Raw genomic sequence first — 70,191 nt, forward strand, 5'->3', positions numbered from 1 at the left:
ATTTTTGGTCAAAGCGAAGGGGCGGAGTCTGCGCCAGAAGCCCCTCCCCCTTGAGCTGGGCCGGTGACAGGGCAGAGTCAGGACAGTCCCGGCGTTATCTGCGCACATCATCCACCCTCTGATGTAAACACAGCCCTGCATGACGCCGGTTCCGTTGCTTTTTCACATTTATTTGTTACCGTGGATCAGCCCCCGGTCCCGCGTGTGTCCGGGGCCAGAGGAGGCTACGGGACAGCGGCGGAGAGCGCGGGACAACTCGGGAGCCGCCTTGACCTTTTCTTAGCATTATTTCTGTGACGCCAGTGACTCTACGTCTGAAAGAGGGAGCGGAGAGGTCGGAGCTCACTTGACATAATGGCACCGATCGGGTTGCCATGGTGACTGAGGAGCCAGGAGCCGGACCCCGCGTGAAGTGAATGGAGCCAACCGCCGCGTGAGGAGAGGTAAACAAACGGAACCGGAGCGCGCGGCCACCGGAGAGGGAGCAGCGGAGCCGGGGCGGCGCACGGGAGCGTGGACCGGGCGCAGCAGCAGGAACATCATCATCATCATCATCATGGAGGACGGTTTCTCCACCTACAGCAGCCTCTACGACACCTCATCCCTGCTCCAGTTCTGTAACGGTAACGCACTGATCCTCTGATGGATCCTGACCCACAAACTGCAGCTCATTTTGACTGGATGACCTTAAAATATATAAGTGTTTATTATTTGCTTTTACTATTATGCTATTGTTATGAAATTTCCCCATGTGGGACAATAAAGGAACATCTTATCTTATCTTATCTTGTTCCAGAAAGACTAGGATACAGTCACTGGCTACAAATTTGAACAAAATAGAAAAAAGTAGCTTATAGCAAATAGAAACCACAGAGAAAGGAAATAATTTCATGATCACAACACTGGAATGTTGTTGTCAAGAGAAGGACTCTGGGGGGGGGGGGACTTCAAGCCCTGGTCTGTGTCCTGTGTCTATTGAATGTCCTTAGTGCTCATGTTCTTTCCGTCACACTCCCTCTTATCTGCTTTTTTTCATGGGACAGTGCTGTGGTGCACCCCCACACAAAGGGGATTATCCTCCACAAAACCAGTCTGAGGCCGCCCTGTGCTCTGACACTGCCTCCTGGGCTCTACAAATCAAGCCGGGGCGTTTCTTTGCTGGGCTCTGTAAGTTCTGTTGTTCGTGGCCTAATGAAGAAATCAATAATATCCACTTAGATGTGTGTGACCAGGAGCTTGTTAATTGTTTCGAGAGCATTTGCCACAGCATGTCATAACCTACTTTACAAAAAGCATATTCCCTATTCGTTTGGGACCGTCGCACATGATTTGACAGATACCAGATGTCCCTCTGTCAGCACCTGCCAAACATACGCTGTGGCAGGAGCAGGTTCACTTTGGTGGACAAACAGCCCGCCATTTTCGATAAGATGACTTGACGTCGTACATGCCAATGCATATTTCAACCTTTCCTCTTCCTTGTGTTTGCATGTGATGTCACAGGCCTGCATGTTGCCTGAACTGGAAAAACAGGCTGCGTTACATCACTTTGTTGTTGAGGAAACTATGCCACATCCAGAGCAGGTGTACCACAGCCTTATGACTGAGCCCAGCGCAGACAGTCGTTGTATGAATGTTCCAAATGGTAATAGCACTCCACCTTCACCCCAGAATCTGAGCTCATAATATCTGAATGTATTTGCCTCATCCCGGCGCTGTTGCTGCAGCGCCAGAGCAGCTGCAGGAAGTGAGGCCTCTGCGCTGAGTCTCATCCAGGGCTGAGACGGTCTCCTCATTCAGTTATCCCACTCACGCATCCTGATAATCACATTTATTTAGCAAGTGGCCATGACCTCACCGAATTAGACGCGCTTTCGTTTGGTCCTAGCTCGTTGCAGTCTTCATGCTCTCCTTGTGTTACAGTTCCAGTAGCAGAGTGGTTATCCCGTCTGTTTTAGGGTTCTCAGGGTTTCTCCGCTCGCCTCCTTTTGGCCTGTGTCTTCATGTATCTCTGGCTCAAAGCGATGTTGGCACGTGTTGAAAGATTAGGAGTAAAGCATGCTCACGTTTCTTCACCGCAGCCAAGAAAGGGATGAGACGGCTTACAGTAGAGTAATCTGCTAAACCACCTTTTTTCTCTAGCTCACACTTATTTTGAACTTAAAAAGAAAAAGCTCAAGGGATGAGTTAAAAGACTAGAAGAAGACTATTTATGGCTGTAGTGAAGTGTGTTGTTCCTGACTCTGCTCCAGTAGAGACAAGCAGCCAGTGATAGTCCCTGTTTTATAAATGGAATGAGGTAATCTTACAGGAGAAGCTTTTGCAGGGGCAGAGGGCATGCGTGCAGTGGAGCAGAGGAGGCTGGATGCTGCCTCTTTGGAGTTTGTCTCCCAGATGTAGGTCACTTCATCTGCAGACTGCTGTGTGCTCTGCAGTCTCACAGAGGAGAAATACTGAATCAAATGAAAGAAGTCTCCACTATGTCTATTTCGGGACAATAAAGACCAGAATGCTCGCTGAAAATGACAAGAGCTGTCCCAAATCATTGGCTTAATCAGTGTTTACTCCGTGTTTTGCCTAAAGTTGACCGAGATGATCTTGAACTCTCTTTGGTTTTGAAGATATACAGACTTTTTGAAGATACAGAATATCAGGTGCATCAATTAAAATTAAAATACAGCTAAAAAGGCTCAAAATGAAACCTGTTTGGGTTCTTTACTTGTATTTGTCTGACACTATACCTCAACTAATAAATTTACATTACTGACATGACATGTTTTAACAATTTTCTTTTTTTAAGAAAATCCTCATCAAAATACTCCCAAAAATCGTTATCAAAATACTCCCAAAATATATTGAGATATTTATTTAGACATCGCCTTCACCATCTTGTACCTAATGTTCTATTCCTTAGTTTTATTTCTTTTATGTTTTGTTGGTTCCAAATACTTGTTAGACTGGATTATCAACACTAAAGGATGTGACGCGGAGATGGAATGTATTTGACTGTCTTCTTTGTCAATGTCTAATCCATAAAAGAAAAGGCCTACATTATATACATGGTGAAGAGAGGAGACAGTGAACAGAGCACAGATCGGTGCAGTGTGGGAGGGGCTCTTCTTCAGGCACACTTCCCCCAGCCCGCCTGACCCACTAAAACACTCAGCCATGTTAAACAGCTCGCTAAATATGCCTTAGCAGCCACTCTGTATATCTGGGATGGTGGAAGAGTCAGGGTCAAGGCTAGAGCAGAACCCACTGTCACTGGAGTCCTAAACTCAGGAGTAAAAATATCCTGGAATGACCCCAGACTAAGATCACCTCTGGAGCAGGATGTCTCACTCTTCTGGGTGGGTTCAGTGTCGTCATCTTTGGGGGTGGGGATGTTATTTTTATCCCTCAAATCTCCTTCATTTCACACTCAACGGTTTTTAAGTGAAAAGTGTTTGCTCACTGAAGCATGGGATTGTCACCTGGGATTGTCACCTAGAATACAAGACAACATTTAACACAATTCTTTTGAACAATGACTTTTGGTCAGTAGGCTCTTTTGCAGTGCAGCGCAAAATGGGAACGAGAGAGGGCAGGACATTCAGCAACTTGTCAAAGCTGGAATAATACTCATGACGCTATACGTGAAGCCTGGTATAAGTGCTATCCACTCTGCCACCAGCGGCACAGGAAGTATACATAGTTTCCACAGGCTCCTATTATATAAAGCTCAGTAACATATACTTTAGACAAGAGCCATATACGTACATCAGTTGGCCAATATTGATTTAAAGCTCCAGCCTTGGCCAATAGGAGACACATGTGCTGTGCAGATTTCACCAAAATCATTCAGTCTTATTGTTGTGCTTCTAGCTAAAATCAGTTGACAGTTTAAATGACTGGTGACATGCACTTGTATCATTATGGATAATGCATATTGTATTGTAATATCCTACATACTTAATGTTATTCAGAGCGGCTCCATATGTTTATGCTAATGAGGGTCTCTTCCATGCCTGCCCCTCACCTCTGCCTCCTGACTATTCTCTTTAATTATTATTTTCCTCACATTAACCTGTTCACGGCCTGGAGGGAAACACTCGGAGCATTATAATTGGCTGCTGATGCTGATGGGGAAAGCGCTGATACACAGTGTGTGTAACCGTGAGTGCAGGACACAGATGGAGAGGAGAGAATCCCACCAGAAGCACATTAAAAATAGATCCATCATGGTCCCAGCTGCAGAGGCGAGGGTCCAACTTCTGTCAGGGTCAGGGGGCTGCGTCGCCGTGTCAACATTGATCTACTTTATCTATCAGCTGATCTTAAAGGTGTTTGTGTCAAGTGGAAATGTACACAATTAAACAGTGTTGGTCGCAGACGTGAAACGTATATAATGTTCAATATTGAGATCACATTGCTAAACCATTTTGTCTCTTCGAGTAAAACAAAATATCCTTGTGTGTGTTAGTTAAGTAGTCTCTGTAGTATTAGAAATGTCACAAAGGGCTGCAACGATTGATCGACTAATTGTGACTAGCCAACTGTAAAAATAATTGCGTAATCGTAATTTTATAACTAATTGCTTTATGGACTCTAGTTACTCTAAAAAAAACCATGCAAAAATACCTAATAATAATAACAACAAAGACATTAGCAGCGTTATTAAATCAAAATGTCAAAAAATAAAACTAAATTAATTTTCTTTATTTGTAAATTTTCTCTATCTAGAAGCTGTCAGTCACCATATTTCAATCTTTATTTAGTCGAAAATATATTTAAATACTCTCAATATACAAATGATCATTGGATTAGTTAACAAACTGAAAGGGGGGAAAGCTGATTTGTCAACCACTAAAATAACTGTCAAAATGTAATAAATGTAACTATGTCTTTAATTTATATGCAGAATCTGCAAAGTATCAGCATGAGGTTAGCATCTTTGTCCCCCACACGTCTCATTCTTTCCAAACGGAAACAAGTCTTCATAACAACACAGTCAGTGTACAGTCTGCTTCAGGACCCTTGTCCGGCTGGTTCCTCTGTTCCTCTGGGTCAGGGAAACACTGGCCTGACTGTGAGGGCCGAGTGGCAGATGGACTTGTTCTTATTGCAGGGATTTAGATGCATTATCCAGGCCTGATTTATTGGGACACAATAAATCAGGCCTGGCTAGCAAAGTTAAATGATTAACATGCTTTGTGTTGTGGGTGGGTAAATATCGCATGGGAAAAGACTAGTCAGCGATTATTTCTATTGTAAATTACATTGTTAACCAGATGAAGGGAAAATTTGGCTACAACTGATTATTACTGATTATCTTACTACAGATTATTCTTTCGATTAATCAATTAATGTTTATACTGCAAAGGGCAGATTTTTACTAAATGTTATGATATGCCGTTTTAGTACATTCTGAGTATATTTACAGACAAAATGGGGTTTTCATCAAAATGTTTTCTATGTTGTTTTGATGTCTAAAAACTCTTCTCTCAGTGAATGGCATGTTTTGAAGTCTGTGCAGTCCAGACAACAATTATTCGATTGCTGAATTAGTTGACAATTTTTTCAGTAATAGTTTAGTAGTAGTGATAAGAACAACCATTTATGACACTTCATGAGAGTGGGTAGGACTCATCTCATTTTAAATGACTGTATGTTAACAACTAAAACGAGGAGAACACTGCTGTTGTGGTTACTCATCTTCTCTTGTAATGGAGGCGTGCTGATGGAAAATTGGGGTGTGGTTCATTGGAAACATTTCCGTGAGGAAGATGTCCACGGTGAATACATTTCAGCTAATGAGGATTGGTGTTTGAGTAGAAAATACAAGATTGAGTACAAAATGTTACCGTTATGTAAACTTGGCAGTGCACTAAAACATGGACACTGCCTTCTCTGCAGCGCTCTGCCTCAGGAAAACAGTTTGAATGTTGTGACAGGTTGTTCCTTTGTTGCTTTTCCTCTGCTCCCCGCCGAGATGAACTCACTTTGGGGGTGAGCAGAAACACACAACCAAATAGAGCCTGTTCTCACATTGAAAAAACATACAAGCACTGAAATTAATGAGACTTCAACATGAATATTCCATTTGACGTAAAACTCCAACAAAGGAAGCGATAGATTGATACCTACTTTTGGCTGCAGCAAAAATGGCAATAACAGGAAAATGGATGCATTACAAAATGGGGAAAAATGACTGGACAACACATATATGTAGGGGGACATTGAAAAAGCAAAGAAAAACAGACAAACAGCAAATGTACTGAACATTTACATGATTTATTTCTCCAATTTCCACTGTCTCTCGATCAGTCATGCGGGACAAATGACAAAGTGCTGTACAGAATTAGGCCAAAACAGCTCATTAAACTTTAAACTCACTGGTGGATCTTTGATGGACAGATGGAGCCACGCTGCTGTCAGAAAGCTAATGGACGGACGCTATTATCCGCCCTGGCATTAATGTAACTCGACTTGGTAAGTGCACCACAGCCAGACTGTATCGATCTGAGAAAGACCACGAGGAAATGGCTGTACTGACTATAAGAGTACAACATTTAGAAAGATTGATGATTTTGAAAAACTTCATCACTGCCCTGTCCTGGGGGGCGTGGCTGTTGTTGTTGTTGTAGGCGCTAAAGCGAGGCCGTGACAGCAGTCTTTGTGCTGAGCAGCTGATAGTATTGTGCTCTCTTTGTGCCGGGGCAGACCTACAGCAGACGGTCCTGGGATAGTCAAAGCTTTATGTGGAAATGGACACAAGCAGGATCTGTTTCACACCAGTCTCATCAGGTGAGTTCTGACAGTGATGCTTTCTTAGACTGAACCTGGACTGAACTTGAGTTGAACACGTTGTATCTGACCAATATGAAACCTGACACTGAATCACCTTGTACTCGAAGAAAGACTGTGAAGTACTGAGGTTAAGTGGTTTTCTCATTGCTATCGTCTGCGTTTCTGTGAGTTCAATCAAATTTCAAATGGTATTCTATCAAAAATACATATTCAGAATACGAATTTCACCTAACTTAATTCTGATACAGTTACTCTTCTTTAAATGGAATTCAGAATACAGTTGCTTTTCTAAAATGAAGGACTATTACACAGTTCATACTAATCTTCAGCCTGCCCGGTACTGAGAATAGATAATAAAAATAAAAGCTCTGGTGTGTGCAATTTCTTTCTCCTCAAATCAGTGATAAATACACATAAATATTAAGCTGTTTTAATTCTGTTATTTTTTTATGATCGAATGTAAATGTTCAGAATACTGTTCTCTGATAAATGGACCATGTAACAGAATATTTTACAAAATACATTATAAAGCAGTTATTCAAAGAATTCTTCCCAACACGCTTTTAGGGCGTCAACATTAATCACAGTCAATTCTAAATTTTAATTTGAATGGGTGCAATTAGAAATTGCAAAGGCTGCAATTTTTTTAATGTATCATAATTTCCTCCACAAACTAAGCTAAATATCCAGAATGTCATTTAGATCTGTGTCTTGGAATATTATTTTTTTAGTCTGTGAATTCTCCTGGAAGCATTTCGGATGGGAAATGATCTTATTATTAAAACACATATCACAATTGCAATTCCTGATATTTTCCCCAAATGTTTCAGCTCTACACTGCATACCGTATATATCTGTGAGTGTGACCTGAGTGTGATCTGAGTGTGATCTGAGTGTGACCTGAGTGTGACCTGAGTGTGACCTGACTGTGTCCTGTGTGCAGATGACAGTGCCTCGGTCTGCAGCAGCAGCATGGAGGTGACAGACCGCATCGCCTCGCTGGAGCAGAGGGTGCAGATGCAGGAGGACGAGATCCAGCTGCTCAAGTCCGCTCTGGCCGATGTGGTGCGTAGGCTCAACATGTCCGACCAGCAGCAAGCCCTAGGGTCCCGCCGGGGCCCCACCAAAGGTAACATTCAGGGCTCCAAACACACTCGCTGCTTGTAAAAACTCTGTCTTTTCTTACTGTTGTCTTTTCACCTTTGATTGTGCTGTAAATGCATCTCGTGTTCAGAGGCTGCAGGGATGAGAAAGTCCCCCTCCGCAGACAGCAGTGTGGGTAGGACAGGTAGGACTACTGCCCGATCAAAGCTGCCCCATTACTGTGTGGATCATGTAACACGCACATATGTGTCATGCATGGCCCTCATGCTGCAACCATGTCTCTGAGATGGGAAATAGTTCATCAGCTGGTGTTTTCCGTGTGTTTTTACTGACGAGACACTCATATGACAAGTGGCCTCTTGTATTGCTTCATGACCTTCATGTACATACTTCGACTCTGGTTAGAATATATTGTATTTTTTCACATGACTTAATATTCATAAATATTCAATGCAGAGCTTATTAAATATCTAAAATGTACGCTGGTCCACCCAGATAATTCTAAAACAATGAGATTGACTATATATTGTGTATCCCAGGTCATTAACAGCTGGACTCCAGTCCGGATCCAGACACAAGCGGGAGATCAGTCTGATGTCTGTTTTATTCGGGCGAAATAAGAAAGAGCACAGCACTGACTGATGAGAGTGACTTTTCTGCTCTTTACAGCAACGAGAGGAACGTAAAGATTTTTGCAAATAACGCCAATCATATCGCTGCATTGCTTTGTGCAGAGGAAAGTTAGAGTCCAGTTTGTGATGTTCTGATTTGAACAAAAGCAGAATACTGCTCCACATCTCATGTACGCTTTATATCCATTATATGTACCTCAAATAAACTCTTAATAAGCAATAAAACATTTCAGTTTATTTTTAAACCACCATTAGACTATTCAATATAAAACATAATTAATTGGTAAATTGTGAAAAATAACTTGGCCTCTTATAATAGTCTTTACGTATGTTATATTATAACATAAAAGTGGCAGAAACACTGAATTTCCGGACCTCGGCTTGTGAACATTTTCTCAAACAGGACCCCCGTTTTATATCATTTAATTTGGTTAAAAATGCAACTTGAGTGTATGCTGTAAATGCTATCTGCATTCTCAATGTTGATTCCTGATCAGGCTCACATAACTGTGGGCCATAGGTGGTGACCATGGTGCACCCGCGGCTTTTGCACTCAGGGCTGACACAAATAATACACGGACCAATCTACGTGACACTCCTTTCAAAACAGTTCTAATAAATCACCAACACGTGCATGACTTTGGATGGTGGAAGAATCTTACTGCCGCCTTCTTGTTGTCGAACCACTAGTATTCCTTTTTCACCAAGCTGCTGGTTCTGGGCTGCTTCAAAGCCGGTTCTCTGCTGTGCCAGCTCCCTTTTCCCCCAAGTTTGTTGCCACAACAACGCGTTGTTTACTAGCCAGTGAGCTAGCAGTGAGCAATTGGTTGTTTATTCTAACCGCCCTCTCGTTTTTGCTGTATTTCAGTTGAGATTAAAATTATTTAATTTTAGTAAGTGCCACCGATGATGATATGTAACTTTGATGTTTAGTATTCCACAGGAATGTTTTTTTTTTATTTTTGCCCCAGCTGTTAACATTAAAACATTTTGGTATGTATAAAGGCAAAACCCTTTTTTAAACTGGCACTGGACCAATTCCGGCATCGGAACCAGCTTGGTGGAAAAGGGGTGTAACTGTGCCATCACTGTTCCTTTGCCAAACATGTTTTTGATGATCTCCGTCCTCATCAATAATGTCTCAAATATATAATATATATTAAAACGTCTTATGTCTTCTGTCCTCAGCTCGACCAATGATTGCCACTCTTCCAGTGAGGCCCATGGTCAACAATGGGACGGTCCTACCAAAGAAAGGCAGCGGTTTACCCTCTCCGTCCGGATCTGGGTCCAGAAAAGAATCCAGCGCTGCAGCTAATAAGAGGTGAGGAACATAAGAGACACAACATGGGATTTGTTCTTCAGACCCCTGCGTAGAGCCCTGTCTATAAGTGCAACTATAGGCCAAACTGAAGCTTTAAATGTCACATTTTTGTTCATTTACATCATCATGTAGTGCCTCACATCTCTATCTATGAACAAAACACACAACTTTTCTTTTGGTCCAAATGGAACTACGCCCTCCAATCCTAAACAAATAAGATTTATTGTGATGCTAAAGCAGTGTGTCCACTCACTCTTGTGTCTGTCAGTGTGCCCAGCCTGTCCGCTCTGTACCACTCTAGAATTCTTGGTCTGTCTCTCAGGTGAGATCACTAACAGCAACTGTTTAACAGTTTAACATGGAATTTTAATCAACCAAGCTTTTTCCACTAGCAAATAATTCTGACTTCATGAACGTTTCAACTTTCCCCCTACTTGGTCACTAAAAACTTTACATCACAGGACTAAACCAGTGTACACTTTAATATGCTGTATTCTACATTACACAGGGCAATCTACAGGTGATAAACTCTGCTGATGTTGTGTGATTTAGATTTAGCTTTACCACAATTATTTGAAATGGAAGGGGTGTATTCTGGGCCAGAGGGGTGTATTTTGGCCTAGGCTACTTTACTACCCCAGGAATAATTTGGAATTGGACAGTTTCTCCCCAGGTATACTCAAGCCTGGGCCATACTGTAGGGCTAGTCTGCACAGCGGTCAATTGGGCTGTGGACGTGCTGGCCACAGGCTGGGTCAGTGAAAGGCCCTGGATTACAGCAGGGTGGACTGCTGATTGGGTCTTTTCATTGTGCTCAGACTGTGAGCTGCCAGCACATCTGCTCCGCACAGAGAATGCTTCGGACCAATTACATTATATCAGCAAGTTTTAAGAATTGTATTGAATTTTTAACAGGTCAGTATTTGTCAAGCTGATCAGTGAATTATCCATCACATTCTATTTTTTAGCAATGCCATATGTTAGTCTGAAAATTAGTATTCACAAGGGCCCTTACTAATTGTACTGGGCAGACATTTGACTAATAACCCTGATAGTATACTCTAACAAAAATGAACATTATCAACACATTATTTAACAAAACTAAAGTCTAGTTTAGAAGAATACCATTCTTGACCATCATTTTTGTGGCTTATTCCTGCAGCACTGTGAGAAGAGCCAACTCCAATGAACATGTCAGCACTCTGACCAGGAGGGATTCTGCAGAGACCAAGCGCACTCGAGCCGGATCCACAGGCAGCAACTCGAGTGGCAAGAGGAGCGACAGGTAAGACAGTCCTGAGCACACAGCAAAGAACTGACCACAGAATGAGCACTGTGCTTCTCTTACAGCAAACAGAAGGAGCCAGTCTTCAACCTAGGTAAGACGCTGATGCCTACGGACTGTTATTCACCTTTTTGTAGTTTAATGATACATGTGTGTCAGTCCCACCATACCCCATTGCTTTTATTTGTTTATTCCATTGCTTTTATTTTGTAGAGTGGATGTCAGCTAGTTTTATGTACCCATGTTGGTCCTGATGATGAGTTTCACTGGTTGGCACGGCATTCAGCCACACTTAGATACACTTTGTTTAGACAGTTCACACCTTAAAGGACAGAGGCACCAACAGGAAGTGGTGTTAGCACAGACAGGAAGTGCCCTCACCTGTCTCTCTCTGACCTTTACAAAGGAACACGCCGTGTGACCCACTGCCAAGGTAGGCCTGGCCCCCTACCACATGCCCCGCCCTGTTGCCCCCCTGCACTGCTCTTTGGACTGCAGACTCTTCCTGTTTCATTATGTGACCAGATTTGTTCTGTCAAAGAGCAGTGCAGATGGGACAGGGGCTTCGAGTGTGTGCCCTTCTCACGAGTGTTTCACTTACACACAACGCACTTGAAGCACAATGCTGCATCACCACGGCAACAGTTCAAACATGCCATTGGCCCCACTGCTGTGGCTTCAAACGCTCTTCAGAATAACTGTTTTCATCTTACACTACAGGCAAGCTTTCTCACATTCTGCCATCCTCACTGCGGTGAAAGCTGTTTTCTAACTAGTTATAACCCACTTAAAGAATAGGACAATATAACTTAAAGGCCTTGCATGCATTATTTAGACTTATTAGAATAATTTATAACATTATTTAGCTTTGTTCCAATTGCTTCACTCCTTGTGCAGAAGAGGACATAAGAAGTGTTGCATTGGAAGCAAAGATTAACACTATACTTGCTCCAGCTGCAGTTGACTAGCAGTGCATTGAAGGCAAGTGTGCTGAAATTATTAGAATAAGTCTACTGAAGATGTACAGAAACTCACTGGCTGTTCTGCATGCACAGATGAAACAAAACACAACTATGGGTGTATTTTTGCCTCTGTGTCTCCTGGAACACATCTGGATCCTACACATGTTGTAGTTGAAATGCTCATTGTACTTTCAGCTGTGACCAATTGCAGAATCTTTCATTGATTAGATAGTTCTACAGTGACAAAAGCCTAATTGCATTTTTATTTACTGGTACAAACTTTAGTGCATATTATTTACCGACTTTCACCAATCCCTTACACTTTGTGAGTGTTTTTCTGAGTGCAATGATAGACTCCCACTCTCCATCTGTAGCCAGCATTTCAATAATTCTGCAAAGTCCCAGTATGAGGACATTTGTTCTGCCTGTAGTGACAGTGCAGCTCTACCTGAGACGCTCTGCTCAGTTCTGATGCTTTATCTAATCAGCCTGTGGCCCCAAACCGGCCCCTGTCCCCTGCAGGGCCTGTGTCCCCCAAAAGAACAAACTGCCTAGGCCCACTGCTCCCAAATATACCCCTAAAATTCACGTTCAGCACTCTGGCAGCACCCTCTCCTCTTTGGACACCCTCAGCTACTACATCCCACTCAAATCACCCTGATTGTACTTCTAGATCTGCTTCTTTCAAAATTATACCGTATTGGACCTGCTTTAAAAAGAACTGTTACATGTTGTGCAATGGTTTGTTTGTTTCATTTTACACATTTGGTCAATGTTAATATTGCATATATTGTTATTATAGTTTCACCTTCACTTTGCTTTTTGCATGTGTGTGTTCAGCTGTAGTGTCCAACAACATTAATAAAGTGTGTTCTAAGCCAATGTGTACTTTGTGTTTGTAAGTTCTGTCCTAAATGCATCTTGTCAGGACTAATTCATCACCTGACTGACAGCAGCCCATCCTCAGCATCTCTCTCTGTCAGCCGTCTGTGTTTTTCCTGACTCTTTCTTTGCTTTCTTCTAGAGGAGGGTTATGTGAAAATGTTTTTGAAAGGCCGCCCCGTCACCATGTACATGCCCAAAGATCAGGTGGACAGCTACAGCCTGGAGGCCCGAGGAGAGCTGCCCCCCTGTCGCCTCAAACTCCACTGGGTGTATCCTTTACTCACACCACTTCTGCTTAAAACACTTTGTTTTTAGTACTGAGTCATAGTGAAATCCAAATCTCATGATATGGTATTATCACAGTGGTATGTATCAGTGTTTCCCCACACAGATTTCTGGAATAATTAAAGCATCAATCATTGTCTTTATTTGATTAATATGCAGACCTGTAAGGAAACTTTTTATGTTTTTATCAAAAGACCCAAAAAATATTTACAATTTGTTTTTATCCTCTTTTGAAATTATGTGGCAGAACATTACACACCAAAGGCCACCATGGTCTCTTCTTATGGGGAAAGATAAAAATGTTAAAGATTCAATTTATTTAAAGAAACATTTCAAATATTTTGTTTTCCAAATACTGGTAATAACTGTTTTTTGATGATCAGCTTTGTTTTGTGCATTTAAACACAAAATCTGAATTATTGTGTTATCTTTTTATTCTAGCTGATTGTTATTTATATTATGTATGTTATGTAAATATATATGTAACTCTACTTTTTTAACGTCCATCAAAATTGTGAAACAGTACATGCCTTGAATAAGTCGAGTATGAGGGGGAAAGAACAAACAAAATGCCAGCCGGTCCTGTTGTCTGTGTGTGAGATGGTTTGACCCTTGACCTCCTGGTGTAGCTATGGTTACCGGGGACGGGACTGCCGCTCCAACCTGTACCTGCTGCCGACAGGTGAAACGGTGTACTTCATGGCCTCTGTGGTGGTTTTATACAACGTAGATGAACAGCTGCAGCGCCACTACACTGGGCACACAGACGATATCAAATGGTATGTACGGCCATTATACATTAAAATATATTATAAACTTCCTAAACCTTTTACGTGATTGTACATATTGCGTTTTGGTTTTCAAGACAATAGTTACGTTCATGTTCTAAGACTATGTAACTCTATGGGAGATCTACTGTTTTTGAGAGAATTAGCTAAAATAGAAATCTACAAACAGTATTTGTTTGGGATTGTCTCCAAAAGCTTGTCATGTTAATCTCTTGACTTAAAATCCTTTCAACTGACAACAATCACACCTTTTGGCGTTTAATAATAGCACCACTTTCTGAGGCTATTGTAAAAAACAAAAAAACATCACTTTTATTTATTCTGACAGAAAATATGTTGAACTTTGTACCAGTTTTTGTTTCATGTGGATAGGCCCAGTATTTACAGAGATATGAACCATAAACTAGGTCAAATCTGCATCCTGACATATAAAACATGAAAAAATTGACTATATATACTCTCTTTTCTCAGTTTAACATGCTATAATGTTGTGTTGGCACATTAACACAACCAATAACACAATCTGGAAGCAGAATGAGCTTTGACATAAACTCAAAACGCTCAATATGATGTGACGTGTTCTCATTATCTTAGGTGTTTTGTTGAAGCCTCTGTTGCTTATTATTATGATTTTTTTACGTCTCGTCCTCAGCCTGGCCGTCCATCCTGACAAAATCACCATTGCAACAGGGCAGGTGGCGGGGACATCGTCTGATGGAAAAGTATGTTTGTTTTGTCATTTTCACACGCTTGACCCTGAAATGTTGCCCTTGTCTGAGCCGGAGCGTCGCCCTGTGTCTGTGCAGCAGCTGCCTCATGTCAGAGTGTGGGACTCCGTCAGCCTCAACACTCTCCACGTGTTAGGGGCCGGCTTCTTCGACCGCGGCCTGGTCTGCCTCGCTTTCTCCAAGTCGGTAAGAAGCAAATCTGATCCATTCTGATTTTAAAGCCTCTTAGTTTGGATTACAGTTTGGACAAATCATTTAAATGGGAATTAAATGACGATGCAAGATTATTTCTTTTTTGCTTTTATACTTGCTTCATGTTGATAGTACTTGCTGTTTGTGGACTATTGTACTACTACAGTATTGTATCAAGATACTCATGGGCGGAAGGATATGAGTTTTAAAACAAGGTTCAATAGTAATCTATCTTTAAGGTTTAAATAAGCACTAGTTATTTGCTTATAAGCACTTAAACGATTACTAACATTTGTAGACAGCTTAGAATATCTTATAAATATGAATAATAATAATAATAATAACTTTTATTTATATAGTGCTTTTCAGTGACCCAAAGACGCTGAACATAATAAAAAAGGGGAGGGTATTTACAGACAGGGGGGGACAACACATACAATACAAAAATAAATTGATTTGATTTGATTTGACAATACACATTAATATACAGATAAAATGAACAAGACAGAAGAAGTAGAGAGAAAAAGATGGGGATGTAACAGGGGGTAGAAGAGTAGGCAATGGGGTAGAGGAGGCTAGGGGTAGGGGAGGTCATAGGCTTGGGTGAAGAGGTATGTTTTTAGGCGGGATTTGAATGTTGTGAGTGAGGGAGAGTGGCGGACAGGTTGGGGGAGGGAGTTCCAGAGTCGGGGTGCTGTTCGGGAGAATGCTCTGTCGCCAAAAGTTTTGTGTCGGGATGTTGGTGCAGTCAGGGTGAGAGAGGAGGAGGAGCGGAGGGCTCGGGAGGGGCGGTGGGGGATGAGGAGGTCAGACAGGTAGGGGGGGGCAAGGTGGTGAAGAGCTTTGAAGGTGAGGAGGAGTATTTTAAAGTTTATGCGCTGCTTGATGGGGAGCCAGTGGAGAGAGCGGAGAACGGGAGTGATGTGATCACGGGACCGGGTGTGGGTGAGGAGGCGGGCAGCGGAGTTTTGGACCATTTGGAGTCTATGGAGGGAATGGGAGGAGATGCCAGTGAGGAGGGAGTTGCAGTAGTCGAGGCGGGAGGAGATGAAGGCATGGATGAGGGATTCAGCAGCGGGGAGGGTGAGGCAGTGTCGGATTTTGGCGATGCGGCGGAGGTGGAAGTATGAGGTCTTGACGATGTGGCTGACATGGGGAGTGAAGGAGAGGGTGGGGTCCATGATGACACCGAGATTGCGTACCAGGGTAGAGGGGGTGATGGTCGAGGTGTCGATGCTGAGTGAAAAGAGACCAGTTTTATTGAGAGTGGATTTGGTGCCAATGAGGAGGAGCTCTGTTTTGTCACTGTTCAGTTTGAGGAAGTTGAGAGTGAGCCATGATTTTATTGTAGAGATGCGAATGAGTCATTAACAAAAAAAATGTGTTTAAATAGAGCTTGTACAAAATGTTTGTTAGAGCATTAATAAGATTAAACTGTGTTCAATAACAAATTAATGAATGCTAGTAAATTAAGGCATTATAAATAATTTACTGAGGAACCTTATTTTAATACCATACCAAAGTTTTCTATTACTAGTCTCAAATAACACTTCCAACTCACAAAATACTCGTGTTACAATTCTATACACCCACTTCTCGGTTTGGTGTTTACAGAATGGAGGAAATACACTTTGTGCTGTAGATGACTCCAACGACCATGTGCTTTCGGTGTGGGACTGGCAGAGGGAGGTCCGACTGGCCGAGGTCAAGGTAAGCCACAGAGGAACAAGCAACACACGCCCGCTCACGACTGTCCTTTCACCAGGGCCTCTGTCTGTGATTCAGTGCTCCAACGAGTCCGTGTTCGCCACAGACTTCCACCCCACGGACAGCAACGTGGTGGTGACGTGCGGCAAGTCCCATTTGTACTTCTGGAACATGGAGAAGGGGATGCTGATGAAGAAGCAGGGGCTGTTTGAGGTGAAGCACAGAGTTTAAAGGCGATAGTCGTTTAGAAGATATGAGATTGCGTATTTCTGTTCTGTTGTAAGTCTGGACAGAAAACTTTACTTATGCTACTTTTGACTTTCTCATTATAGAAACAAGAGAAACCTAAGTTTATTCTGTGTGTGACATTTACGGAGAACGGGGACACCATCACGGGCGACTCCAGTGGAAACATCCTGGTTTGGGGCAAAGGTACAATCCAACACTGACATTTGTGTGTTGTTGGAGATGTCTGAACCGTGTCTCTGCTGTGTGACCCTCAGGCACTCACCGCATCAGTCAGATCATCCCCGGAGCGCATGAGGGTAGTATCTTTAGTCTGTGCATGCTCCGGAATGGGACACTGGTGTCAGGAGGGAAGGACCGCAGACTGGTGTCCTGGGACAGTAGTCTACAACAGATACAAGCTGTGGAGGTAGAGTTTGATCACAGTATAGTTATTGTTTGATTACAGTGTAGTTATGTTACAATTACACATTAATTATGGATTTATTACACCTTAAGAACAATGTGTGTACAGTGCAATATGGATAGACTATAATTAAATCAATCTGGTGATATGTCGTGTTTCTCTGCAGGTTCCAGAGGTATTCGGCCCCATCCGGACTATTGCTGAAGGTCGAGGGGACACTGTCCTCATCGGGACCACCAAGAACTTGATCCTACAGGGCAGTCTGGATGGAGAGTTTGTGCCCATCACTCAGGTGGGTTTGGCTGCTTACAACAGTGCTTGCTGTTGCTGCGCTCAGTGTGACAGTAAATGGTGGAGAGGCCATTATATAGACCTGACAGTAATAAATGTACGGAAATGTCACCAGAAATAATAACATTCAAACTACTTGCAACTGAAACAATCACCTTAAAGCAAGATAAATTCTTCCAAACAGACAAAAATAACATGAACTGCAATAAATACTTAGTTCACTTCGTTAGTTTGTATCTATAATGAGTCATATACGTTATTTAGGCTCTGTACTGGTTTTAGTCCTTGTTTAGCCCTGGCCTTGTTCAAGTTTATTCTTAGTTTAGTCCCACTTTGCTGTTTGTGCAAATGTGAGAGACTTTGTGTTGAGCTTCACCGTCAGCTTGTCTTGCTTTTGCAGGGTCACGTGGATGAACTGTGGGGCCTGGCTGCTCACCCCTCCAAACCACACTTCCTCACCTGTGGGTATGACCGGCTGGTGTGTCTGTGGGACTCCAGCTCACATCAGCTCATCTGGGCTAAGACTCTGGAGGTGAGTCACTACCGCCCCCTGGACTCAGGCGAAAGCACGGCAATGAGAATGTCTTCGTTTTGGTCAATTTTATGACATGTACATTTTTTTTCACTATATTATAAAAAAAAACAACAGAAACAAAACAACAAAAAGGAAAAGTTCAATTGTTTGTGTATGTCTTCAATACATCGTTTTAAAATCAGATGTAATGTCGATGTTGAAAACACTTTGGATTTGTTAGCGTTCTGATGCTGTATTCGAAGCTGCAATAACCCACAATCTTTGCAGTGACTCTATAATAATGTGTGTGTCTGTGCTTTGTCCCAGGACACCGCTCAGTCAGCAGGATTCCACCCCTCAGGAGATGTGGTTGCCATTGGAACCCACACTGGCAGGTAATGTATAGACTGTAGACAATCTCTTTTTACAAACCACATGACAGTTGTGTATAAAGGCTGATTTGTGTTGGGGCTGTGCAGGTGGCTGGTGCTGGACACTGAATCCAAAGACTTAGTCACTGTTCACACAGACGGGAATGAACAGCTCTCCACCATGCGATATGGACCAGGTATGAACTAGACAGCAGCTTGGAATGCTTTACAAAATTACGATTAAAAAATAAAAAGGTAAAGAATAATAATATCTGTAATCTGTTTTGATATAGATGGAAACTTCTTGGCCATTGGGTCACATGACAACTACATCTACATCTATGCGGTGGGGGAGAGGGGGCGGAAGTACAGCCGCGTGGGCAAGTGTTCGGTGAGCCTCAAAAACATAATTTCATGTATTTAATTATTTGAAAAGGGACATTGCACATTGCTCCTCCGGTCACTCGGCCCTCCCAAGATCTAAAGTTGACAAAGTGGTTCAGTGAAGGAGGAGCAGAGCCATGTTTGTTTTTGAATTTAGTAAGATTGTCCCTATCCATCAACTTCATAATAACTATTACATGTTACATACCAATTAACTACATGAACTGTCAGCTATGCACAGGACCTGCATGTGTTTACCATATTGTGTTTCTGTCTCATTCAGGGCCACTCTAGTTTCATCACTCACTTGGACTGGTCTGTGGACTCACAGTACTTGGTCTCAAATTCAGGAGACTATGAAATACTGTACTGTAAGTATGAGAGTCACTCATAGTCACTCATAAATGACTAAATATGTAATCTAACTTAAACCTATATTCTGTATATTGGCAGGGATCCCGTCTGTGTGCAAGCAGGTGGTGGGTGTGGAGACCACCAGAGACATAGAATGGGCCAGCCACACGTCTACTTTGGGCTTCCATGTGTTTGGTAAATGTCCTGATACCAAAACGTACCATGGAGCTACATGTAAGTTATAATGCAGGTGTTGAACTGTGGCTCTGTCTCAGGGGTATGGCCAGACGGTTCTGACGGCACAGACATTAACGCTGCGTGCACGTCCCGCGATAAGAGGCTGCTGGTGACCGGAGATGACTTTGGAAAGGTCCACCTCTTCTCTTTCCCCTGCTCCCAGTTCAGGGTAAGGCTCAAAGTGAAAACATTAAGTGTGTTAAGAAGCCTGAAATAAGAGAGAAGAGTGGGAAGGACATTCATTTAATTGCCGGAAAAGGGATTTGACCTCACAATGCAGAGGCTGACATAGAGCTTCTCCTGGAGGTGCCACTGTGTAAAGCACACTGTATACATTGAAGAAAAAGATTCTGTTGTATCATATGGACACTGTTTTTAGACAAACAAGACGATTGATAACTACAACTGAATCTTTTTTCTACAATGGAACACTCCTGGAGTAATGAGGGATTACACTGACATACAGTTTAGAATGTAATGAACATCAACATGAAAACTCTTAACTTCTCTTATGAATTTCTCTGTGTGTTTTATTTTAAGCAAACATTTATCTTGTGCTCGCAGGCTCCCAGTCATGTTTATGGCGGCCATAGCAGTCATGTGACCAACGTGAGCTTCCTGTTGGATGACAGTTGCTTGGTTTCGACTGGTGGCAAGGACATGAGCGTCATGCAGTGGAGGATAGTCTGACTAAACCACATGTGCATCATCTGAAGTCGAGTCCCTCAGAGCTCATCAAACCCGAAGGCACAAAAGAAGAAGAGATGGGGAGCTGAAAAAACTGATTATTTTCTTTCTTTAAATTCACTTCATGGTTAAACCCTGACTGATACTGTAGCCTGTAATCACCAAGACTAAACTACGCACATCCAACGCCTCATATCCATCACCAAAGGCTCCAGAATGATATCAAAGAGCTTTTGCAGGATTGTTGTGGCCTCTGACAACTGCTTACAATCAAATAGTAGTAATCAATTGTCCAAAGTATTGGAAAGAAACTATGCATGGAAAGATATTTTTTATGTAATTTTCTAATATGTTTGTGTTTTTATTTATTAACTCAGGAAAGCACTAAAACACTAGTGAGTTGGCAGATAGCTGTGGTAGTCCCTTTCTTAACTAAGATCTACCACGACTGACGTGTGGAGAAGTTATCAAGCATTGCACTGAATATAGATTATGATCGCAGTCTGTCTGTTTCTTTTGCATAACAGCATATGAGAATTCTAAACTCTAATATTCATATATTATTGACTTCTTATGAAAGAACAATACTAATAATATTGAGTGACTGGCGGATCACTTCTTTGAGCAGAAACATGTTGTTCCAATATAATAGAGATATTACAAGAGTGTTCGATCACTGTATACAATTAAGAGGTTTAAAATTAAATGTCAATTAAAATTGCTAAAAAAAATTCTCCAGATTGAATAGCCTTCAAACCCTAAATCTCCAAAATGCTAACTGAAGCCATGGAGCGGCATCAGCCCTGGTCTGGCAGGTGCTACTCAGGTACTCATATGTGATGAGGGAGTTGCAGTCAGGTGATAGCAGGATTCCATTGGCTGTTAGGGTAAACAAAGAATATTAATATTGGTTTCAGATGAAACTCACGATGTAAACAAAAACAGGATAGACTATTATGAGGAGGTTCCACCCGGTGGGTGGGGCTTACTCAGAGTAGGAAGTATGCAGACTAGATCCACAGATTGAGAATGACTCTTGGATGAGAGTCAAAACGTCTTGTTTTTCTAAAAACAGTGTCCAGATGACTCTGAGATACTCTCTAAATAAAAATAAATAGCTATATAAAATAAATAAACGCTCATGAGTAGCAAGTAAGCCTCTCGCCCACGAGGGGGCGGCATTGTGCCAGCCCACCCTGTTCTTCCTCTGCGCTCCTCTTAGCATTCTCCCGAAATCTGTCCAGCTCACCAAAACAGCGTGAATGGGAGAAGAGCTGTGCGCGCAGAAGGCGGCTGCTAACACCCACCACTCTCCGTGCTTCTCCGCGGGTCTGCGCGTGGACATGGCCCCAGGGATCTTCAGCCCCAGGAGCAGCAGTGAGCGCGGACACAAGAGACAACTGAGCACAAAGCCAGCGGCCGCCGCGCGGGCTCATCTCGAGGCTTAGCGACCACCGGGAGCACGTCTAACCGTTCTGTGGAACTCCTGTACATCAAAGACTTTTTATAAAGTGTAGCCTGAACAGACTCGAGAACAGGATCATCTTTGAGTGAAAACGCGGAGGGAGAGTATGAGGTAAGCGGGCCACGCGCTCTGTTTGACGCGTCATGACAGAAGCGCTCCACACGCAGCCTCCGCTCCATCTGTAACGGCACATTTTCCCATTCATGGTCATTCAATTCATTGAATACATTTCTCAGACCGGCCCAATACGTTTCTTTATGCTCCTTACGATAGCACGTAGAACCTTTCTGATCCGTGGGGCCCACCCAGGCCCACGGCCGCATATATTGTTCTTTACAATGAGCTTTACACTAACAGCCAATCAGTTGCAGTCGCGCAGACCAAATGCACATTTTCCCCGTTTTAGCCCTCCTTTGTCACGTTTGGACCCGCCCAAAGGATGACCGCCAGGTTTAAGCCGGGCTCATGTTGTCATGGAAACGGCAGCATCACGGTAAAGGTGGCTCGCGGGGGAATCAGCCGTGTGACGGAGTGCTGCTGTCACAGAGGCTACGCAGTGTGAGCTCCGGGTGTTACTGCTGTGACGGTTGCCAGGCAGGTTAGCACTGAAGACCCCCGCCCCCAGCTCACCGTGAGCCCGCACCGCGAAGCCCCGCCAGCCCGGCATGTAATGGATCCACTGGTGTCTAAATCTGAGCGGTATTTTGAGCCATTCTTCCATCATGTGCGCTGAAAACATGCACCAGAGAGGCCTAGTCCCCTTTTTGTCTGCCACACTTCTATTTGTGGAGGATCTTTGATCCATGTGGTCTGTAGTTCGACTCCTGGGTGACTTCATATGCCCAGCCTTGGCCTATGTATCCTGGCCTCTAGGTTTGTGTTCTGTTAAATGGTTTAAATTGTGCACTGTCCAAATAGTAATCAATGGACACACTTAGGAAAATTCCAACCAGCACTTGTGAAATAAAACACAAAAGTAAATAGTAACTTAAACTCATTTACTACCCTCAAACACAAAAAACAGGCCATACCCAGAAATGATAAAGTAGATGAGTTTAATGTTTGATGTTGTTTTCTGGACTAGATCTATTCATTTGCTATGGGATAAGATAACAAATCATTTACCACTGCATTTGAAGTGTGCCAAGCCTTGTTAAGGACTATTGCATAATACATTATTGTTACATTTATCCCCATCTCATCTGGAAACTTCTAAAATCTGTTTGCGGCCCCCAATCCCCTGAAAGTACATCTTCTGCTGGGCCTGACTGATGAGAAGCTGATGGTCCCACATGAGGTCCTGTGTGACGATGAGGCAGTGGAAGAGGAAGGAGTCCACGGTGGTGATGGGGGAGTCTGCCAGGCGAGGGGTGGAGCTTTGACTTTCCTGAAGTCCACGATCATCTCCTTTGTCTTCTGGACTTTGAGCTCCAGGTTGGAGCACCAGGTGGTCCACCTCCCTCCTGTAGCAGACTCATTGTCATCGAGATGAGCCCGATGAGGGTGTGTCATCCTCAGACTTGATCGGTTTCACAGAGTCATGGCTGGACGTGCAGCATTTGGTGTACATAAAGTACATACAGCCCTGTAAAGAAGTGTTCAAAAAATATTTAAAAGTGACATTGAGAAGTTTAAATGAGGTCCATAAATAAGGTCCTCGTTGAGAGCCTATATATTATTGTTTGCATTTCAATTACTGTATTTGACTCAACCTTCAGACACAGTGTCTGAGGGCGACAGCAGTGCAGCGCCTGAAAACCCATCTCCAGATCTTGGTCAGGATCATCTGGTCCTATGGGCATGTTTAGGGTTCATGGGGAAATTGGCGCACCCAGAGGAAATCCTCCCAGATACTGGAAGAAGCTGCAAACTTCTCACAGAAAGGCCTCACCAGACCTGTTAATCAGAACCTTCTCATTGTGTGAGAGAGTGTTGCTCCTCTTTTTGGCATATTTGCAGGTTGTTATAACCCTGCTCTGTTATAACCCTCATCTTCTCTCATACTTCCAGAGCAGCAGTCGGCCCTGTGCCTATGCTGCGGCCTGCGGGCCAGTAGCAGCTCTGCTCTTTGACCAAAAAGCCTTCTTTTAGTCAGTACATAAAGCAGACGAAGAGGAGGGATGAGGAGTGATTCAGAGCAGTGTTTGTTCAGCATCACTGGCTCTTTGCAGCGCTTGTGGAGGCGTGCATGTGCTTTTGTCTCATCACAGTGTACGTGCACACAGCTATTTATAGTCAGAAGACAGAAGCTTTCTTAACTTGTCTTACACTCTAGGTAGGGTTAGCCTCTGTTGCTTGGTTATTTTGTGTGTTTCGAGGCACTAGGATGTGAAAGTGTGACTGTGAATGTCTTTGAAGCTGTGACTCATCGAATTAACAGAGACGTGACATGAGAGGGCAGAGTCTGCTGGAAACAACTGCAGCCCAGAAACACTGGCTCCAACTCAGAAGAGTAAGAGCAAGAGCAAGCACTGCAGGTGGAGGAAAGGGCCCATTCTTTATACTTCTACAAATTGCTTTTGTCCTATTAAGATAACAAAAAGGTTGTCCCTGAGTAAATCTGTTCTCTACGTTTGACCCATTCTTGACTGCTGGACACACCTGGCAGATCTTGTATATAATAAAACTGTGTAGTTGATTAATTGGTCGATGATTTATTATTTGACTTTATTAAGATCATAAGGTTAAATGCAAACAGCAGCAGAGAAGAGAGAGCATGGAGTTGGGAGTTTTTGGTGCGACAGGAGATTCAAATCTACCTTTCACGTATAAAAGGTTTACTTCTACTCTGTATGCAAGATCCTGAACATTTTTAAGTTTTTGCCAGTCCCACTCCCCATTTTAGTCGATTATTTGACGCACAAGCCATGTCTTTAGTGACCGGCAGCGATCGTGTGCATGCCTACAGAAAAATGACACGTAATTGTTCAATTCGACACAAAATGGCCAACAATCAGTTAAATAGAGACAATTAGATTTCTTATTTAACCACTCTACAGCAGCCAGTGAAAGATAAGTTCCATTATCTTCAGTCTTTTCCGGGTGTCCTCTTCATGCTTTCTTCAGTGGAGTTAAAGAATTTCTTAAGCAGAATACAGCTCTTAATAAAAGCTGGTTTTACTCATAATAAGACAAAAGAGGAGGTGAGGTGGTTCCCTCAAAAAGCACTTAAGTATAAATAGAACCACATAAAACGAAAGAGGAGAAGCGTTTAGGCCTCTCTCTGCAGATCACTACTCTCTGTTACTTGGCATCTCATAACTATGGGATGCTGTAGTATTGTTGAATATAATATAATATAATGTCTGCATCAAAATAAGTATCAAAACTAATAATACATTATTTTCAATTGCAAACCTGTCTGAAAAAGCTGTTCCATTCATGCATGTGAATGTGGGCCAAAGTGTTTGTAAAAGCTAGGAACGTCTTAGATAGACCTACATATCTACTATCTTCATCTATGGTTTAAAAGTCAGGTAATGCAGAAAACAATTACAATTATTTATTTACCTGTGTCAAACCAAATTCAAAATGTAAACTCTAGAGACCAAAGCTAAATCAATATCAACTAAAGGACTTCTCTAACATTTAAAGTCACACATTTAGTTACAATAGGTGCTCATCATGGTCCCTTTCCTTAAACAGCAGCTTCTCTTTCTTTTCTGCTCCTCAGCCTGTGTAAGGACTGACATGAGGTGAGCTGTGAGGTAGCTAACATCACCCATGACGTGTTCTCCATCGGCGTCACTATTGTGCTGCTCTAGCCGTGCATATTCCATACATCTTACAAGGTTTCTGTTCTCGTGATGTGTCTTCAGGCTGCGGGAGGGTCATGTGGGCGTTATCTAAAGAACAATTCATAAATCCAAGCAAATACTGGCAGATGTACTTACAATCCAGTAAATGTAACACTCAAAGTCACTTTAATTCACATTGTGGCTTAATGTCAAACCTTTTGTCATTTTAAACTTAGAAAATATGAATTCTCGCAAGCCCAGGTATAAAACAGCTGAAAAGTAACTAAAACCGGTGTTTGTGTTACAAAACTAGGACTAAATTGGGTCTTAATGAAAACTCTGAGGATTAAAGGGACCAAACCATAAATAATCCATTACTTAACTAAGACAGAGAGATGCATTGAGGATTGGAACTGGAAAAAAAACTCTTAACTATAAGTGCCACTTGAAGAAAACCTAGTCTTTAGCTGTCTTATATTCCTTAAACTAAAATGCTAATCTTCTTCTGATGGTTGGCTCTTTGTTTGTCTGTTCCGTATGTAAAGAGGCTTAATGGTATACATTTGCCAGAGCAGATGGAGCAGGACTGAGGGAGAGTTCTAATGAGGGGTCGAGGGGAACCACAGAAGAACCAGGGCTTTGTTTCACACTCTCCTCCCTCCATCCTCCTGCTCCGATCTGCTCCAGATGTCCGGCTGCGGTCCACAGGCCATGGAGGGATGATTCTGTTAAGGAATACAATTGTCATCACATTTGTAAATTCTTAGTCACAATATCCAATTCGAATGTTTTTGTCAGAAGAATCTATGTAACATTTTTGAAGTATAGCTTGAATTTGAGATATTGTGATATTGCACTGTCAATGGCTGTCAGTAAAGATGATTTTATTGGTCGTGTAGTCAGCGATTATTGGACAAACAATGATATCTCTTGTACATGGAACTTTCTAAATATATTTTTAACCAAATAAAGCTTGAAATCTGGTGAGTGAAGGGTTCTAGATAGAGAAAATTAATGTATAAAGTGTTGTGTTGATGAAATTATTTATTCCTATTTGACATTTTTGATTTAATAATGACACTGCCTTTGTTATAAAGGTCTTTTCATGCGTGTTGTAGAGTCTGTATAGTCCAGATAACGATTATGATGATCAAAATAAGATTACACTTATTTTTTATATTCGACTAGTCCCAATTAGTCGATTAATCGTTGCAACCCTAGTATTCTCACAACAATAAAATCATAAGCTTATTTGTATTGTTACGCTGAAGAAACAGAGGAAACTAAATAACCCATGATCCTTTGCTCCATTTCAGTGCAGACAACATGAAGAAATAACTGTTTCTGTGTTTGGAAGTGTTTGGAATTTCGCAGTAATGATTTGCTTTTCAAGGTATTTTAGGAGAAAAAAAGTAACATATCTACAATTCTTTTGCCTCAACAGTCCCCACAACATCACAATAATAATCGGAAATGAATATTCTGATCATATTGTACCATGAGATTTGCATATTGTTATAACCCTATTATAAATCCGGTATTGTTGATTGAAAAATGCTCATACAGCAGTTTGAATACTGTGACCTTTACGATACATTTTGTGGGCCTACGTAATAAAACATATAAACTAGATAGGAAATATTGGTCAATAGCCTAGAAGGTAAAAATCCTTGTTCAGCATTCATTCAGCTCAGTCATTTATCTATAAAAATATGCACGCCTTCAGAAATATAAAATGGAACTGTTTAATTTGACACAAAATGGCCAACAATCAGTCACTCTGCATCCAGTATAAAGTATATTCCTTCATTTTGTATCTCTAACCCTCATGCCTATAAGACCGTTGCGGCTGTCCCCTTCATGCTTTCTTGAATGAAAGTAAAGCTGTGTTTTCATTGCGGCTCAGTCACAGTTGTGGGCCCTGTGGTTGGTCGGGATCAGTCACATGACCTGCTCCCTGTTCTGCTCCTCACTCCTGGTCTTCCGCTCTCACTCCTTCACTCCTCTCTCGCCTCCGCTCTTTGAGTGCTGCGTGGAGGATGTGATCAGAATGTGGCTGAGCTGCCGTCCCTCTGCTCCGTAATCCTTCTCAGACCTGGTCCCGGCGACTGCACTCGGAGCCATGTACTCCCTGGACGACTTCGGGTAAATCTGCACCCCTCTTCTGGAATGTGCTTTTATGATGCTTCTCCTCACTGCGATTTTACCTCCTGTGTCAGATTCCACTTAGAAACCCTCTCCTTTTATAATTCTCTATCTTCGTCTGCTCCACTTTTGCCAAATAATGCAACTGTTCCGCGCTCTGGAGAGAGAATCTTTGCCGTTCTCTCTGCTTTCTTCTGCATACAGCTGTTTAGCAGAGAGGCATTTGTTTATTTGGCTGATATTCGAGGAGTTTTTCCAGAGTCCATGTCTGAGACGGGAAGGGGCCAGTGGTGTGGTTCTTAGTGGTATCACAGCAGATGACAGAAAGATAGAGGCTGGATTAGCGCAGGCAGCGGGAAAAGGAGGTGTCATGTAATTGTGAGGTTTTCAGCTGACTTGTGTGCCCTCTGGTAATCCACTGGAGTCCACACCACTCCAGGAGGCAGCAGCGGCGTGTGTTGGACTGGAGAATGTGTGTGTGTGTGTTAGAAGAACCTCATAGCTGCAACAAGCCGCTTACCCAGGGGAACTTTAAGCTAAATTCATCAACCGTGGAATTCATACAATTTGTAGATTATACATAGACTGGCAGAGAATACTTGATAACATTTGTTACACTTGAACTACACTAATTGAAGCCAACCATTTGAAAATGATTAATTTAATAAACATATACAATCTTCATTGACTAACCCTAACCCTAAACCCTAACCAAATGCTCAATTAAATAGTATTGAAACCATTTTACTGTGGCAGATAATATAAATTTGTGTATTGAACCTGTGCTCGGGTATAATAAATGTGCTCCCATGTCATTATTAGTTGCATTTTATGGCAAAACAGGTTTTTTATTTTAGTAATACTGAGTGCAAACTAGATCATTTTGCAAAATAACATCAAGTCAGAGAAATATTTGCAATTGGTTTTGACTGTGTCCCATTACAGACCACAGAAGTGATCATACTAAATGCTATAACCTGATATTAAAACTGCGCTCTCTTGTGCAGCAATTTAGTGCTTGAATATCATATGTTATGAATCAAATGCTCTCAGTGTGTAATTAATATGTATCTAGGTCATGTTTAAATATACGGTAATTGTCTTTGACATCATAAAATTCAGTTTATTTTGCCAGTTACTCTTCACCTTCTGTTGATCCTTTGTTTTGAAGATTTTCTCTAATTAGATTATAATACTGTGCACACTGCTGGCTACAGTCTCCCATTGGATGAATAGAACAGGACATGCTTAGCTGTGTGATGTAGAGAATAGACTCTCTGACATCCAAGCCTGTAAATACTGCACCCAATCAAATTATAATTGTCTCTGTTGAAAGAAAAAACAAGCAGTTGATCTTGGCTCTGCTACATTTTTGTATTTCTGTATTTGCTCCCTTTGAACGTGAGCAAAGTAGTGTTCCTTTAAGGATGAGGATTAGTGAACGAGCTGGAGGCACTGGGGGAGGGGTGCACTCCAGATTGTACTTATGGCAGTGGGAATGACAGTTTTCCTGAAGGCCTGTTGGCTCCCACACATGGATCATGAATAAGTGAAGCTATTTTAGAGGTCAGCTGATTCTGCAGCTCCGCCTGTGAACCAGGGCGGCTGCTGTGCTCACATGCACAGAAGATCTACAAGATGGTCCACACAGCACTATAGGGGTCTGCAGAGAGTCTACTGACAGACCACTGAAAGGGTCCACATACGGAGCACCGGGAGGGTCTACAGAGAGGGTCCACTGACAGACCACAGAGAGGGTCCACTGACAGACCACAGAGAGGGTCCACTGACAGACCACCGAGAGGGTCCACTGACAAGACCACTGACAGACCACAGAGAGGGTCCACTGACAGACCGCAGAGAGGGTCCACTGACAAGACCACAGAGAGGGTCCACTGACAGACCACAGAGAGGGTCCACAGACAGACCGCAGAGAGGGTCCACAGACAGACCACAGAGAGGGTCCACTGACAGACCACAGAGAGGGTCCACAGACAAACCACAGAGAGGGTCCACAGACAGACCACAGAGAGGGTCCACTGACAGACCGCAGAGAGGCAGGGGTCTTGCTACAGTCAGGATCATCATCCCATATTTTCGGTAGTGCCATCATTAAAATACTACTTCAAATAAACAAGTCTGGCGTTCACACCGCCGCCTCAAAGCGTCTAGTTTACATTCAAAGTCTATGTGGACTTGGGCGTCCAGCGAGGCTCCACAGACAGACCACTGACAGATCACAGAGAGGGTCCACAGACAGACCACAGAGAGGGTCCTCAGAGATGTGGTTGATTAGTCCTTCTTTGTCCACATAGACGATGTTTGGTCCAATAACATTTGTGAAATCAAAATTGAAGGTGTGTTTTTCAAGCCATGCTTCTCCTGTGCCACATGTCAGCTGGCATTTGAGGTGAGCTACTAACCAGAGGGCAAGGGTCACGTGTGATCCTGTTACCAACGACCTGTGGCTGTTACAGAGAAGACTGCTTGTCCCTATTTGTGCAAAGAGTTTTATTTAAATATAGTGGTTCATAAGGAGCTACAATACTTTGAACAGTCAAGCGTGTTTGTGCACAATGTTAACTGATTAGGCTTTAGTCATTTAGTCGAATTGAATTTAAAGTCAATGATTAAGTCAACCAACATTTTTGTAGTTGACTAATTATTTTTGGGGGGGATTATGAAAGATTCATATAAACAGCAGAAAGGACAGTGCATGGATTTAGTTTGTGCATTCATTCCACCTTTTTAAATACAAATATGCAACTTACTTGTACCTATCTTGTCTTGTCAGTGCACTTTTGGTCAAATATATTGCTGAGATTTAGCAAAATTTAATCTTTACTCCATTACAGCCCTACTACAACTGACATTATGGCAAGTCCCATGGATGCTGACTTTTTTCAGACAAACAATCCAATTTACAACAAAACTAGGTCACAGTTTCTGCTTTTGCTGTGCCAGTGATGAACATAATACAATATTGTATAACCACATGTGTGCTTGTCAAAAATAAATAAATAAATAAATAAATAAATAAATATATATATATATATATATATATATATATATATATATATATATATATATATATATATATATATATATATATATAAACTGAACAAAACTTAAAAACCGTATGGTTAGCTGTTGAGAGTCAATTAAGACTTCTTAATTGATGCCTTTGCAAATCCCTGACCAGTTTGAACAGCAAAAACTAACTGCATTTGTTTGCCTTTTCCCATTCGTGATGTTAAGGCGCGGTCTCACTGATTACTGTCCGGCTCTTTCTGAACCCCCCTGTGTCCTCGGCACTCACCTCAGCACTGCTCTCATCTAAAGCCTCGGAGGGGGGTTTCATGTGAGTGGGGGAGTGGGGCGGGGGGCAGACGGATATGAGGTAATCTCCCCTGGGTGCCCACAGTACATCATCATCATCATCCGGCTGCGAGTTCATCCCAGTCATCCCAGTCTGTCGCTCTTTGTTTCATGCAGTAGACCGCACAGATGCTTCAGGCGTTTATATTTTGGACGTTTTGTTCCACGCCATGAGAGTGAAAGTTGTGCTGGAATTGTCATGGATTTACTATAGTTTTTTGTGACGCTCCTCCGGTGTTGGTTTGGGTGGAGGTGGGTCATGGATGGGCCTCGGGTTCAGGTGCTGCGGTACTGCCTCCCACAGAGCATCAGCGACTCTGGACTCTTCTTCAACCACATCAGCCGCAGGTCTGTAGTTTCTCCTCCATCAGCTCCACATTGTTCTGGCCCGAGCCCGGACTGGGTCTCATGACCTATGGGAATGGAACAGATGAAAATGTCAACGGGTGACGGTGCAGGCAAAATGAGATTACATCAGAAATTGCTATTGTTGAATAAATGTTATGCCTTATCAGAAGTAGACATGGCTTCCGTCATTTTGTTTATTTTAAATCTCAAACAAAATACTAATCTGTACTCTTAATCTGGTTTGAACAAACGGTTTTTACCACGGGCTGTTTTGGATTAGGAGCCCTGCATTCTCTACTGCATGAAAATACAAAACATATAAAAAGTGAAATACAAACAGATGTTTGGGGCCAATTGTGGTTGTGTTGAGCAAACAGTCAGGCCTGAGTAGTGAAAATTATCACTTATGTTTTGTGAAAGCATTTCTTCTGCCATTTCACAATTTCCATTTCAGCATCCCTGTCTACTATTCCATCCATCCATCCATCTTCTGCCGCTTTATCCGGGGCCGGGTCGCGGGGGCAGCAGTCTGAGCAGGGACTCCCAGACTTCCTTCTCCCCAGACACTTCCTCTAACTCCTCCGGGGGGATCCCGAGGCGTTCCCAGGCCAGCCGAGAGACATAGTCTCTCTAGCGTGTCCTGGGTCTTCCCCGGGGCCTCTTCCCGGTGGGACATGCCTGAAACACCTCCCGAGGGAGGCGCCCAGGAGGCATCCGAAACAGATGCCCGAGCCACCTCAGCTGGCTCCTCTCGACGTGGAGGAGCAGCGGCTCTACTCCGAGCTCCCCCCGTGTGGCCGAGCTCCTCACCTTATCTCTAAGGGAGCGCCCAGCCACACGGCGGAGGAAACTCATTTCGACCGCTTGTATCCGCGATCTTGTTCTTTCGGTCACTACCCAAAGCTCATGACCATAGGTGAGGGTAGGAACGTAGACCGACCGGTAAATAGAGAGCTTTGCTTTTCGACTCAGCTCCTCCTTTACCACAACGGTCCGATGCAGCGACTGCATCACTGCAGCCGCTGCACCGATCCGCCTGTCGATCTCACGCTCCATCCTTCCCTCACTCGTGAACAAGACCCCGAGATACTTGAACTCCTCCACTTGGGGCAAGGACACCCCACCCACCTGGAGAGGGCAAGCCACCTTTTTCCGGTCGAGAAAATTTCTTCTGCCATTTCACAATTTCCATTTCAGCATCCCTGTCTACTATTCCATATTGCGAATTTACTACTGGAAGTTGTTCCACTAATGTAACAATTGTGTTGTGTGTAGAAGCATTCGTAAATGAGAATTGTCATGGTTACGCTGAATGCAAACAAAGCGAAAAAAGATTTAATTCACACTGGCTAATATATTATCTGAATTTAACGATATCGGATGTAGAAAGATTTTTTTGCTGCCTGATGATTTAAGAAATAGGCAAGAGATAGGGCGGGGCAATATGGCAATTACATTTTTTTTTATTGTGATCTGCTCCTGTGACAATCTATTTTGGTGACATTGTCATCACATAGTGTTTCAGTGATTTTCTGTATAATGTATTTTATTTTATATATACTGTCTGTATATTTCCCATTGGTCAGCCTTGTTCCTGCTGTGAGTGAGTGACAGGTGGATTTAACCAGTCATAGTGACATGAGCTCTCAGAAGCAGCCTTTTTAGTTATGTTTTAATGGCAGATGAAAAGCTTCTTACAGGATGGATCGTGATCAAATCAAAACCGTGATCTCGGCTTTAAAAAAAACTTCCTGGTTATTTTTGGCTACCCCTATCTTGAGAACATACATGGGTTACTGCTTCTAAAATTCTTCTTATGATCTTTAATATTAAATCTTGACTATAGGCTTTCACCAGAACATGAATGGCCTGAGTTCTGCAGGATGAGAAGACTCCAGCGTGGTGCTTCTGGTTGTCCTTTGAAAGGTGACTGAGGACCAGTGTTCCTCCTCACAGCAGCTCCATGAATAGCAGTGCTCTGTAAAGCCTCCATACATCTTTAATGCACTCATGGCTCCTGGCTAAAAAGCAGCATCCAGGCCACTGCACTCTCCGTTTCCACAGCTCAGTTTGTCTGCACATGAGCAGGATCACAAGGGATCCTGGAGAGAAGGGTTCATTATTGCTGTTTTCAAAGGATGTGTACACTAGAGGCAAACCCAATCAACATTTGTCCTGCTGCTCTGGGCTATGCTGTTCATTGCTAACGTTAAGTGGTTCCTCTCAATATTGTGGCAATAGAACATAAAATATAATAACACTTTTCTGTTTAGTTCTTTCTTGTGTGTGTGGAGACTCTTTCGCTAACCTTTCTTTTTTAGTGCATGCAAATTGGATCTATATGGATTCTGTTCTCTTTGAATTGCTATATATACCCCAGATGACTTGTATGCCCACAAATATTTAGGTCATACGCAAATCTGAAAACGGACACATTATGGGATTAGCCGCTCTCTCCATGAGTGAGAACATAAGAACCGTAATGCATTTTATACAGTTTTAATGCCGGGCCTCTTTGTGTGTCACATTCACTGAGCTGTGCGTCCCGTGTATCAGGTCAAAGGTCACGCTCTTTCAATCTGCTCATATCATATCTGTAGATTATAGCTTCCACAATCTGTTCATAACTGACTGTGCATTAGTGCGTCAGAACAGTGAGGCCTGTAGCTTTGGGTTCCACTCTGACATTTAACTGGTTGGTTTTAGGGCTGGGGGATATTGACAAAGAGGAGTAGCTTTTATTTATTAATTTATTTGTGTGTTAATAATAATATTCAGACGATATTATGTCAGTCCAACAGAAATGTGTTTAATCTGATCTTTGAACTTGTTAGTTCAGGTTTTATTATCAGACTAATGTGAAATGTTTGTCAAATTAATCACAATGTGCAGTAATATCACCTTATACCTTGATTTTAAGGTCTAAAACATAACAATAGAATTTGTTTCTGTACCGGTAAACGATATAATTGATATTTGCCTTTTGCATATCTTCAAAACAAATGTCACAATCTTCTATATATTTCGATATATTTCCCACCTCTAGTTTGTCTTTGACACATTATTTGGGTCGTCAGCATATTGAAATATAGATATTATCGTGAATATCATTTTGAAGATTTGCTTCATCTGAATATTGAGTATATTATAATAAAAGAAAATGCTGTTGGACATTTTGGACATTTTGAAAAAAAAAACACCCTAAAAACTAAACTTCCAAATAAGGGTAGTTTGATGTCTGATACTTAACTCACTTACTTAACTCAACATTTAAAGATATGTTTTTGCACATTTCTGTTGTATTGACATATAAGCTATGTATTATTATTCATCTTTGTCAATATTACCTACCACTAGGGTTACTCCTGTAAGTGGTGTGATCCAGGTTCATACATGCTAAGGCCAGGGTGTTATTGTTAGTAATATTCTTTTATTTGTTTGGGACATATTATTGAACACATGCTGTAAACACATACCAGGTTGTAGCCACTAGCCACTGGGTTAATTTCCAGCCATTGTCCCCCTTTCACGCTCATAAACACACTCTCGTTTATACACCAGCATACATGGACACGAGGTGGGTGAAGTGTCTTGCCCATCCCAGTGGTCTCCCATAAATGTATATTTAAATTTTCATTGATTTCACTTCAAGATTGTATTACAGACATCAAACCCCTGTGCATTTAGCTATTTGAAGTGTGTTGGGGGCATGGGGGCACCACTGTGCATCTCTGCTTATTGTCCCCAAACTGTCTAGCAGCGGCCCTGTGTTGAAGCTATAATACACTCGCGCTGTTCTATAAAATTGTGTCTGTAGTCTTTGTTTATGATATGTCATTTTCTCTCAATTATTACCATAACTAGAAACTGCAATATTTTGTGATCGCTTCCTTGTTACTGTCTGTGACCTGATTTAGTGTAATTAATGCCTCTGTAAATGTGAAAGACTATCAGCCGTTCTTCAAGTGAGATAAGTAATTAGTTTTCCAAATGAGCAGATTTGACTGTTTGTGGGTAATAGCTTGCCCATGCTGTTTTTAGTCCCTCCAGGCCCCCTTACTTTCCCTGTGCTGCAGATTAGAGGTCTTCTGCCACACTTAAAGCCTGGTTAATTTAGATTTAAGACTGCGCTGAGCTAATGATCTACCTCTGTCTGTAATCCTGCTCAAACATGCCGCTAGGCTGTGTCCCACACTGCAAGCCAGAAACTCCCCTAATGAGACCCCACAGACACGAAGACCTCGCAGAAACGCCCCTGTAGAGGAGCTCGCAGACACGCCCCTGTAGAGGAGCTCGCAGACACGCCCCTGTAGAGGAGCTCACAGACACGCCCCTGTAGAGGAGCTCGCAGACACGCCCCTGCCGAGAGGACCCCGCAGACACACCCCCTGAGAGGACCCCGCAGACACGCCCTGAAGAGGATGTCACATCTGCAAGTTTGGCACACCCTTGGTTTGGTGGCTGAGAGGAAAGCGTGCTCACCTCACAGTGACAAGGTCCTGGATCCATTTGCATGTTCTTGCTGTGTCTGGGTGAATTTCCTCTGATACTTTGGTTCCATCATGGACCTAAACACATGCTCTTCCTGATGAACCTAATGCACAGAACAGAGCTGAGCCATAGTGTGCGCCCTGAGCTGGCCTCAACAGAGCAACTTGGCTGTTATTTTGGGACCAGTACAGACCAATATTATAGTCTAGTGTGGGTGTGTAATTACAATGTCCACTTCACCAGAGAGAAGCAGCTCTTCAGGCTGGTCCATGTGTTTTGGTGTATGGCATCTAGATAAATAGTTTTCTGTGGCAATGAATCAAATGAAACCGTAACAAGAATGCAAGGAAGGCTTGGGTTTTATGATACAGGACAGACTAGCATGAAATGTGGATGAGTGCGAGGGGAGGACATGCAGTAAATTGTCAGAGCTGAGATTTGAACTCACAACACTGCGGCTGGCATGTGTGCTGCACCTTAACCACTAGACCACCGGGCAGCACTATCAGATCATTTCTTTCGTTGGACCAAAGTGCTCTGTGGTAATTAAATCATTTGTGTCATTGTTACTTGAGTTGTTCCTGAGTTGTTCCTGAGTTGTTCCTGAGTTGTTCCTGAGTTGTTCCTGAGTTGTTCCTAAGTTGTTCCTAAGTTCTTGCAGAACTCACATGTTCTATGATCTGTTTCATCATGAGAAATGATTATTCATGCATCATCTTTAATGTCAGGGAATGTGATGTGTGATGTGAACGTTATTGTTATTGGGAGCGTTTGTCGACATTTCCTCACAGTCTGAGGCTGAGGTGATGCTCACTGGCTCATGTGATGCTCTAAGGCCTGACCCTCTGTGTCACCTGACCTTCTGTGATCCCGGATACTGCACAGCTCAAGTCAATACTATGATTTCTATATCAGATTGAATAATCAGACAACCAGGAGCAGGTTAGTGAATAGTTTAGAGTTAATTGATTTTATTTTTTAATTTTTGCACATACACATACACAGCAGGTGTTCAGCTGCGCTATCCCTTTCCATCAGGTGCTGATTTTGTTTTTCCTGGTAAAGCTTTGAGGGGCTTGACTCATGTCTTATGAGTGTCATGTGCTATGTCACATGAGCTAGCCTGTCTTTTATAACCTCAGAAGGGTCCATTGTTATGTGAGGTCTCCAGGGAGCACTTACAAACTACATTTATTTATATTGCATTTGTTTAACCAGATAGCTATGTTAACTATGAATCTCTTGAGCTGTGGACATTATTTCTTAACATTTATACATTTTAAGACCTCTCAAGGTCTCTTGTCTCTTGGGCTTGTGACTTGTGCTTTGGTTCTGTGAAGCGTATCATTAGTGCCTGTGCCCCTCCCTCTCTGATGTGGGACCAAGGTCTGTCCACACCACAGTAAAGCTCTGAGGCTCCATGTTCAATGCTCCTCTCACACGTTTATGAACATGTGAGAGTGTGCGTGCAACTGTGGAGAAGGAGAGAAAGGGATGAACTGAGTGATCATGATGTTGACGATGTCATTTTGGGGCTTGATTACACTTGAACCCATCCCCAATCATTTGTGGAGTACTGTGAATGTATTGTTTGAGTTTCATCAGTACTTGTATCACAATGAACCATGCTGTAGATCTGTACTGGACAGAATTAAGGGAACAATGTTCAAACTTAGGCATCTTCAATTATTTTAAAAAGAGTTGACAACAGCCATTTGTCAGTCTTGTCACATGCATTATCTTTTTCCCCACTAGAGGTCAGACTGGCTCTTGGCAATTTGTATGCTTGCTGTACCTTCATTTGCGTCCACCACCTACTTTATTTGTATGTATTTGCATGTATTTTGTAACTGAGAAGAGAACTGCACAGGCTTCAATCACTGGATACGTACTTTACAATTCTCAAAAACATAGTTTGACATTTTCATTGTAATTTGTTGTGTTCTTATTTATGAGAAGCTGCCTATCTTCCACATTAAAAGTTTTTTTTTTTTTCAAATGTACTTGTTTTCAATTTGCATTTAATTGTAATTATAGAGTGATTACTGCAGTTAAGTTATTTGAATTCTTATCCTTTATCAGGCAGGTTATTGATGAGAATATGGCCTTTTATACAGGCGTATCCTAAATGACTTTTAACATTTTATTGACTGGTTTTTGATGATCATACATTAGTATTCATATCTAAAAAATACAATGCAGTCCTTGTACAGAACATGTGATGCCCAGCAATTGTTCTAATATAAATGTGTTTTGTTTGTTTCAGTGAACAGAGCATTTGCCAGGCCCGGGCCTCTGTCATGGTCTACGATGACGCCAGTAAGAAGTGGGTGCCCATCAAACCGGGCCAGCAGGGCTTCAGCCGCATCAACATCTACCACAACACTGCCAACAACACTTTCAGAGTGGTGGGGGTCAAGCTACAAGACCAGCAGGTACGTACTCGGGAACAGCAAGTTTCAAAACGTTTAACTATAAAGTGTTCCAAGGGTGTAACAATATCTAAATCTACACATATTATATCATGACAGTATAATTAAATTTTAATGTAATATAGTGGGGAGAATGCTTCTGATAATATACTGTAAAGGTGGGCAAAATATGGAATTTATTGAAAATATAGTTTTGATGTTATCCTAAATTTTATAGAAAAAAATGCTACTAAAAGAGCTGATTTTTAAAAATAAGATAAAAAAAAAGCGTACTAGTCTTTTGTAACCCTGGTATAAGGTGATATTTCTTCACTTTTGTGGTTAATTTTATCTTTTTCTCTTGACATTGTAAAACACATTTCTGTTGGATTGACATAATATCATCTGAATATAGTTAATGGGATACTCCAAATAATGTAGAGATGTATATTTTCTTCCATATCGCCCATTCCTCCTGATTTGTCCCTTTCCTTTTCCATTATTCTACACAAAAAAACACCAAACATTTATTTAAAGTGCTTTTGTCATGTTGCAAAGTGTCATGTGGTTGTCTGAATGTCTGTGTTCTGTTGGGATAAAGGTGGTGATAAACTACTCAATCGTGAAGGGGCTGAAGTACAACCAGGCCACGCCCACCTTTCACCAGTGGCGAGATGCGCGGCAGGTCTACGGCCTCAACTTCGCCAGCAAAGAGGAGGCCACCACCTTCTCCAACGCCATGCTGTTTGCCCTCAACGTTCTCAGCTCCCCGGACAGCGGAGGTAACGCTCTCCACAAAGACTCTCACGTGCTCATACATGCAGATGGATTTAGAAGGATTCCATTTATTTATTTATTTGTCATACAAGTTAATACACGGTCAACAATGCACTGAAAGGAGTTTGGTTGAGAAGAATCAGTCAACTCACTTAAAAACAAATCTACATTCACATATAATTATGCACACTAAAAAGCACATCATAAATTGCTTGTCTGATGCTAACAGTTTTTTATCCTTTGTGTGGAGGTAGTGTCCTGTGGCTCCTGCATCATGTCACAATTATGGGATATGAATACACTGATCATACACTGAAACTGAATTATTGAGCTATCCCTTCAAGAGGGGGCATTTGCATATTTATTTTTCCTGTATTTAAACTTTTTAGACAACCTAACTCATTTTGATTTTAACTCGCATTTTGTTGGTGTAATTATGTATCTAAATAGAAATATAATAAAACAATAAAACACACTGCAACGATTACCGGTAATCAACTAATTGTGACTAGTCGCCTTTAAAAGATAACCAGTTTTGTCATAATTGTTATCTGGATCATAAAACAAAGCTGCTCCCTCCTTCTCTCTCTTTCTCTCTCTTTCTCTCTCTCTTTTTTTATGGTATTGCGTAAAACATCTACTTTGAAGATGTTCTACTACAGTAGGTGGAAATAAATGCACCTTTTCAGTTGGCTCTCAACCGCCATTAAAAGTAACAGAACAACAACAACAACAACAACAACTCTAAAACACATGCGAAAAGAGCTTTAATAACATAGACAGTAGAATGAATCAATTTAAATGTCAAAGATGAAGAAACTATTTAAAATGTTCGATAATGCACGACGATGCATGTCGATAAATCTACTCTATCTAGAACAAAGCTAAAATTAGACTAAACCATTTAATAATGTAGCTCTATATAATGAATACCCCAAAAGAGGACCAAAACAATAAAACAAAAATACTCAAACTGCAGAGAGCCCTCCAAAGACAGCCCATGTACCATAAGTGGTACACATACCACAATTTGAGAAGCACTGATCTAGAAGAAGTCTTCAGTTACCATATGTGAACCTTTTATTTGGTTAAAAAGGTATTAAATATCCCTATGTACAATAGAAATATATGTTTAACTCGTCATCTACTAAAATGATCATTAGTTGCAGTTCAGTGAATAAAATCAAAAATACAATCTTGCAGTTATATTTACCTCTGTCTGGTGGTGGGTTTCATTTACTGCAGTCATTAAAAGGTACTGGAAAGTCTTACATTCATCTGTGTGGCCCAGAATCAAGGTAAATACATACATTATTTGCAGTATCTGCAAAACGGTATCTTCAAGTTAGATTAGAGCAATATAATGCCTGATCGTTACAGGCATTATATTGGACAGGATGTTACCCATGTCCTCTCGTGCTTTACTTGTGCGCAGCTCTGGTTACAGGACACTTATGATTTGTGTGCGTGGGTGAAGGAGGTGTGTGGCTGTTTTACTGGGGTGTCATCTCCCCCCGTGTGACCGCCCGAGGTTAAAATATCCGCTCAGAGCCGGGATGTCGTTCTGCTCTGAGCTTACATGGCACCTCATTATTTATTTTGGGAGTGGTGGGCTGCGTCCGTCAGACCATGGCAATGCTGTGGTTGATGCCCATAGAGAATTGTGTAATGTCTGAGCGCAGAGACCTGTGCTGCCTGTTTACTTTGGGATCAGTCCACGATGCGGCCTCCAGAAGGGTCCCCAGGTGCCCTCAGACGGGTGTCATCAGCTCGCATTCTTCTCAGTAAGTCTGGAACTGTGGAGGTGCAAAGGGACTGCTTTCAATTTTACCAGGATAATGTTGTGATGTTGAGTTGTCGAATAGACTTCTAAGCTTCTTTAAGCCTCTTGTTATGTAAGATCTGGCTGTAATGTTGTTATCAAAACGCTACACTAATGTGGAAATCATTTTGTGGTGTCAGGTAGGGTTGTTAAAAGTATTGAATATCCAAACTAAAACTAATAAAACTAGTATCAAAAATAGTTATATATAGTTTTATATATATGCATAGCTTTATCAGAACTAGTATAATAAACTTCATGGTAAAATAAACTTGTTGTGTTGAAGATTACAGTCTAAAGAGCGTTTTATACTTTTTTTGTTAGAATCATTGTGTTATTGAAATTGATTTTGAGTACGGAGCAAATTCCCCAAACAGTTTTACATTTTGGTATTTTGACCGCCCCAGTTTCAGGGCATCTTGGACGACTTGTATCAGTGACTTTTTAAACACATTTAAAATGTTGAAATGATGTGCTGTTGATAAGGCAGTGAGAATCTTTGATTAAGCTTGATTAATACGTTTGTCACAGACATGTCTCATCATGCCCATTTCCACTTCAGCTTCCTGTTTATACCATCACCATGACGACAAGCAGGGCTATACGCCTTGCGTCAACATGTATGTAGTGATTGTGTCAGCAGCTTGTACATAGAGTAGGCCTGTCACTAAATACTATATGGTTTTTGAGGGGTTGTCTTCTATTGTAAGTGATTGTTAGGTAACAACAATCATTATATCAACGTATCGGCTAATAAGTAATATCAGGAAGAATATTTTGTTGCATACAATGTTTTGTTTTTCTGCACTTATACATTATACATTTACAAATTTACTGGGACTATCTGGTTTTTGTGTTATTGTGTCAGTGACATCAAATTGTTTCAAAAGTATTGTTTATCATATTTTTTTCTTCTTCTGGTGCATAATTAATAATGTTGTTTATTAATTAATTAATTATTAAAGCTGAATGAGGGTTCATGAAGAGCTCTGTTAAACATCATTATGGCTCTTGACTCTGCCGATGGGATATCGAGGCCCTTATCCTGAGAGGATAATTACAGTGCATTTATTTATTTTGCTAGTTTTATCTTTTCTAATCTTCTGATGTGTCTCGAGTTCCTCATGAACAGCATTACAATATTGTATTTGGAGAATTTCATAAATCATTCTAATTATGTCTGATGTTGCACTGAACTGTGTGAAACACAATTCAGTTTCTGTTTCCCAAGTTATGTATTGTTTTAAAATGTTGCATTTTGTATTTTGTCTTCTTCTTGGGTTCCAGGTCCAGTTGTCCAGCGCCAGAATGGACCATCTTCAGAAGAGAGCGAGGCACAGAGGAGGTAAAACAATGTGTTCTGTTTGTAGTACTGTGTGTGTGCTTTTGTCACCACTGCACATGATCGGACACTTTGTGGTTAACAGGATGATGGAGCAGCACCAGATGCAGCAGGCTCATAAGGAGAGGGAGAGACGCACGTCAGGATCGGGTGAGACAAACACACGAGCGCAGCTTCAGGAAGGTACCTTAGCTCTGTTGGCAAACCAAACGTTTCAACATTAATGATGGGGACATTCCAGGTGCTGATGCAGTAACAGCTCAGTGTCGGTGTGTATGGTGTTACTGTCCCCTCCTAGAATCACTGCTCCCACTGTGTGTGTATGCTTTACCCATGCACACATGAATGTCCCAGTCCCCCTGAAGCACATGCCCTTGTCCTGTGAGGACCCCGTCCTGCAACATACTCGACTGCCATCACTGTCTCCAGCGCCGGCCGCCATAAGCTCAGACCATGGCTCAGTCATGTTGCATTTTGCTGCTTGTTCTTTTTGATTATGATGATTATGAGTTGATTCTTTCTTATTTGCCGTATGCTTCTGTTTTTGATTGCTATTGTTTTCTCATCTTTACTTACTTGGTTGCTCAGTTATTTGCTTTTCATCTGCTCACGTTTCTCTTTTCTGTTTTCCTTTGTCTGTTGCCCTCCTCTCGTGGTCCACACCTCTGTTTGTCTCTATCTCTGTGGCTCTGTCTGTCAGTCGTTTCCACCCTCCAATACAAAGTGTCCAACCCCCCTGTCCACCCTGACACCCCTCCCGAGTACAGACAGTTCCGCGCTAGCACACTGCCGCCATCCTACGCACGCGTGGCCTCCGACTCACCCCCCTCCCCTGCTCAGGACAAGGCACACCTCCAGGCTCAGCTCCAGGCTCAGTTGTCCACCTCCCTTGCCTCTGCCTTCTCCCCGGTGCAGGCCGGGGTGAACACCCAGGGCCGGCAGATCCGTCAGATCCCCCTGTCCCCACCTACAGCTGCTCGCCACCATCAGCAGCAACAGGAGATAGTTCTCCCCCCTAAACATGGCACTTGGTCTTCATCACATTTGCAGCAGATGCAGCAGATGCAGCAGATGCAGCAGTTGCAGCAGATGCAGATGTATGGTCAGATGCCTCCCTCTAACTCTCCCCCAGTTATGATGGCTGTACCTGTGAAACAGAGCCTTCCCCCACAACCTGTTCTCCCAGTGGCCCACCCACTTCCTCCGGTGAGGATGAAGCCTCCCCCCCTGGAACCCAACTCTGCTTATTCACCTCAGCCTCAGCAGCACTACCAGCCCCCTCCACAGCAGCCGCAGCAACAGCTCCACCCCCAGCAGCACACTACTAACGGTCAGCCTGAAGAGCCTGTCCCATACTGTGACCCCGTCCCCCCGACAGGCCCAACACCTTATGCCCCACCTCAGTATCCCACCTTTCACCCCCAACAGCCATCACCACAGCAACTGCAGTCATCGCCACAGCAACCATTGGTGTACCAGCATCAGCAGCAGCCCCTTGCCCCATCGCCCCCCTCTTATACTGCCTCTGATGGGGGCTCGCCAAAGGAGACCCCCTCCCCAGTTCCCCTGCAGCCCCCCATGGCCAACAGCAGTAAGTATGAGGAGCCGAGGCGGAGGCGGGCTTGCACTTTCTGTACTAGTGTGTACCAGTCACAGGCCCACACAGGGTTAGAACTCGGCTTATGGGCAGCATTTTAAAGATGAAGACATCTTGGTTGGATGGTGTTTTCGTATTGCATCACAAATCACAAAAAACATCATAAAACTTTTTAAATCATTGGTCTACTTAATGAATGTGTTTGTACACTGAAAGACAGAACTGTTCACATTATGACGTGTGTGTACAAAGCTACAGAAGATGTCTTTAACCTTTAAAACTGCGTCCCCTTGCCTTTTTCTAAACTGTTGGTCCATGTGCTTGTGTGTTTGTGTGCGAAAGAGCAAGAGAGAATGAGTCGGGTCAAGAAGTTCTCAGCTCTCCTGAACGCACCCCATTATAAACAACAGTATGTCACATGCACTGTATGTACTGTACACAAGGCATTAATGCACCATCACACATGGGAAAGATGTCTCTTAATCTTTGGTTCTGGAGAGGAAAGTTAAGCCACTGAACCTGTATGAAATCAGCACATTCATTTACCATTTATTCATTCACTGTGTTGTCCACTCAAAGATCCCTTAAATCCTTGGGCCATATCCGCTGGGCCAATCCGCTGTGCCCATACAAAGGGCCATGTTTCTGTGCTTTCGTTTGTGTTTATGTGCTTAGAGGTTTAATTTACCAAAGTCATCTTTTCTATCATATATTGAAGCTAAATAAACTCATATTTCACCACGCATAAGGTATTTGCCTGTGCAGATATTCCAAAGATCTGTCTGCTTTTAATTGGGCAAAGTATTTTTTAAATGTATATTCTGGAGATAAAAGCAGATGTCACAGAGTCCAGCGGTAGCAGATTTGGTACCTGAACCCTGCGGTGCTTCTCGGGAGCTGGGAGTAGTATCTCTTCTCACAGTCAGGGCTCTTCTTAGATTCTGTCCTTCCCTGTCGGTCCTCAGGCCCCCCTGTCTCGGCCGGTCTCCCCGCCATGCTCTCTGTGGCACCTCCCACAGCAGTACCGTCTCCGGCCCCACCACCACCACCTCCGGGTCCGCCACCCCCCATGGCAGTGCCCCCTCCTATGCCTCCACCTCTGCCCGCAGGCGGGGGCCCTCCTGGGGGGCTGGCCGGGCCACCTCAGCCCTCAGGCCTAGCTGCAGCGCTGGCAGGAGCCAAACTACGCAAAGTTCAAAGGGTGAGTGTAAGCCATGAGCCGGTGGCAGACTAAACTTTACAGCATCTATAAACATAGCAAACTTATGATCTCATCAGATTTAATATTTTGATGACGCGCACCCTGAGCCTACTATACAGCAATGTCAACCATAATAATGGTGAACTGGGCAAGACTTCACCAGCATTAAAGTCTCAAAGCTGGTCTGATCTGTTTTATTTGTGTTTGTTGATTTTTTTATCGTGTGATTGGACAGTTGAGACACGCACATCAGATGTGTCCCAACAATCCCAAAGGAAACCTGCGCAGTCACTCGGCCCAACTCAAATTAAAATGGGTTTGGTGGTTGATGCAGCAAAGATGTGAACGAACTTGAATCTCCCCGAGAACACATAAAGACATGTCTGATGTGCCTGTTGTGTGGCAGGATGAGAGTAGTCCGCCTGGCTCGGGGAAAGCCGACTCAAACCGCTCCAGTGGGGGCAGCGGCGGCGGAGGAGAGGGTCTGATGCAGGAGATGAATGCCTTACTCGCGCGCAGGTACAGCAGCTCTACAACTGGGCTGAGTAATGACATTAATCATATCAAATTTGACTTTCCAACGGTTGCAATTATTTAGTATCCAGAACAAATGATCCTTTCTCCACTGTTTTCACACTTGTTCCTTTATAGACCTCTGTTTATCAGTTAACATTTCAATCTTCTCTCAAGACTTAATCCCCTGAATGTGATTTTATATATATTTTTCTTCATACAATATACATTTCCACAGTCGTTGGGTCTTTCCCTGACACTCGATTCACCTCTTACAGTCTGGAACTTTCACTGCGGTTAATGATTGACTTTTATTTGATTTTTATGCGTCTGTCTACCCATGACATCATGTGCTCTCTATGTTGCCAGGAGGAAAGCCTCGGAGAAACCTGATGAGGTAAGCAAATATTTGTTTTTACAATCCATTAACCCCCTAATTGTCCCTGTGTGATTGTCTTTGTTTTTGAGCAGGACGACTCGAGTGGTCGGGGGCAGAACTCAACAGGTAGGAAACATCTAAACCCAGACAGTCCAGAATTAAATAAATAGGAAATTGTAAATTACACAGATAAGTTTGATTTCAATAGTTTGTTTAACTGATGTGGACCTAATAAAATGATTATCTTTTTGATATTTTGGTAGATGCTGTGAAAAAGCCTTGGGAAAGATCTAACTCTGCAGATAAGTCCTCACTGGTATCCAGGTGTGTGGGGAGGAGTCTTTTTTATGATTATTATGTGGTTTTAGTGACTTACTTAATTTACTTTGTGATTTGTGCTCTAGAGTTCGACCCATTGGCAGCACTAGTGAGTCCGACTCAGAGTTTGACCGTATGAAGCAGGTAAATGACTCTCCCATGTATAAACCAGAACATATAAAGTGAATTAAAACTCAATGACTAAATATGTTGCAGGAAATTTTGGATGAAGTTGTTCGCGAGTTGCATAAGGTTAAAGATGAAATTATCCATGGTAAGTCCACTGGGCGGCTCTTCCTTGGGTAAAATGGCATAAAATCAACAAAACACCAAACATAAGCGCAGCATGAGTTTATCATACTGCAGGACCAACATCAATAGATTTTGTAGGTGTATTGTATGTAACGTTTCTAGTGTAGAGTCCGCCAACTGCTTTTCTCCATGAAGATGTTATTGCTTTGCCTGGAATGTTCCACAGTACAGCATTAAGCCTCTATCTCAATGTTTTTCACTCGTAAGTATTTTTATGGCTTCAAAAATCTATGAAAAACATAATTTTTATGACCGGTGACTTGTCTCCAGGGAGTTAGATACGTAAATTGCCAAACAGTCTGGACTTTCTAGGCAAATAACATCTCAAGTTACATAAGTGCACCTCAAATTTTGTTTACTAGTTTGCAATACAAATATGTGAGCTGAGTCATATCATACGCTCACGATGCTGTTGAGGCAGAATTAAATTTGTTCCATGTGCACTTGAGCTGAGGCCGACCGAGATGGCAGCCAATTGTGAACTGAAAACACCTGCCCGAAAAAGGGTGTGAGGAGTGGAAGCAGAACTTATAACTATCAATCAATTGAATGTCTATTAAATATCCTTAAAGGGACATATTACACTAAATCATTTTGAATGAGCTTCTGAACAGTGTATTTTAATTGACTCATATATGTTTGAGTAATCCTGCATTGTCCTGCAACTGAAGCTGTGGCTGTTTTCACCTGTCCCCTATCTCCGCCTATACCCCTGTACTGTGTTGTAATTATTAGAAAAAATAAGTCTCTGAGTGACACACGTAGGGTTCAAAAACGTGACATATAAACATGTCATTTAAAATTGGCTATTTGTTACCGTGAAATGTCACTATGAAGAGAGGATAAAGTGAGGTTTATCAGTTCTGCATTTTTCAACAGGAAATCAATAAACCTGCTTCTATTTCTAACCCGCTATGGATCAATATTGTAGTTTACAAATGTAAAATTATGATTTACTTATATTATATTTCAATGCCAAATACCTTAAAAAGCATAATGTCTCCTTTTAAATAAGTTTGTCCAAATAATATTAAAGATGCCATATTTAGAGACTTATTGCAGTCTCTAAATATGTGCAAGTACAATAATGGATAAAAGTAATTATCAATCATTTGATATGTTTTCTAAAGGCACTTTTTGTAGACTAATGAACTGACTTGAGAGGAGGAAGGCATGTGACAAACCTAAAACCATGTGTGTGTTTGCAGCCATCAGACAGGAAATGGGCAGAATCACTACATCCTAATGGAGCGGCCGAGGCGAGGAGAGAGCAAAGGCGGCTGATGGACTCAGACACGAGGAACAAACAATGCTCTCTCAATGTTTCTGTGACCTCTCGCTGCTGCGGTGCACGTCGCAGAGATGTTGCGCCAACATTAGAGTCTGCTGGACAGAGACTGGACACAGGAGGGGGCAGAGGAATGCGACGGCATTGGGGGGGGGACATTTGGGCCGGAGTGCTCGCGGTCAGCCCTGTGTTGCAACTCTTTCTCTTCTGTTGAGTCCCACAAAGGAATTATTTTTGTTTTTTTTAAGTTTTTACGGTTTTATTATTTAAAAACTGTGGTGTTTATTACGATACTGTTCATGGCAATGCATATTTTATTGAGGAGTTTAAGAGGGCAAAAGGAAACTTGCACACCTTTTTGTCGGTCTTTTATATTTTGGACGTTTTTTCTCAAGTCGATGAGGCCATAAATATTTCACAAAGACAAGCACAATAAGAGCAACATGGAGCAGGACCCTCTATGATCCTCTGAATGGAAGGGACCCTAAACCCGCTTCACCTCTCAAAGTGAATGGGCGCCCGGACAATGTTCATACTTGTGTCTCCTTTACTGATTTTATGTCTCCTTTACTTTACTGAAAGATGATCCATAACGAACTACCATCTTTTCCCACACCAACAAAATTTGGTAACCTAAAAAGTGATACGTTTAAGCGGTCTGCTGATCAACTCCAGTGCAAGAGTTTGTTTGAATGTTCAAAAACGGCTTGGGGATAATTCGCCAAAACAGGCCCAGAGTTGTAAATGTGCCACCTGCTTTCACTAGTGTTAGAACAACAGTATGTAATTTCTGTCCGTCTCTGCTTTGTAAATCCCCATGTATGCATGAAACTCTAGCTCTCAATATTATTGTTTTCATTTTTAGAAAAGAATGAACATTCAGGAGATGGTGGTACATTTATTTTCATGGTTTGTTTCCAGGAGGATTCTCTGCTCTACAGAAGTGTGCTGCTCTGGCTGTTTGCAGCTGTCATTGCTGCCTCTGGATCAGAATGTGTTGGTTTATGTGATAGAAGTGGATACATGTGTTTGCAGGTGGACTTTGGTTGAAAAAAAAAATGTTCTTTCCAATCTTGTCTATCAACTATTTTTGGATTTTAAACCTGGAAGCTCAAAATGACAAACATTCAATACATGTGTCAAAGCGCTTTTTTGTGTCCTTCTCACCTCCATCCGCAGCAGCAAGTCTGAACGCTTTAGGGGGTTTATTTTCACACGCGTTTACATTCGGCTTGGATAAAGGGTTATTAAACACTGAGAAACACCCAAAACGCAGTGCTAAAATACCCACAAAAATGTTGAGGCCAAAACTGTGAGCTGAGCAGCACCATTTATTTATTCTGAATTATGTCAGAATCTCCTCATCTTGTTCTCGTGGACACACCAATACTACTACATAAAGATACCACACCCGAAAGACAAAACAACAAAGACTTTAACAGTATGCAAGTTTTATTTTTTTAATAAAGATATCTAGTATTAAATAGCATTAGGCAAAAACAAAACAAAAGGTTATATTTACATCAAATGTTAAGTTGGCCACTGTCCAGGATGTACCCCGCCTAAGGCCCGAAGTCACTGGGATAGGCTCCAGTCACCCGCGACCCCAAAAAAGGGAACAAGCGGTAGAAAATGGATGGATGGATGGATGGATGTTAAGACTGAGATGGGACAAAACGACATCTAGAGGGGAAAATCCTCTCTTTTTTCTATATTGTTGATGTGGTTGTGATTGTTTGATAGCTGTAATCAGGGGGAAATGGCTGAAATGACTAAAGTGGTACCTGTTGTGAGTAATATATCTTGCACTCAAAGCTAATATTTCTGAATGTGTTGAAACATACATTTCAGTTTGGTTCAAATAATTTCCAGCAGAGAACTTCATATAAACCATGTGGCCCAACATGTGAGAAAAAGGGTTCTTCAGAGAGTCAGTCCGTGTTCTTGCCGTGCCGGCTCAGCTTGTACTCCCGTTTGATCCGAGCGTACGGCCCAATGCTGTCATCAAACACAAAGTCCCACAGCACCCTGGTCCAGGACGTGTGCTGGGGCAGGCTGTCGTAGTATTCTGAGGCAATCTGCTTTACCTGCCAAGAATAAATATGACATTAAACTGTGAAGGATTAAGTACTACCTGTACTAGTACTACCAGCCCCACGAAAAATGGTCTAATCATTAACTTTCTCAGGTGATTACACTATTGAGAACATACCTTTGTGTAGTAGTAATACATTAGTGGAGCCTTATCTCACACTTAGTGGTGTGGTTCAAACTATATTTTCGTACAAAGTATAACACTAATCATAAACAAAGATTGCGACTGGAGCCACCTGTGTCTGAGTAGCTGTGGTCAGAGTCTCACCTGAGGTAGTTTACTGCCAGGTATGCTTGGGAAGTCGTGGTGCTCCATGTGGTACCCCACATTGAAAGTAATCAGATTAAGCGGCCCATAGTAAGAATAGGTTTCATGTCCTTTTAGAAACATATAATGCTCAGCAATGAAATGCCCAGAGATGGGATGTATTCCCATGCCTAGGATGGAGCCTGCTATGAGGTAGACTATAGGCTTAATGCCCCAGAAGTAGAAAATAATTAAGTCTGCTGTGAATTGAACGGCTGCATTTTGGAGCTCCAGCTGACCGACTGGTTTGGGGTTGACCAACAAAGGGCGCAGTGCGTAGAAAAGGGGTTGAAGGAAAAGCCAGACCAGCTTTCGGGCAGGAGTGCTGAAGAACCATCCCTCCAAGTCTGTGGGGATGTCCACATCCAGCTGGTCCCCTCCGAGGTAACGATGGTGATCGACATGGTACTTCTTGAATGAAGCTGAATAAGGCAATCCGATGGGAAGGTTGGCCCACATGGCAAACCAGCGATTCCACTTGGCCAGCTTGTTTCCAAAGGCCACATTGTGAGAGATGTCATGAATGGCTAGCGTGAGTGAATGGTTAATGCAGCCCCCAAATGCATAGGACCAAAAGAAGACCCATTTCCAGGAAAGGTCCTGGACCAGATAACAGGCCAGGAGCTGCGTCAGGACCATCCCAGAGACCACCCACTTCAGTTGGGGGTCTGGGCCCATCAGAGACTTGATTTGAGGATATTTTGCTGCAGAGACAAAAAGAAACATAAATATAGCTAGATGTAGGATGAGAAAGGTGAAAAAGAACCTAGTTCTTGGTGGGAGCAGAACAAAAAACAATGGGTTACTGTGTATGTGTGTGTTTGTGCCGTTACAGGGGAAGGCAACAAGAGCAGTATGTGTCAGATCACAGGTTGTCGCAGGTGGATCCTCTGGGAGGATCTGTGGCTCTTTAATTGGGAGAAGTGTTGTTTCTGTTTTGCTGGGGGACATGGAACAAGGATCTGCCCAGTGTGTTGTAGGTTGAACATCTATAGGTTGTTTTAGGATTTCATTTGGTTTTGTTTTTTTAGAAAATAAATAACTGACTGTAGACCTCTTTATGAAAAAGTGGTTTGGACTGTGATTTGTAATCCTACTCACATGTAGTTTGCTCCAGGATATTCCCATACATCTGAAAACATGCAAATATGGCTGTTGCTGGGCTCATGTAACTTGTGTAAAGTTTTTTTTATGCAAACAGGCTTCACCTTAGTAACAAATAGAAAAGTCGACTAAGAGGAGAGAAATACCTATTCAGAGTTGGTCTCTCAGTGGCCAAGCCCAGTTCAGTTAAACGTTAGCCATCGGCCCGCCTAACTCTCAGTGCTCTCCGGTTTCTGTATCGAATAGTTCATAGATATGTTTTGTGTGCAAGTTTGAGCAAACATGTGGGAAATTATCCAGTGATACAATTTTTCCTTGTGTTTACATTTAGCTTGGACAAAAAGGGTGAAGTGCTGCTTGAAAAACCAAAGATCCAACAAGCAGTGCTACAATGAATGACAGCAAAAAATAAAAAATAATACTGACAAATTGTCAAGTGAACCACACAATTTTATTTTGTCAAAATGTTGTCTTTGCTTGTTCTTGTAGGCCCAAACTGTCTCATCTCAACCCTTTTACAGACATAATGTTGTGCTATTTTTAAAGGAAATTAGTCTTTTTTAGTTTTTTCTTTAGTCAAAGGTCGGGCCTTAGAGAGATGCCCCGAGTGTGGTGTTGGTGCTCACATTTTGACACACATTAAATATTAATATAATGTCAAAAGTGACGAACCCAAGTGTAACGCTTAAAGGTTTTGTTGCAGAACACCCTGCTCCGCAACAAGAGACAAACACAAAGCCTTGGCTTCTACTCCAGTCACCTTCAGCCCAAACAATGCACACCACATCTTGGGAGGGGGCTGTTTGTTATTGTTGTGGGATGAGGCGGGGTCACACATTAAAACCAAATGCATAAAATATTCAGGAATCACTGGTGTCAAACTGCCCATCGCCTTTCTGGAGACTTCCTTTACACACCACAGCTCACATGCAACACAGAATTTAGAATCACAATAACCACACTTTAAATCAGTGGCTACATCCCATAGAGACCTGGTAAGAGCTCCGTGGATCTATTTAGTTTATGCGACAGCCAATGTGGTTTGTTGAATTAGCGAATGTTGGCTTATCTTTGCGCGTGCCTTTGTTCTCAGCTCATTCATAGCATTGTGCGTTTGTCAGGAGCGCAGAATGTGTCTTGTTACCAGGACAGCCCTGGGGTACTGTTGTGGCTGCACCTGTTACCAGCGCGCTCCCATTGTCAGGGCCAGGTAGGTTTACAGAAACACCACTGGTCAAATCTGATGCGGCTTTGCTTGTGCCCGCGGACCCCAGTTTGAGAAACGCGCGAAAAATGCGGTCATGGAATATTCATCATCACTTCAGCTTTACACAACTAGGCCTGGGATGAGCTGAGGTGGAAAAAGTTGACTGACTTCCGTGTGGTTTGTCAGGGATTTAATCTGATACTCACATGCTTCAATAAAAAAGACAGGAGGTTATAATCTGTTGCCACTGTAAATAAGCACAGTTTTTGAGATGACTTTGGACAGTGGGTCTCGTGCCTGCATCCACCTCTGCCCTCGTCAAACAAGAGCCAGTAAACAGGTCTAACCGGAAACTCTTTTGTAAGGAAACAAGTGCAATAGTAACAGACAGGTGGAATGAGCAAGTGTAAAAACAGAGTGAACTTACCCAGGATTTCTTTTCTGCGCGACGTGTGCGGCTGGTCAGTGTAGACCCATTCAAAGTCTCCTCTCCCGCCTGTCTTCCCCATGTCTGTGCGCGGTGTGGCTCCGGGGCAGGGCTGCTGCGCCTTGTGTGTCAGCAGAGTCCCGCACCTGACACACCCACACGCCCGGGTTCACGGTGGAAGGTGTGATCCCTCCCCCAGAAAGTCATCACGTACTGGGCCGGGCAGCGCGGGGCCTCACAGCCAACAGAGGGGCCCCCCAATTAGCGCACTGGCAGATCCACCGAGGTCCAGCGCGCACCAGGCTTCTGTCAGCAATCTCTAATGAAACCACGCGGGACACAAAAGAGGCAAAAAAAATTGCAACGTCAAAGCTAATTGTTTAATAGGCAAAATGATTAGGTTAATTCATATTTGAGTTAACTGGGAGCCGCAATTTGTGAGATTGGAATCTGAGGAACCGCGGTGAAGTTAGTTTCACGTTGGACGTTGGACATTCGCCTCCGCAACTTGAGCGGGAGCTTCCTCTGAGTGTGTCCCGCCTGCAGTAGCTCGACACAGGGAGCTGCGCGCTGAAGTGCCGCTTGGTGCGCCAGTTAGGGACCGACTCTAAAGTACCGTTTGTTATCTTAAAAAATATAAACATATTTATAAAAAAAAAAACAACATTGAGCATGAATCCAAGTTGCTAATCCTAGATGGCATAGTCCTTTTGGGCTGAAAAATTAACCCTTTGTAGATTTTTAAAGAATATTTTTAGTCAAAAAACAAGTATAATTTTCAATAGCTCCTAAATGAGCGAACCTAGATAGTAAACGCCAAGTGATTATAGTAGTTTGAGTCTCCAGGTATCACGCACACCTTTTACTTTTTCAAATTAACCCTTTATAGATTTTTAAGGAATATTTTTCGTCAAAAAACAAAAACAAGGATTCTTTTCAATAGCTCCTAAGTTAGCAAACCTAGATAGTAAATGCTAAGTGATTATAGTAGTTGTAGTCTCCAGGTATCACGCACACCTTTTACCTTTTCTATTTAACCCTTTGTAGATTTTTAAGGAATATTTTTCGTCAAAAAACAAGGATTATTTTCAATAGCTCCTAAGTTAGCAAACCTAGATAGTAAAAGCTAAGTGATTATAGTAGTTGTGGTCTCCAGGTATCACGCACACCTTTTACTTTTTCAAATTAACCCTCGAAAGTCAAACCCAAGTTATTATAATAGTAGGCGAAATAAGAACAAAATAGGGACGAAACAGGAACAAAACGGGACGGCAAAATAGGCACAATACAGGATCAGAACAGAGCAGGAACAAAACAAAAAGAAGCCAAGAAGGAACTAAACAGCAGAGGGGGGCGTGCCCAAGCCGCTGCGGACCACCACAGGAGACCTGCAATATTACCAGTGGAATTACTACATTCAATCGAAACTGATCTAAATAAATTCTCGGCACATACCGGGCATAGTTGACGGAGTAGAACACGATACTTCCTTAGCTTCTCAATGGGATTGCTCCACACCACAGGCTGCATCCAAACTGAGTGGACTAGCGCACGCAACGTTGGCCAGCTGTTGCCGCACAACAGCGCCTTCGCCGCAATCAGCGGCGCGTGGTCATGGACAAGGCGTTAAAAGCCAAACGGGTGTACTTGACCGGTGTATCTGGGGCAAACCGGGATTTAGGAGCGTTGAAACTGAATGACTGAGTAGAATTGGGAGTTCATTACCTGCTAGGTGATTTGCCAGAGCCCCGGACTGGATTATGGGTGCCTGTGGCACTGCAGCGGCACTACCGGAAGAATTTAATTCATGATTTTGTGAAATGAATGAATCAAAGCCGCGGGATTGTCATTACCTGGAATGGAGGACGGAGTGGCCAACAACCAAGGCCGGAAGAGCGTGTGGGCGAAACGAGAGGCAGATGAGGAGGGCGCGCTTGAATAGTCTGCCAGCTGAGCGCCACGGAGCGGCAGGTAAGTGTACCCTCAGCACAGGCCTCTACAGCCCATATTGCCACATTCCACCCCCCCCCGAAATGCATTGTCGCCCCGACGATGAAACACAACTTAACACCAAGGCCTAAAAACTGCTTGTGTCAGTCTGGAGGATGACACAGGAGCACCTTGGCCGGATGGTTGTTCAACTAGGGACCTTGGAATACGGTGGGGATTTAGGTATCGGCCAGCGGTCGTGCGAGTGGACCGGCGTACAGATGCCTCGCTGAAGCCAGGATTGGCCACAGGGTCAATTGCTGGCGGAGCCTGGTCAGTGACCACGGTGGGGAGAGCAACTAATGGTTCTTGAGCACTCGGCACGTGTAATGGGACGTGGGAGGAGTTTTGGGGCACAACTGTTGGCTGCCGCACCGGCGGCTGTAAAAACAAATCATCCTCAAATGACTGTTCATCTTCTACGATTGGTGCTACAGGTGCATCCGGAGGATTCACACCAGGGACAGTGGCAGGGGAGTCACTGCAAAGCAGGGCCTTCAACAGGGATCGGTGGACCCTTTTTACCTTGGTTTGTTGATCCTGTGGATCAACAAACCAAGGTTGTTGATCCTGGTTGTTGATCCTCACCGTGTACACCACACCATCTTCCCTTGGGGCTTGCAGGACAACATAGGTTGAGGACCCCACAGGTCTTGGGTCTTCCGACAACCCCTTGCACTGTAATCGCGAAGTAGCACCAGCTGGCCTTCCTTAAATGGCACATCTCTGACCCGTTGGTCATGATTTGCCTTTCTGCGTGAGGCCGCCAGACGCAATCTTTCTCTTGCCCCGTTGAAAGCCACCTGAAGACTGGTGCTCTTTTCACCCACTGTTACGAACCTAGGGATTCTGTAGGGGTGTCAGCTCCCTGGGCAATGGGAGTCAGCACCCTCTCCTGGTTGCCAGGTGATTCTCTCCACTGCAGGTCCCTCCTAACACACCTTAGGATCGTTTGGCTTGAGTGGAGCCAGCCTGGATATAAGGGAGGCTGGTGGGAGCAGTCTCTCTCTCTCTCGCCGCGCCCCAAGACTGGTTGCTGTACTGTGTGGCAGCACAGTTTTATTTCTATTTATTTTTGCACATTTTCATTGCAACGATACATATCACACTACACTTAGTTAGTTGCCATCTACACAGATACATTAGTTTCTTTTGTCAGGGCCTGATTATTTATAATAAAAATATACTATTAATTATTGTGAGTGCTGTGTGGACTCCCCTCTTTGTTTGGCTGCCGTTGAGCCAGGTGGTTGTAACACCCACTCATGTACACTTCCCCCCCCCACGGGGTCTTGCACCCTACCCAACAAGAAATCAATAGGCAGACGTGGTTCTTGCCCAAACATCAGGAAGAATGGAGACTCACCAGTGGACTGGTGGGGAGTGGTGTTATATGCATAGAGCACCTGGGGTAAGCAACCACTCCAGTCCCTCTTACGGGATGCAGGAAGAGCACGCAACATATTGTGAAGTGTTCGATTGAACCGCTCACACTGCCCATTTCCTGCTGGGTGGTACGGAGTAAGATAAGACAAGATAAGATATTCCTTTATTGTCCCACATGGGGAAATTTCATTGACGGGTAGATACAGAGGTAGATACAGAAGAAAAGAACAGATCACTTATTGGAAGTTTGAAAAACACTTTCAGTAGATGATCTCTTATAAACAAAAACTTCCTGTAAGGAAGTGCCAGGCTGGCCGAGACAAAGTGTCAGCATTTTGGTTACACTTACCTGAACGATATTTTAATTCAAAATCAAAAGAGGCCAACTGGGCGGCCCAGTGCTGCTCAATAGCTCCCAGTGTGTCTGAGGAGGGATGACTCAGGGGATTGTTGTCCATATAGATCACGCATTTGTGTCCTAGCAGTTACTCCCTGAATTTCTCAGTCAGGGCCCACTTAAGGGCCAACAACTCTAGCTTCATGGAGCTGTAGTTGGACATGTTGCGCTCAGTCGGGCGCAGGCCTCGACTGGCGTACGCAAGAGGTCGCACCTTCCCTTCCTGGTCCTGGGAGAGCACTGCCCCCAATCCAGCATGACTTGCACCAACCTCCAGAATGAATGGGAGGGAGAAGTCAGCGTAGGCAAAGTACCGGGGCCGTGGTGAGCTTGGCTTTTAAGGCCTCAAAGCTCTGCTGACATTCTGTGGTCCAGGGTCCAGTAGCACAGGCCGTTTTCTTGACCGTTTATCAGTCAGTTCAGCAACTCTACGGTGTTTGCTAACTGCTAAAATAATCCTTGATTTTTGGCGAAAAATATTCCTTACTCTATATATATTCCTTACTCTACTATAATAACTTGGGTTTGACTTTCTAGGTCAGCTGACTTAGGAGCTATTGAAGAGAATCCTTGATTTTTGACGAAAAATATTCCTTAAAAATCAACAAAGGATCAGTTTGAAAAAGTAAAAGGTGTGCGTGATACCTGGACACTCAAACTACTATAATAACTTGGGGTTGACTTTCTAGGTTACCCGATTTAGGAGCTATTGAAAAGAATCCTTGATTTTTGACGAAAAATATTCCTTAAAAATCTACAAAGAGTTAATTTGAAAAAGTAAATGGTGTGCGTGATACCTGGAGACCACAACTACTATAATCACTTAGCATTTACTATCTAGGTTTGCAAACTTAGGAGCTATTTAAAAGAATCCTTGTTTTTTGATGAAAAATATTCCTTAAAATTCTACAAAGGGTTAAATTGAAAAAGTAAAAGGTGTGCGTGATACCTGGAGACCACAACTACTATAATCACTTAGCGTTTACTATCTAGGTTTGCTAACTTAGGAGCTATTGAAAAGAATCCTTGATTTTTGACGGAAAAAAAATCCTTGTTTTTTGACGAAAAACATTCTTTAAAAATCTACAAAGGGTTAATTTTTCAGCCCAAAAGGACTATTCTATCTAATATTAGCAACTTGGATTCATGCTCAATATTGTTTTTTTTTTTTTAATTTAAATACGTTTGATATTTTTTAAGATAACACATTTTTAAACAAACGGTACTTTAGAGTCGGTCCCTAACTGGCGTACCAAGCGGCACTTCAGTGCGTCGAGCTACTGCAGGCGGGGCACACTCAGAGGAAGCTCCCGCTCTAGTTGCGGAGGCGAATGTCCAACGTCCAACGTGAAACTAACTTCACCGCGGTATCTGAGGATGTTTTGCCAACACTTGCCAATGTATGTGACTGTGATGATAATAAAGGTGACGTCATGTAAATTGGGTATTTTTTTTTACCTGGGACAATGTTTTTTTGTTTTTATTGGTACTAAGGACTGTTTACTATATTTTTGGGGTGAAATTGAGAAAATTAAATGCTATTATCTTTGCCCCAGAGCGTTTGAAACATTCGCTGACATTTTTGAGAAGAGCTGTAAAATGAGCCACATGTTCAGGTAAAATGAGCCTCACGTCACCTAAAAGTCACTCAAAGAGATGTTTAGTTTATTTTTTGATGGATGCAAACTTATATTTTTATATTTTTATAGTTCTAGCTTCAGCTTACATGTAAAACGTTAAATAAGCATGAATCCAGCTCCTTGTTCTTGCGTATAAAATAATGTTAAAAAACGTCTATATATTCACAATAAACATATTTTAAACATTTTTGAACCATCTAAATATATGCTGAAAAATATGTCTGATGGTGGCTCATTTTAACTGAAAGGCACGGTCCAATTTACCTGAGAACTTTAGGGTAAAACGCATCATAATGTGTATTTTATTAGGTTAACAAGACTAAATTACACAAGTGGGTACACACAGTCACAACATGTATTGCTTATCATTTCTGTAGCTGTACATTCATTTTCTATTGAATTATCAAACTTACAGTTGTCTAGTTAATTGTCTGTGCACTTTTGTCTGAATGTGATGCTTAGCCCCTCCCCAATAACCACTTGTCATGTTGTTGTTGTTTTTGTCAGAATCAGAAATCAGAATCTTAAATGTGCAACATACAACAATGAATAATAATAATAATAATTATTATTATTATTGTATAAAATCTATAAGTCTATAAAATCAAATAAGGCATGCATAAATTAAGGCATGCATAAATTAAGTATGAACAAATAAAATCAAATAAAAAAACTTGGTGTCAGTATGTAAAAATGTTTTCACAGATGGTCGGAAATAGTGCAAAAAGTGAATAGTATTTGTTGAATAATTGTTAAGTGTCAGGTGTTAAGTGTTCATAAGTCCGATGGCAGAGAGAAAGAAACTGTTCTTGTGGCCTCGTATTTAGTCAAATATATAAGAGGCAGCAAATTGAGAAGCTTTGCATAAATAGGGAGTGGAAAGAGCAAGGGGGCATTAACCTTATCAGAATTGTGCATTTATGGAAACTATAACGATACTTTATTCATCCACAAGGGCAGTTCACACAATGGATTACTGCATCATGCTAGAATATTAAAAGTATGTTGCATATCTTGTTGCACCAATTTAAGTCACTAGGACAGGTGTGTCCAAACTATGGCCTGGGGGCCAAATGCGGCCCTCAGACTAATTTCTGTAGTCCCTCAGGCTTCCTGATAAATTGGCCCAAAAAACAAAAAATAGTACTTTTTACTGTAAAATTGGGAAAATGTAATAATAATAATAATGATGATGATGATGATGATGATGATGATGAAATGATGATGATGATGAGATGATGATGATGAGATGATGATGATGAGATGATGATGATATGATGATGATGATGATGATGATGATGATGATGATGAAATGATGATGATGATGAGATGATGATGATGAGATGATGATGATGATATGATGAGATGATGATGATATGATGATGATGATGATGATGATGATATAATTCTAATATTTTTATGTAATACCGTCCTCATGGTAATGTTCAAAGTCTTATTAAAAATGTAAAAGCTCATCAAAACTATGTCAAATGCAACATTTTGAATCATTCACATCATTGTCAGGTTGTCTTTGGCCCTCTGCTCCGTATGAGTTTCAAAATGTGGCCCTCTGTGAAAAAAGTTGGACACCCCTGCACTAGGAGGTAAGGCATCTTTTTCTTGTGAAAGTTTACACCTCACTGTGATTGATTAAATCCACTAATCACTCACTCAGAGCATGACAGAGGCTGGTCAATGGGAGGAGTGGGTGGGGAAAAGCATCTTCGTTTGATCATAGAGCTGCATTTAATAGATATCCATTTAGGATTAACACAGCAGCAAGTCATGTTTGATTTTTATGGTCATGGGAGTTGCCCTCTTCTGGTCAATCAGGTCAGTCGAGTTCAGAAAATGGCCCTCTTGTAGCCTTACTAATCCAGAGAAAGAGGAGAGCTGGGTTATTGTCATCCAATGTGCTGGAAACTAACAAGTGGGAAGTGAATACATGTACCAAAAATATGTCTTGCGAATACCAATATAGAGTAATTGTATTCTGGTACAGTTACTCATTCTTTTGGTGTATTCAGAATAAAGTTATTTCCTAAAATCAGGGGAATACATTAATATGACTAAAAATATATAATATAATGCAACTAAATGTGAAGGAATTGAATACAATTCTCTGATTTGAGCAAGTATCTGAATATGTTACAAAATCCATTATCATGCCGTTATTGAGTATTCTGTAAGAGGATAGGATAGTAGGATAGTGTGGACTAAATTAAGTCAAAAATATTTGATTTTCCATGAAGATGTTTTCATTCACACTGAGTAGTAGAAAAAAAACTGTCATTCTCACTGGCGTATCGGCGATGAATCTCGCGAGACTTGATAATTGGAGCATAGCGGTGGCGAGACTTGCGAGGAGAGTTTTGGAGAGGGAGGACAGCAAAGCGAACAGGAAGGCAAGCGAGTGGAGAAACACTTTTAAAATAGTACAAAAAAGTACAGGATCAATGATGGCTTCGGGGGACACGCTGTATATAGAGACCGACGGCTCGGACATGCCGGCGGAGATAGTAGAACTTCACGAAATAGAAGTAGAAACCATTGACACAGACGAGCACCAGCCTATGATCGCCTTACAGCCTCTTGACACGGACGACCACTCGATTCATCCACACCAAGAAGTGATCCTGGTACAGACGAGAGAGGAGGTGGTGGGAGAGGACGACTCTGAGCTGCACACGGACGATGGATATGAAGAGCAAATTCTCATCCCAGTCCCTGCGGACGAGGACTATATCGAGCACACGCTGGTCACTATTCCCGGAAAAAGCTCTTCGTCTGGCAGGACGAAGCGGGCTGGAGGAAGCAAGAAAGGGGGCAAAAAGAGCTATTTCAGCGCAGGGGAGATGGGGAGGAAATGGGAACAGAAACAGGTGCAAATAAAGACTTTGGAAGGGGAGTTCTCCGTAACTATGTGGGCATCAGGTAAGTTCAGTTCCTCTGAGCTGAGTTAGCATGTCGCTTTGTTCTTAGCATGTGTACCTTGTGACTAGGCCTCCCGGAGGCCTACTGCTCCGCCAAAGTCTAAACCATTTCCCCTCTTTCAGACACTTAAACTTCACTTCAAATGTTTTTGTTTTTATGGGAAGCCATGTTTTATGTGTCAATGGGCGCCGCCATATTTTCCCGGTCCAAAAAGTATGGCGGCCCGAAAAAATGGCGTTTATTTGTCCGACGAACATGGCGGCGGCAGTGGGCTCGCGCTGGCTCCGCTAGGCCGCTGTGGCGCAGTTCAGGCCGGCGGCGGGGCGGGGCGTGTGGGCTCCGTGTTGTGCTCCTGGGGCTTCATATACTCTGTGGTGGAGAACTACTTGGCCTGTGTGTGTGAGAGTGCCTTATTTTTGGGGGGATTTTTTTTTTTAAAAGCCAGAAGTATAAATTATTTGTAATTGATTATCTTATTGTGTATATAAGTTTTATTTACGTTTTGGTTTCAGATGACAAAAAAGATATTGACCATGAGGAACAAATCTCAGGTGAAAACTCTCCTCCTGATTATTCTGAATACATGACAGGGAAGAAGCTCCCACCTGGAGGTATCCCAGGCATTGATCTGTCTGACCCTAAACAGCTTGCAGAGTTTGCACGGTGAGTGACTGAATATTAGAGGGGGAAAATGTCCCTACATTATACACATTTACGATTAATTAAGAAAATACTTATACTCTTTGAATATAAATAAATAATTCCTTTTTACAGAATGAAACCCAGAAAAGTAAAAGAAGATGACTCTCCTAGGACGATAGCTTGTCCACACAAAGTGAGTACTAATTTACAGTTACAGCTCAAGTCACTTTTTAGTTCATTCATTTGTATACTGATTGATTGAGATTGATTGACCCACTTTTTTTCCCTTGCCAAGGGATGTTCTAAAATGTTCAGGGACAACTCTGCGATGAGGAAGCACTTGCACACTCATGGGCCTCGTGTGCATGTGTGTGCCGAGTGTGGGAAAGCGTTTGTGGAGAGCTCCAAACTGAAGAGGCACCAGCTTGTACACACAGGAGAGAAACCTTTCCAGGTGGGTTTCTGTCCATGTGGTACCAAAGTGTTTTTTTGGGGAATTATTTGTGAACTTATTCTGCATCCTTCCTATTTACAGTGCACATTTGAAGGCTGTGGTAAGAGATTCTCATTGGACTTTAATTTGCGCACACATGTTCGTATTCACACTGGAGATCGGCCATATGTGTGCCCTTTCGATGGCTGCAACAAAAAGTTTGCGCAGTCAACAAACCTGAAGTCACACATCCTGACACATGCTAAAGCCAAGAACAACCAGTGACTGCTGCAGAGCTCAAACTGAGCGGGCACTAGTGGACAGTGTATTCTGAGAGATGATCCGCTCCTCAGACATTTTTATGTACAGTACGTTTGGGCTGTTGAACCCTCAGGTCTCCTGTGTTTGGCACTACCTGGGTTTCAAAAAGGTTTCTTCTGCTGAAGACTTCAAGGATCTGCACCTGTACTTATTTAAACTGTTTCACATTTTGTAAGTCAAGTTGCGTTGATCCTCAATGATATTTTGACTTTTGTACCTTTCCAGTGTGCATATTGTACACTGACTGTGCTTGTGTAGTTATGATTTGAGTAGCTCCTCTTTAAAGGTTTGATTTCTCGTGAGTTTCTGCTGAACAGGGTGGTCCTTTTGTACAATGCTGTATCTAAATCATGTTAATAATTGCCATGTGATTTTTCCATAGTAAATAAAATATTTTCCCTTACAATAGAACAATTTTACTATAATATAAAATTTTCATGTTAGTTGGAGATTTTGATAAAGTGACTTTATTTTTTTTAATTCATGGAGAAAAATTGACATGACATTTTAGACATTTAAAATCCCACATGACTTCTAATGTTTGGCTTTTTCAGTGCATTTAATAGAAAACTTGTTTAAAAAAAAAAACTAGTACAACACCAAAGCCAAAAACCCTTAACTGCATAGTCCATGTAAAGAATTACATATTAAATACCAACATTTGTCTAACACCCAGCATCTGCAGGAATTCAATTCAGCTTTTGTCAGCACTTTCAGTAGCAGTCATTAAAATTGCTTTGGAGTGATCAGTTTAAGAGAGCAGTCAGTAGTTCAGGGTAATAGGGCGTCCCCCAGCCAGTTACAGGGTCCCAGGAGGGAGCGGCACAGAAGCCCTTCCCCTGCACCTCCTCATCTAGGCAGCTTAGGTGACAACCGTCCGTCACCTGGAAGAAGAAAACATTTTTATCTCTTAGGTATAGCAGGGACATTTCTCCATGAACAAGGATTATTTTATAGTTATTGACCTCAATCTTTACTTTGTTTGAATCAGACAGTCCATATAACTGAATGTTATCATGAATCCCAAATAATATAATCTTTTTAAACTTACATCAAAAAGACCCAATCCTTGGAGTTTATAGAGACGAGGATTGAGAAAGCCCAAAACTGGAAGACCCTTTAGAAGTCTTTGATCGTTAATGAGAGACAGCATGCCTCCCACAACAGGAGTAGAGGCCTGGAGGAAAGAAGAGCATAGATCAGTAAGCCAGGACACCATTCTATTTAAAAAATACATTATTTAGGGTAAAATAAGAATTTGAATTTGTTTACCGATGTCCCAGAAACCCAGGGTATTGGAATTCGGTTGGTGACCACCCAATAATTATCAGACAGAGCCGATATGTCGGGATAAGCCCTTCCAGTGGGGCTGTAGTACGATTGAGGTGGGAGTGATGAGCCCACCGTTTTCAGATAAGCATCAACTGCACTGGCCTAAACACCACATTGTTCTAATTAAAATGAACAGAATCAAAATCAAAATATGCACATGTCCCTGAGCAGTTTACCTGATAATCGGGCATCTTGAAAACATTACTAAAGCCTCCACCACTGATGTAATCTGTAACCTCTTCTGTCAATTTAAAAGGGTTCTTAAACGAAGTTCCCCCGACTGTGGTTACATATGGGCTGGGAAGAAAAACAGCAAACAGCTTTTGACTCGTTGCAAAAAGACAATTGATCAAAAGATTTACAAAAACTATTGTACCTTGATGCAGGAAAACTGGGTCTGAATGCATTTTCTTTGCCCATGTGTCGACAGCCAGCTCCACTGTCCCCTAACATGACAAAACAGGCAGGGTTTTATTGTAAGCCATGCAAACAGGACATAACATAACTTTGCAATTTTAAAAAAAGTATAGATTTTATATATATCCCCATCATTACGGCTCATTTTTGAACAAACAAATGTCAGCGCTCTTTTTGAAGATTACACTCAGTAGTTTTGGCCTCTTCAGTATGATTTACTCCAGTTTACACCAGTGAAAAAAAATTACATTTCAAATCCAACCTAAATTTATTTGGGTAAATATGAGTAGTAAAGTTACTGTTGGAAGATATTGACAGATTGAACATTTGTTGCGTCTTAATAATTCCAATTTCATAGTTCAAGCCAATATCACCAAAACTGATATTTGTGGGTGAAATGCATATAAAGCGCCAATCATTTTTTTTGGTGTACAAACTGGTCTTGTTTCTTCCCATAAATGGTTAAATAAACTGGAAAAAAATAAATTCTCTTCATGGTTTACATGGCCAGAAGTTTGAACATTCCCTTTTATCTGATGGTTTACAAAAGGAGGGGGAGGATAGGAATTTTGTACTTTTATGTCCAAAATGTTCTAAATTCCAGAATGATGGCAACTGGAAGCAAACCATAATACTTTGTCAATGACAAACTGACACCAGATCTAAATGCAAATTTAGAGATTATTCTAGTCGGTTAGTTTGCAAATGTTTACCCTAAAGATTTGCCTGTAATCTTTAGTGTACATAGAGCCTAACAATGTACTTTGTGTCCAAAAAAAATGGCATAAAATTGTGTTGTCATGTTATCTAACCAGGTTCTGATATTATTTACATGTATGTTTGATGCGAGTGGTATTTGCCCAAACTACCAGAATTTTTTTGCTAATTTTATGATATTCTTTGGCTAATCTTAATTTCATATTTGAAATCTCATGTTCCACTTCACTTTTGCCCCCAGTTTCCTCAATTCTGAAAATAAGAATGTTGTGAGGACACAAATAGTACTGCATGTGTTTGCAGAGGTTTTACATTATATATACAATATAAATCATTAAAACTGTAATTGTCCAAGAAGTGTCAAAGAACAAAAGATTTTAAACACGGACCAGAAGCAAAGAGCAGCGATATTCCACGGACTCCTGACTTCAAAAACTCTGTGTTGATGCGGGTCATGTACGCAGCAGACAAACTGTCCTCATCATCTCCATAACTGATGGTGTGGACCCAAGGCAGAGCAGACATGTTACTGAGCAGAAGCATCCACTGGAGGAAGGGCTCCTGAGACTCGTGACGCCCTGCAATCACACAAAACCTTTATTATTCAAGCACCCACTGCATTACCACCCAAAAAATAAATGGTAGACTCTTTGAGTCAAAAGCGTCATGAGCAACAGTTCTCTGCTAACGATCCTGCTCAGGCAGCTCACAAACTACAAGCCCAACGTCCCCCATGCTGCTGGCGACCAAAAACTGGCTGAACAACTAAACTCGCTTTGAAGTAAAAGTATGCTCCATGACAAGTCCCCTATGCTCAACCTACCATACCACCTGACTGACTGGATGCCTCAGACACTCCAACCATCTGCAAAGGAACTCCATAGGCCTGTGTAATTTCTCCCCTGCTCTTCACACCGACTGCTGCAGACCCAGCCACGACTCAGTGAAACTGATCGAGTTTGAGGACAACACCATCCTCATTGGGCTTATCTCCATGATAATGTGTCTTCTATGGGAGGGAGGTGTACCAGCTGGTACACCAACCTGGAGCTCAAAGTCCAGAAGACAGTGATCATGAAAGGTCAGCCCCCCGTCTCCCTGACAGAGTCCCACATCACCACCATGGACTCTTTCCACTTTCTTGGCTCCATCATCATTCAGGACTTAACAGGAGCTACCAGGGCAAATGATAATGGTGCAGTTCTACACGGCCATCATTGAGTCCATCCTCACCTCCTCCATCACTGTGTGGTACGCTGGAGCCACAGCCAGGGACAAACAGAGACTACAGCGCATTATGCGCTCTGCTGAGAAGGTTATCGACTGTAGCCTTCCATCTCTCAAATAACTGTATGAACATGGACTATTTGAGCCACTCCCCTCAGGCAGAAGGCTACGGGCCATTCGGACCAAAACCTCCTGTCACAAGAGCAGTTTCTTTCCCTCTGCCTTCAAGTCATGAACACTGACTCATGTCATTAATACTTCACCTATTTGCACTGCTAGTTTGCGCTAATCCTGCAGTAAATGCAATTGTACTTAAAATATGTGTAAGAAAAAAAGTTATTTTGCATGCCCTTATCTTAGCAATAGTCTATATTTTGTTCTTGTAACATTCTTTTATATTGAGCTGAAAGCTGCAGACCTGCATTGCTGAAAACCCAGGTGGAGATGTTGGCCCCTGTGCTCATGATGTACTCCACATCCAGACTGGCCTCCAGCCCAGCTTTCCCTCCTCCCTGAGTGCCCACCACTCGCTCCACAGCAGAGTGATGCAGGAAGCTTTGCCCAAACAGGCTCATGAACTCTGACAGGTCAGCAGGGTGGTAGAACTGCTCCAGAAACTGGAGAAAGGGAAGCAAATTATTACATGTAGTACCAATACACAATGGAGAGAACAAAACTGGCTTATAGAGCTTTTATGATACATGGGCTTTACTTAACATTGTATTGGTGTAATGTCTTGCCCATGCTCAGTATGCCGATAGCAAGAATCAAATCACCAACCAAGCTGCTGCAGCCCCCCTCAGAGCTATCCTAATACTCACCTGTGCTACTGCCTGGCTGTTGTTGGAAGCCGCACCCACATCTGAGGTGGACAGGTTGTAGCGCTGCCGGAGGATTGTGGGAGTCACTCCCAGGTGCAGCCCAGGCTCAGAGCGCTCAGAGTGAGACGAACCGTGGGTGAGGTCTTGTGATTTAGGAGGAAATCGGTGCACTCCTCCAACTATGAATGCATGAAAATGTATAAATAATGCACAAAAACATGCAAATTTGAAAACTGTATTGACTACTTTAAAAGGAATCATTTATGGTTATTGTGGCAAGAAATGCCTTTTAAAATACATCAAAATACTTCTAGAGTTGAGATAAGCCTAACAACACTCCCTCATCCATTATGATTACCAAAGTCCAGATGTGGGTGAACCTCGTCAGGAACAGAGTATGGAGCAGAAGACCTCAGGACAGAATTATTTTCACTGATATATCTGTGGAACCTGCTTCCAGGGAGCAGCCGCTCTGCCTGCCTGTGGACACACACAAAACAATCACTGTCTGGATAAACAAACTGTCAGCAAGAAACTGCACATTTTCAAAATTAACTTCCCTTTTTGTGGGTTTATGTACTTTCAGAATCATGACCCTGTTGTAAAACTGCCTGGTCCGATTTTTTTTATTCAACCCATCTTTTACTACAATATCCATTTGATTTAAGTATATGTTTATCATCATAATCATCATCAGAAATGAGCAAATACCACAGATGACAAAACATAGTTCATAAGGCATTGCTCTTTGACTACAACAGGAAGTTAACCAAAAGGCAAGTACATATCACGGGTCTTGTGTAGAGAGAATGAAAGTGCTTACTCTGCGCTCATGGAGCACTGTAGAAAGTCCTGGGTGTGGACAGTGTGACAGTCTCTTATCCCTTGACTCTGGAGCCAGCACCCAACCACTTTCTGGGTCTCTGCAGACGGACGCATCAGTCTGGACACCTCCTCCAAGCTCATGTGTTTGCCTGAGGAGGACAAGGTCATTACACTCACATAAGACCAAAGAAATTGTTCCAATTTTAGAATTTGACATGTTAAAATCTCAAATAATGGACAATAGTTTAAAGTTGTTCCACCGCTCTTCTCTTTGCTTGTGTTGCATCGTTTTGTCAATAGCTTTTGACCAGAACCAAGGCAGACTTTTCTCATGATTTTTGTTTTATACACAACCCAGGGTAGTTTAAAATGGACGTGGTGAAAAGCTAAGCATTCAGTATAACTAGTTGCTAATATTTCTTCTGGTAGTCTGAAAAAACCTATCATTTATTTGGCGCATGATTTGTCATAATTTTACATCAGTCAAAAAATACAGCTGAATTATTAGTACTATTATCTTAAAAAAAATACCGGCAGCATTTTAGTAATCAAATTAATATAGTGTATGGTAGACAAACATTGGACCTTGTTTACAGGTTACATAGTCGAAAATGTCAAGTCTAACTGCCCAAATCATGATGCCAAAAGCAAGGATGGTTGTGCCAGACTTAATTACTCAGCCTATTGACAGGCAACAAAAACCGTCACAAAGTTAAACATGCTCCGTGTGACCTCGGTCCTCCATGTGAAATCACAAAATAGTTCAGTGATAGTCTGTACCATAGAGGGGGGAGTCTGGGTCTGAAACCTTCATGAGCATGTCCTCCAGGATGGCAACATTCTGCTGCTTGAGGGCAAAGGTCAGTCTGAGCTCCTCTTCAGGGTTGACCCGGCCCATGTCCGTCCAGTCATGAGGCACCCTGAGGAAAATAAAACAGGAACACAATGCTTTTAACCTTACAGTATTGAATATTTACCACCCTCTCAGTTCTATGGTGTACTTTTGATCTTGAAAAGGATTTGTACGGACTATGGGATTTGACTTAAAGTGCATATGATGTCATGTTTTTGAGATTATTATTTTATTTGGTGGGATAGAACCTGTGATTAATATTTATTATAGTTTAAAATCAGTAGAATGGCGGTTTGGAGTAAAGAAAGAAAAGTACAAAAATACAGGAAGTAGAGCGGAGTTCTAAAATGGAATCTTTGTGTGTCATCACCATGAGAAATCTAACCACACATGTTGTCTGACAGTTTAAACATTCATGTCAAGATGTTGCCATTTATTTGAAGTTACACAATATTCTAGAACTCCTATAGTTTAAAATTGAGCTAGAGCAGGGCTGAAATCTCAGGTAGAATTCATTGTTTAACTGTCACATTTTAGATTTGTTGAACCGGTTTATGGTTCTGGGCTTATCCACATAAAACAAAAACTTCTTTGTCAGCACAAATTAACAAAATTTAAATATTTTTTTTCACATTAGCATCAGAAAGTGGTGCCATTATTGAACTCCAAATATGTGATTGTAGTCAGTTGAAAGGACTTTAAACTATAAGATTAAAATGACAAGCTTGTTGAGCCAATACCAAACAAATAAGGTTCTGCTGCTTATGTTCAACAAGGAACATTAGTACAATTAGTCACAAAAATAAAAACGAGAAAAAGTAAAATATTTATAATTATGTTAACATTCCTTCATAATAATGTCACATATGCACTTTTAACTTCTTCAATTGAGTATTTAAAAGTATGAACAGAGTGCTTATGGACAAATCGGTCACGTGTTCAGTCGTTTTGGTCAGATACGAATGGACATAAAATAAACAAACAGCTCAAACTTACAAAACATTCTGGTCATATTCCAGGAAGCCTCCGCAGACCAAGGAGCCCCACAGGCAGCAGAGAAGCGGGCCGGTCCTGCTCATGGTCCTGCTCAGGCAGCGCACAAGTCACAAGGTTACAAGTGTGTATTAGCACGGCGCTTTAGCATGACCTATTCAAAGAAAGCACGAGCGATAAAACATGTCATTTTAAGTGGACCAGCTTTAGCTCTGGTCAAAATGTGATTTCAGAACATGTCAGAACCAATTGAGAGCTGAGACTTACAATTTGTTCATGAGTTCACCTCCAGTTCTTTTGTTGTTGCTCTGTGCGCGTGCTCGATGTTTAAAAGCAGCGACCGTCACGTGACACGCAGCCACGTGACGCTTGGCCTTCAGAGGCTCGAGCTCAGAGGAAGTGGTTATTAGTATCGTATCAGCAACAAAAA

The 70,191-nt window shown here is 42.2% G+C and overlaps 5 protein-coding genes across 21 annotated transcripts; 3 read left to right on the forward strand and 2 right to left on the reverse strand.

The window, feature by feature from the left end:
- The first annotated feature begins 383 nt into the window (after positions 1-383).
- eml1 (EMAP like 1) lies at positions 384-20,670 on the forward strand. 14 transcript variants are annotated; one of them, XM_072457133.1, is made up of 25 exons: positions 385-623; positions 7,733-7,918; positions 8,024-8,077; positions 9,714-9,849; positions 10,118-10,171; positions 11,012-11,134; positions 11,200-11,228; positions 11,541-11,567; positions 13,121-13,250; positions 13,896-14,045; positions 14,707-14,776; positions 14,861-14,968; positions 16,589-16,684; positions 16,760-16,894; positions 17,014-17,113; positions 17,185-17,336; positions 17,500-17,625; positions 18,025-18,156; positions 18,466-18,533; positions 18,618-18,706; positions 18,803-18,900; positions 19,177-19,264; positions 19,347-19,442; positions 19,523-19,653; positions 20,049-20,670. In XM_072457133.1, the coding sequence occupies exons 1-25, from the start codon at positions 557-559 to the stop codon at positions 20,172-20,174; spliced, it is 2,571 nt and encodes an 856-aa protein (XP_072313234.1). In that variant the 5' UTR covers positions 385-556; the 3' UTR covers positions 20,175-20,670. The 14 variants fall into 14 exon arrangements, with proteins under 14 accessions (XP_072313228.1, XP_072313229.1, XP_072313231.1 ...); XM_072457127.1 differs by having other exon boundaries at positions 384-623; positions 14,707-14,968; XM_072457136.1 differs by lacking the exon at positions 11,541-11,567.
- A 698-nt stretch (positions 20,671-21,368) lies between these two features.
- evla (Enah/Vasp-like a) lies at positions 21,369-48,841 on the forward strand. Of its 4 annotated transcripts, none has more exons than XM_072458193.1 (14): positions 21,369-21,747; positions 38,002-38,170; positions 38,748-38,928; positions 42,033-42,090; positions 42,173-42,237; positions 42,788-43,678; positions 44,650-44,885; positions 45,292-45,404; positions 45,768-45,795; positions 45,870-45,903; positions 46,041-46,101; positions 46,182-46,239; positions 46,312-46,369; positions 47,616-48,841. In XM_072458193.1, the coding sequence occupies exons 1-14, from the start codon at positions 21,743-21,745 to the stop codon at positions 47,651-47,653; spliced, it is 1,995 nt and encodes a 664-aa protein (XP_072314294.1). In that variant the 5' UTR covers positions 21,369-21,742; the 3' UTR covers positions 47,654-48,841. The 4 variants fall into 4 exon arrangements, with proteins under 4 accessions (XP_072314294.1, XP_072314293.1, XP_072314291.1 ...); XM_072458192.1 differs by lacking the exon at positions 21,369-21,747 and adding an exon at positions 27,357-27,518; XM_072458190.1 differs by lacking the exon at positions 21,369-21,747 and adding an exon at positions 31,037-31,244.
- A 541-nt stretch (positions 48,842-49,382) lies between these two features.
- On the reverse strand, positions 49,383-52,956 carry degs2 (delta(4)-desaturase, sphingolipid 2). Its single transcript, XM_072458195.1, has 3 exons — positions 52,835-52,956; positions 50,058-50,800; positions 49,383-49,782 (listed from the first exon to the last, which is right to left on the reverse strand). Exons 1-3 carry the CDS (start codon positions 52,914-52,916, stop codon positions 49,627-49,629), a joined length of 981 nt encoding a protein of 326 aa, XP_072314296.1. The 5' UTR covers positions 52,917-52,956; the 3' UTR covers positions 49,383-49,626.
- Positions 52,957-60,582: 7,626 nt separating this feature from the next.
- yy1a (YY1 transcription factor a) lies at positions 60,583-62,990 on the forward strand. Its single transcript, XM_072458352.1, has 5 exons — positions 60,583-61,180; positions 61,693-61,843; positions 61,955-62,015; positions 62,118-62,276; positions 62,358-62,990. Exons 1-5 carry the CDS (start codon positions 60,703-60,705, stop codon positions 62,538-62,540), a joined length of 1,032 nt encoding a protein of 343 aa, XP_072314453.1. The 5' UTR covers positions 60,583-60,702; the 3' UTR covers positions 62,541-62,990.
- A 329-nt stretch (positions 62,991-63,319) lies between these two features.
- tpp1 (tripeptidyl peptidase I) lies at positions 63,320-70,054 on the reverse strand. The gene is made up of 13 exons (XM_072458343.1): positions 70,029-70,054; positions 69,765-69,851; positions 68,696-68,835; positions 67,914-68,064; positions 67,449-67,570; positions 67,091-67,269; positions 66,688-66,886; positions 65,432-65,620; positions 64,285-64,354; positions 64,085-64,205; positions 63,849-64,010; positions 63,628-63,753; positions 63,320-63,460 (listed from the first exon to the last, which is right to left on the reverse strand). The coding sequence occupies exons 1-13, from the start codon at positions 70,037-70,039 to the stop codon at positions 63,323-63,325; spliced, it is 1,695 nt and encodes a 564-aa protein (XP_072314444.1). The 5' UTR covers positions 70,040-70,054; the 3' UTR covers positions 63,320-63,322.
- Positions 70,055-70,191: the final 137 nt, after the last annotated feature.

The sequence above is a fragment of the Eucyclogobius newberryi genome, unplaced genomic scaffold, assembly GCF_026437365.1.
Source record: "Eucyclogobius newberryi isolate DKJ021-1_F unplaced genomic scaffold, fEucNew1.0.hap1 SCAF_21, whole genome shotgun sequence".
In the NCBI taxonomy this organism is placed as follows: domain Eukaryota; kingdom Metazoa; phylum Chordata; class Actinopteri; order Gobiiformes; family Gobiidae; genus Eucyclogobius; species Eucyclogobius newberryi.

Coding starts and splice junctions, on each gene's coding strand:
- eml1 (XM_072457127.1), top strand. CDS start 557: ATGGAGGACGGTTTCTCCACCTACAGCAGCCTCTACGACACCTCATCC. Junction 8,078..9,713: donor CAGCAGTGTGGGTAGGACAG/GTAGGACTACTG, acceptor TTCTGTCCTCAG/CTCGACCAATGATTGCCACT. Junction 18,901..19,176: donor GCCGCGTGGGCAAGTGTTCG/GTGAGCCTCAAA, acceptor TGTCTCATTCAG/GGCCACTCTAGTTTCATCAC.
- evla (XM_072458190.1), top strand. CDS start 31,156: ATGGATGGGCCTCGGGTTCAGGTGCTGCGGTACTGCCTCCCACAGAGC. Junction 44,886..45,291: donor AACTACGCAAAGTTCAAAGG/GTGAGTGTAAGC, acceptor GTTGTGTGGCAG/GATGAGAGTAGTCCGCCTGG. Junction 45,796..45,869: donor CCTCGGAGAAACCTGATGAG/GTAAGCAAATAT, acceptor GTTTTTGAGCAG/GACGACTCGAGTGGTCGGGG.
- degs2 (XM_072458195.1), bottom strand. CDS start 52,916: ATGGGGAAGACAGGCGGGAGAGGAGACTTTGAATGGGTCTACACTGAC. Junction 50,801..52,834: donor GCGCAGAAAAGAAATCCTGG/GTAAGTTCACTC, acceptor TTGTCTCTGCAG/CAAAATATCCTCAAATCAAG. Junction 49,783..50,057: donor CTGGCAGTAAACTACCTCAG/GTGAGACTCTGA, acceptor TATTCTTGGCAG/GTAAAGCAGATTGCCTCAGA.
- yy1a (XM_072458352.1), top strand. CDS start 60,703: ATGATGGCTTCGGGGGACACGCTGTATATAGAGACCGACGGCTCGGAC. Junction 61,844..61,954: donor CAGCTTGCAGAGTTTGCACG/GTGAGTGACTGA, acceptor TCCTTTTTACAG/AATGAAACCCAGAAAAGTAA. Junction 62,277..62,357: donor CAGGAGAGAAACCTTTCCAG/GTGGGTTTCTGT, acceptor TCCTATTTACAG/TGCACATTTGAAGGCTGTGG.
- tpp1 (XM_072458343.1), bottom strand. Junction 68,836..69,764: donor GAATATGACCAGAATGTTTT/GTAAGTTTGAGC, acceptor TATTTTCCTCAG/GGTGCCTCATGACTGGACGG. Junction 66,887..67,090: donor ACAGCCAGGCAGTAGCACAG/GTGAGTATTAGG, acceptor CCCTTTCTCCAG/TTTCTGGAGCAGTTCTACCA.